The 72,089-nt window shown below is 40.4% G+C and overlaps 1 protein-coding gene across 2 annotated transcripts; it reads right to left on the bottom strand.

The window, feature by feature from the left end:
• Positions 1–20,317: 20,317 nt before the first annotated feature.
• Positions 20,318–59,262, bottom strand: MAPK6 (mitogen-activated protein kinase 6). 2 transcript variants are annotated; one of them, XM_025883934.2, is made up of 6 exons: positions 59,100–59,262; positions 37,351–38,540; positions 35,512–35,656; positions 29,073–29,237; positions 24,548–24,749; positions 20,318–22,683 (listed from the first exon to the last, which is right to left on the bottom strand). In XM_025883934.2, the coding sequence occupies exons 2-6, from the start codon at positions 37,903–37,905 to the stop codon at positions 21,582–21,584; spliced, it is 2,169 nt and encodes a 722-aa protein (XP_025739719.1). In that variant the 5' UTR covers positions 37,906–38,540; positions 59,100–59,262; the 3' UTR covers positions 20,318–21,581. The 2 variants fall into 2 exon arrangements, with proteins under 2 accessions (XP_025739719.1, XP_025739720.1); XM_025883935.2 differs by lacking the exon at positions 59,100–59,262 and adding an exon at positions 58,447–58,744.
• Positions 59,263–72,089: the final 12,827 nt, after the last annotated feature.

The following is a 72,089-nucleotide window of genomic DNA, read 5'->3' as shown; positions in this document are numbered from 1 at the left end:
TAACTCAGGAACAGCCAGATGGAAGAGATACATTAAACAAGGTATGGGAAAGGAGCGGGTAGCTTCCATGGCCTCTCAGAATACACCATTTCCCCCACCTCTCCACATGGTCACCAACCCAGAAGCTCTCAGATCCCCATCCTTTTGGGTTTTTATGGAGGCTTCCTTACATTGGCATAACTGATTAAATCATTGGTCACCGGCAATTGACTCAACCACCCAGCCCCTCTCCCGTCTCCTGAGGTTGGGGGTGGGGTGGGGGGGATTGACAGGTCCAACCCCCTAGTCACATGATTGACTCCCCTGACCTCCATGCTTAGGTGGGGTCCAAAAGTCACCATTAACATAACAAAAGACACTTTAACCCTCCCATCACTTAGGAAATCTCAAGGGCTCTAGGAGATCTGTGCCAGAAATGGGGATGAAGACTAAGTATATATTTCTTATTATAAATCACAATATCAGAGAGAGATGACAAAGGTAATTTGTAAATATAGAGATTGATAAATATGGATAAATAAAACACATTATGGGTTCATATTGATACTTGCAATTCCAATACAAGATTATAAGGTTGTTATTTATATTGATCTTCCTTTCTACCTCCTTTCTCTCACGCTAAATACCCCACTTCTCAACACACACTCATTTACTCTTTCACACAATATATATCCAACAGTCTTAAGAGTACCAATGCTATCACTAACCATATGATTACGGAAAACAGTTTAGGATATTCTTGCGGTTCTTTTTGTCCTTAGGGATGTACTCAAATAATTGTTTTAAAGTCACTAAAAGAGATCTTCTTTATACAGTTATAAAGAACTATAACTGATACAAAGTTCATGTTGCTTTTAATTGTTTAAGGATTTATTTTTTTAATGTTCTATACTTATACAAATATTTTCACAGTTCCAAAGCCAAATCTACAAAGTCTATTTAGAGAATTCTAGCTTCTATCCCTGGCCCTTTGCCCCTATCCCTTTCTTTTCCCATAGGTAACAATTTATTTTTATTTTGCAGTTTATCCTTCCTTTGTGATGTTTTTTACTATAGTTTTTGTCCCCCTCTTAGGAAAAAGAGTGGTATATTATATAATTCTCTACTTTGTTTTTTTTTCAAATTTTATTTTTAATATAAAAGCTTTATTTAGATGTAATTCACAATTTACCCATTCAAAGTATACAACTCAATTTTTTTTAGTATATTCAGAGAGTTATGCAACCACAATCAATTTTAGAACATTTTCATTCCTCTAAAAATAAACCACATATTCATTAGCAGTCACCCTCCATTTTCCCCAACTTCCCAACCTCAGCCCTAGACAGCCGCTAATCCACTTTCTCTCTCCTTGGAACTTCCTGTTGCGGGTATTTCATATATATGAAATCATACAGTATGTGACCTTTTGTGTCTAGCCTCTTAGAGCTAGCACACACTCTGGGATTGTCCCCTCAGAGGCCTACAAGGCCAGGCAAGAAAATAACTAAGTGAGCCAGGGAACATAGAAATCATCTGAAAGGGGCTGATTCCCCAGATTTTTTCCAGGTGGGACCACCTCCATCCTCTGTTGTTGTACTATTTGAGAGAAGTTGGAAATCTACATTTTTATGAGAAATTTTCTGATTTGTTCCCAAGTTTTGCCAATATGTTTGGGAGTTGTATTCAAACCTCTCTGTGAAAACAGAGAGAAAATGAAGGGAACTGGCCTAGTTGAGGATTTGACTCAGGAAATCCATGAGGCTGTGTCCAAGCTCATGGCCCCCCACTGCAGCCAGAGGTGCACCCGGGGCTTAGGAAGGCGGACTCTCCCACCTGCCCACCCACCGTTCACTCTCCAGTACCTCACGAGGACTCTTTGGAGCTACAGCCTGACACTACTTCACCTCTGCTTCCTCATCTTTAAAAAGGAGAGAATAAAGTCACTGACAGCCGCCCTGAGCTGCAATCTGCACAGTGCAGTGCAGATGGGAAGTGTCATCAAGCCTGAGCATGTTCAGAAATAGGTGTTAAAGTAATTAAATTGCATCATCTCCTTGGTTCAGTAAAATTTTGGGAAATGGAGAGTAGATAAAAATGTTCTTGAAAGATAAGGAAAGGGGCGCCTGGGTGGCTCAGTCGGTTAAGCGTCTGCCTTCGGCTCAGGTCCTGGGATCCAGCCCTGCATCGGGCTCCCTGCTTAGTGGGGAATCTGCTTCTCCCTCTCCCTCTGCTCTGCTCTTCTCCCCACTCGTGCTCATGCTCTCTCTCTCTCAAATAAGTAAATAAATAAATAAAATCTTTAAAAAAAAGGGAGAAATTTGAAAAAAATGAAGATTAAAAGTAAATGCTACAATAATCAACACAGTATAGTACTAATGCCATAACAGACTAGCAAATAAATCCAAGTACACTTAAGTACTTTGTAAATAATGAAATAATTCAAAAATCCACGAGAAAGGCATTAATTCTTTAATAAGTATTATTGGAATCTTAATCATTGGGGGAAGGAATCGGCTGAGGTAGCCATCTTACACCGTATACCGCAATCAATATAAGAATTAAGAAACTGCAGCCACAAAAGAACTTTCTCTGCATTTAGAACAAACTTTCAAAGCACAAAAGCAGCGTGGTACATACCAAAGAAAAAGGCTGATAGATCTGAGTGCAAAAAAAGTTAAAAAACTTTTTAACTCCTAGATTTTTTTAAAGTCATCATTAAGTTAAAACTAAAACAATAATCTGGGCAAAATGTGAGTGACAAATACAACAAGGGTACTACCTAAAGACATAGACATTATTATCGATATTAAATACAAAGCTCTTACATGATTCAATAAGAAAACAAATCCCCCCATAACTGGGTAAATACATAAATTGACATATCACAGGGAGAAAAAAAAACAAATGGACAATATCTGTGACAATCTTTATAACTTCTCTAAAAATCAGAGATAGGCAAATTAAAATGAGATGAAATTTTTTCTTTGCTTGGAAGTTAGCCAAGATTAAGAAGAGGATATATCCAACACTAGCAGGATTTGGGTGAGGCTGGATGTATATTATATAGTACAAGCATCGTGGAAATCAACGTGTATTGCCATCAGGAAAACTTTAAATGTTACCACCTTATAACCCAGAAATTAACCTTCTAAGAATGTATTCTAAGAAAATGATAAGAAATATGAAAAGAGATTTGAGTACAAAGAGGTCTATCAAAATATTATTTATCATAAAAAATATTATTTATTATGATGGAAAATTGTATCAGCCTAAATGACTTACAGCAGGGGAATGATTAAATAAATCATGATATAGCTATAAAATGGAATATTACACATTTTTGCTATTAGACACATTAACAACTAATTTTCAGTAATAAAAAATAGAAGATATAATCCTGAACCATCCTCCACAAAGATTTGTGAAGCACATACTATGTGTGTGGTACTGCTCTAGGCATTTGGGATACATCATTGAACAAAACTGACACGGTCCTGCCTTCCAGGAGCTTACACTGAGGTTGTGAGGGAGAGACAATAAACAATAAACATAAGAAATAAGAAAATTGTAAAGCAGATTAAAGGTGATGTGTTGAAGGAAACAAAAAGGAAAGCACAGTAGGAGGGACACAAGACTTGAAGTACAGGGTTTAGCCACACTGATACCAAGAGGAGTGCATTTATGTACAAAAGAGACCTATGTCCTCACCTGTTAAATATTTAACACCCATAGTATATATCTATCCTTTTTTAAAAAGATTTATTTATTTGAGAGAGAGACTGCATGAGTGGGGGTAAGGGGCAGAGAGAAAGAGAACGGAAGCGGACGCCCTGCTGAGCATGGAGCCCATGCAAGGCTCGATCCCAGGACCTTGGGATCATGACCTGAACAGAAACCAAGAGCCAGAGGCTTAACCTACTGAGCCACCTAGGCGCCCCTATACCTATCCTTATGTCGACTCTTTACATAGCTCATATATTAAACAACAACAACAGCGGCGCCTGGGTGGCTCAGTTAAGCGTCAGCCTTCGGCTCAGGTCATGATCCCAGTCTCCTGGGATCGAGCCCCGCTCTCGGGCTCCCAGCTCAGCGGGGAACCTGCTTCTCCTCCTCCTCCCCACTTGTGCTCTCTGTCGCTACCTCTGTCGCTACCTCTCAAACAAATAAATAAAATCTTTAAAAAAACAAAAACAAAAATCACCAAAATATCAACAGTGGCTATCTGTGGCCCGTGGGATTGTGGTGATCTTTTACTTTATTTTTGTATAGTTTGCTGTATTTGCTAATATGAGTAGGACCAGTTTCATTATCAGGAATAAAACAATATATGATATTACATGTTTTAAAAAGCACAGCTCTAACTACACATTCGCCCCCGGAACGGTTTTCCAGAAGGGGGTAAGGTGTGGTTTTAAAGGTGGTGAGGGGTCTGACCCTTCTGAGGAGACAGCGTTCTTCCACAAGGGGGCGCCTGGCCTTCAATAAGGACGGGGCGGGGTCCCGAGTTTGGAGTCGGATTTTAAGGGAGCCGTGTAGAAAGCGTAAATCTTGCCTGTTTCCACCTACACGCCTAGGAACCATGCACAGAGTGGCTCAAAAGCTTCTGGCACTCTAAGGCCTGCCTCCGTGGTCAGTAATCATGAAAAGTCCATTTTCCCTGAAATCAGTACGTAGGGCTTAGCAGGACTTGGGCTCAGCAACTACAGGTCGGAAGAGCACGCTCCTTGCCCTTGGGGAGCTAGTAACCAAATGTAGGAGTGCTGACATCACTGACTCCATCTTGTTCATGCCCGCACAGTGACCTCCCTCGGCGGCTGACTGTTCCTGGCCTGGGGAGGTTAACGCAAGCCCTGATCCGAGGAGGGGAGGCTCGTTCTGCCCGTTCCTGAAGTGGCGCACAGAAGGCACCACTTGAGATAACTAGTAGAGGTGACTGGCGCACAGATGGTGCCGCTTTAGTTAACTACACTGTAACCACACCACCGTGCCCCTCAATAAAAGCTGGGGATTAAGGTCGGTTGGGGGGTAAGTGGGGGAAAGAAGAGCTGCATAGTGTCCTGGATCATGCACCTGCCCCCGACAGTCAATTACCCTGAATAAAACTGGGTGTAAACGGTATGGAGTGGCTTGTATTGTTTTTCAGTCTCAAAGTGTCTTCTCAGTCGAGGAAACTTACTTTATTGCCCCTCCTCCACCTTCTAACACCAAACCAGGGAGAGCGAATTCAGTTCCTTTTCACAGTGTGAGCGCTGGGGGAGAAAAAAGAGGACTGCAGAGCAAGATCTGTCGATCAATCAATGCAGAAGCAAATGTGAATCAACGGAATGCTCTCCCGTGCTGGAAAGACTGGTGCGTAGAGCGGGGAAGGGCAGGTGGAGAGGGTGAGCAAGGCAGAGGCACAGGTAGCGTGGTGAAAAGCCACTGACCTGGATGGTGCTGGAGATTTTGCAACCTAATGAGCCCCGGTTATCAGAAATTGTACCCCTGGCCCAGTCTCTTAGCAAACCTGACCTACATGAAACCGAAGAGCAAAGAGAGCGTCCATAGCTCAAGGCGCTGACACAGTCATTCTGTCGCTGCCTGCCAATTTGGCTTGCAGGTGTTTACTTAGCTGGTCTTAGCTGGATGCGCCACTTCCATCACCAAGGCTTGCTTCGCTGCATGCTCGGGAACACAGTGCTGCAGGCCTCAGCCAGGAGACAGGAACAAAGGTGGACAAGAATGCCCAAGAAATGTACCTTACTCATCCCAGCACATGATGGGACGGGGAAAAGAGAAGAGGCCCACCTAGCCCAACCTGGGGGTCAGGGAAGGCTTTCTGGATGAAATGGTACTTGAGCTTGTCAGGAAAGACATATGGGAGTTTGAGAAGAGGAAAGGGTGACTGGCCAAGAGAAGTACACAGGGGTGAGAGAGGATGGCCTTGTGTCCGTGCAAGCAGCTCGGCAGGGCTGGAGCCTGGTGTGAAGGCGTGAAAGTGGTCAGAAGCAGTGCCCGAATGGAGGCTGCTTTCTTTGGAGGGCACTGGGAAGCCTTGAGGGTTTGAAACAGCGGAGCTACCTGAACGTTGACAGTTTGCAAAAGTCACTGATGACCATTGTTTTGCCAAATCCACTGGGTGCTTTTCAATCTGCCTCCTAGGTGAACGCTCTCAGCAGTATTTGGTACTGTTGCTTTCTCCCTCCACCCTGGAGCAATCTCATGTCTTCTCAGTCACCAAGTTCTGATTTTTCTGTCTGACTCTCTGGTCACTTTTTCCAGCTCCCACGCTGACTGCTCCTCCCCGCTCTGGCCTCTGAGAGATGTTCCATGAGGCCCTGTCTTGCTTCCTTCTCACAATCCGCTCCGGGTCTCAACCACCCCATTTTATTCCCATGGCGTCACGTACACCTATTTAATAGTATCAGGAGAGAGAGGATGGTCCAGAGTCAAAGGTCATAGCTCCTGGTGTCATGGCTCAGTGAGCATGTTCATGCTGAGTTGTGAGCAATTGTGGGCTGAGTAAGGGGGAGAGGTCAGAATGGATTCAGGGATAAGCAGAGGCATGTATTGGAGAAGGAAAGGGTTGCTGATTAGAATAGTGTTCTGCATCTGAAAGAAAGCAGAGTACAGGGTTCACTATTCCCAAGCGTGGAGGGAGTGGTGGACACTAATGTGTGTTAAAAGACCAGGTAGGGGGTCTGAGAAGAATGTGAAGGGGGGAGGTACGGGAAGGATGGGTAAGCCTAACAGGGCAAGCTGACTCCAAAGTCTAGGAAGTCACTGGAGACAGGGATCCAGACCACAAGAGCAACGCCAGTAGACTAAGTGGTAGCTTCTGGCCTGGCTTGGATCACGGCTGCATTGTGGGCAGGCAGGCATCCAAGGGCGTGCACTCAGCCTTGGGGATAAAGGCTTAAGGGTGTTGGTGGGCCCTGTGTGCATTCCAAACCACAGTGACACATCCATGGTGCGGCGGGGAAGTCATGAGCTATTCCTGGTCCCTTCTGTTTTCCAACTTCCCATGCTGACAGGACAGAGAATTTCTCAAGGCTCTGACATTACAGCCACTGACAAATTTGTTTTGTGCCTCATCAAGAGTAAAGTGGCAGTTAAGATCCCAAATGTTCTAAAGAAGTTTCTGTGGCATAATAATTAGTAGAAATGGGCAGAATACTCTGGAAATGGTGTTAGAGCAGTTGGCTTTTTATTTAGAAAAAATTAAGTTAGAGTCCCACCTTAACATCACACACAAAAGTAAATATGATAATTAGTAATTGATTTGAAAACTTCCCACAAAGAAAAGCTCAGGCCCAAATGACTTAACTGATGAATTCTACCAAACATTCAAAGAACTAATACCAATCCTTCCCAAACTCTTCCAAAAAATAGAAGAGGAAGGAATATTTCCCAAGTAATTCTATGAAAAGACAATGCACAGAATGGGAGAAAATATTTGCAAATCATATATCTTAAGGAGGGTGTATCTAGAATACATAAAGAACTCTTACAACTCAATGAGAATTTTTAAAAAACACAACTTAAAAACAGGCAAAGGGTCTAGGTAGACATTTGTCCAGTGAAGATGTACAAATAGCGATTGTAGACATGAAATTTTCTCAACATCATTAGTCAGGGAAATGGAAATCAAAATCACAAGGAGATACCACTTCACACTTAACTAGGAAAGCTACAATAATTATTTTTTAAAAAGGCAATACCAAGTATTGGCAAGGATGTGAAGAAATTGGGATGGCTGGGTGGCTCAGTGGGTTAAGCGTTTGCCTTCAGCTCAGGTCATGATCCCAGGGTCCTGGGATCAAGTCCCACAACGGGCTCCCTGCTCCACAGGAAGATACTTCTCCCTCTGCCTGCCGCTCCCCCTGCTTGTGCTCTCTCTCTCTCTCTGACAAATAAATAAATAAAATCTTAAAAAATAAAAAGGATGTGAAGAAATTGAAACCATCATACATTGTTGGTGGTAATGTAAAATGGTGCAGCCACTGTGGAAAAGAATTTAGCAATTCCTCAAAAAGTGAAACAAGTTACCATGTCATCCAGCAGTTCTACTCCTCTATATGTATCCAAGAGACTTGAAAACATACTTCCACACAAAAACAGTGGGCAGCATCATTCAAAAGTGAAAACAAACCAAATGTCTACCAAGTGATCAATGGGTAAACAAATTGTGGTATATCTTATTATTCGGCAAAAGAAGGAAATGAGGTACTCAACATGTTACACCATGTTAAAACATGTTGCTAAATGAAATATAACAAACATTATGCTAAATGAAGAAGTCATTCGCAAAAGACCACCTATCTTATGAATCCATTATATGAAATTGTCCAGAATAGGCAAAATCTAGAGAAACAGGCATAGATTAGTGTTTGCAGGGGAATGGAGAAGGGGTGGAGATTGGGGAGTGACTGCTAACAGGGACTGGCATTCTTTAGGGTAAATGAGAATGTTCTGGAATTAGAGTGTGGTGATGGTTGCACAAGCCTGTGAATATAGTAAAAAGCACTTCATTAGGGGCACCTGGGCGGCTCAGTTGGTTAAGCGACTGCCTTCGGCTTAGGTCGTGATCCTAGAGTCCCAGGATCGAGTCCCTCATCGGGCTCCCTGTTTGGCGGGGAGCCTGCTTCTCCCTCTGACCCTCCCCCCTCTCATGTGCTCTCTCTCTCAAATAAAATCTTAAAAAAAAGCACTTCATTATACTTTTTAAAAAGGGTAAATTGTATGCTATATAAATTATATCAATTAAACTGCAGAACAAATAAATCTGAGGTGGATTAAATATATAAATGTAAAATAAGCCTTAAAAATAAAACAGAGACCGGTTCAATAATCTTGGTTTGAGGAAGGCCATTCTAAGTATGATACAGAACTCAGAATATATAAAGGACAATATTAATAGATTGAGTACATTGAAATAAACAATCTTCAATGAAAAAGACACTATACATTTTAAATATAAATCATGAAGGACTTTTGCAACATGTATATTTAAAGAATGGTCTTTACCTAAATGTGAGACAGGAGCCCATCAAAATCCTAGAGGAGAACACAGGCAGCAACCTCTTCGACCTCAGCCGCAGCAACTTCTTCCTAGACACATTGCCAAAGGCAAGGGAAGCAAGGGCAAAAATGAACTATCGGGACTTAATCAAGATAAAAACTTTTGCACAGCAAAGGAAACAGTCAACAAAACCAAAAGACAACCGACAGAATGGGAGAAGATATTTGCAAATGACATATCAGATATAAGGCTAGTATCCAAAATCTATAAAGAACTTATCAAACTCAACACCCAAAGAACAAATAATCCAATCAAGAAATGGGCAAAAGACATGAACAGACATTTTTCCAAAGAAGACATCCAAATGGCCAACAGACACATGAAAAAGCGCTCAACATCACCCCCATCAGGGAAATCCAAATCAAAACCTCAATGAGATACCACCCCACACCAGTCAGAATGGCTAAAATTAACAAGTCAGGGAACGACAGATGTTGGCGGGGATGTGGAGAAAGGGGAACCCTCCTACACTGTTGGTGGGAATGAAAGCTGGTGCAGCCACTCTGGAAAACAGTATGGAGGTTCCTCAAACAGTTAAAAATAGAGCTACCCTACGACCCAAAAATTGCACTACTGGGTATTTACCCCAAAGATACAAATGTAGGGATCCGAAGGGGTACATGCACCCGTGTTTATAGCAGCAATGTTCACAATAGCCAAACTATGGAAAGAGCCAAGATGTCCATCAACAGGTGAATGGATAAAGAAGATGTGATACACACACACACACACACACACACACACACACACACACACACACACACACAATGGAATATTATGCAGCCATCAAAAAAAGAAATCTTGCCATTTGCAACAACATGGATGGAACTAGAGGGTATTATGCTAAGCGAAATAAGTCAATCAGAAAGACCTGTATCATATGATCTCACTGATATGAGGAATTCTTAATCTCAGGAAACAAACTGAGGGTTGCTGGAGTGGTGGGGGGTGGGAGGGATGGGGTGGCTGGGTGGTAGACATTGGGGAGGGTATGTGCTATGGTGAGCGCTGTGAATTGTGTAAGACTGTTGAATCACAGACCTGTACCCCTGAAACAAATAATACATTATATGTTAAAAGAAGAAGAAGAAGAAAATAATAGGAAGGCAAAAATGAAGGGGGGAAGTCGGAGGGGGAGACGAACCATGAGAGACAATGGACTCTGAGAAACAAACTGAGGGTTCTAGAGGGGAGGGGGTGGGGGGATGGGTTAGCCCAGTGATGGGTATTAAAGAGAGCACGTACTGAATGGAGCACTGGGTGTTATGCACAAACAATGAATCATGGAACACTACATCAAAACCTAACGATGTAATGTATGGTGATTAACATAACATAATAAAATTAAATTTAAAAAAAAGTTCCTCCATATTGTACCATGTATCAGGACTTCATTCTATTTTATTAGTGAATAAAATGCCATTGTATAGAAAAAAAAAAAAGAATGGTCTTTAAAAAAAAAAAAGAATGGGGGCACCTGGGTGGTTCAGTCATTAGGCGTCTGCCTTCGGCTCAGGTCATGATCCCAGGGTCCTGGGATCGAGCCCTGCGTTGGGCTCCCTGCTCTGCGGGAAGCCTGCTTCTCCCTCTGTCACTCTCCCTGCTTATGTTCCCCCTCTCGCTGTCTCTTTCTCTCTGTCAAATAAATAAAATCTTTAAAAAGTAAATAAGTAAATAAGTAAATAAATAAATAAATAAAATCATTATGAAAGGGGCGCCTGGCTGCCTTCGTCAGCAGAGCATGCAACTCTTGATCTCAGGGTTGTGAGTTCAAGCCCCACCCATGTTGGGTGTAGAGATTACTAAAATAAATCTTTAAAAAAATAAAAAAAAAAGTAAAATCATTACAAAAATGATGAACTCCCCCAGTCATATGCAGCACGGGCCAGAATGAGAGGAAAGGGGCATTCATATGGAGAAATTTCACGGTGAGTGAAAATTGGTGCAGCCCCTTGGAAGGCAATTTGGTAAACATTCTGGTCCCTATGCTACCACTGCCCAAATAGGGGCAAATTACTTAATATCTCTCTTTATGTTTCCTTCACTTGCAGATGGGGATAATAACATCTGCTCTACTTGGCCTCATACAGTTGTTAGGAAATTCCCACAAACTATAGAAGTATGCTCTAAAAATCAGGAACCTGCTCAGCAGGAGGTCTGCTTCTCCCTCTGACCCTCTTCCCTCTCATGTTCTCTGTCTCTCATTCTCTCTTTATTAAAAAAAATTTAAAAAATAAAAATCAGGAACCACTATAGACAAGTCAAAGAATTGTGACTGATAAAACTATAGACTGTCTTGACAAACTCACAAGAGATAAGCTGGAGGACCCCAGTGGGTCCGGTTGGAGAAACAGCATCCTTCAGAGTGGTCCAGAGGTGGCTTCAAAATAAGAAGAGTTTACTACTATGTGTTGCAGGGACATTTGGGGACAGCCGGCTAAATATGACTCTCCTCCCTGCCTCCCATTCTCCATCAATAAGAGTTGAGGCTAGCGGTAGTGTTTCCTCAACACCACCCTACCACCTGCCCATCGTTGACTGGACTAGGGGTGGGCCAACGCAGTTTTCTTCCAGAGAAACTCTGAACTGGGGGAGAGAACAGAGGGATGGACCGCCAGGCAGAATTCCGTGTAGCCAGAACAGTTACATTCAAATTGCGAGTTATGGACCGCCATCTTTGGACGAGGGGACGAGGAAGCCCAGTTGGTCAAGAATGAGGAAGAGCTGAGAGACAGCCCCACCCTCTTTGCGCTGCTGGTGCCCTGTGGCCTGATGCTGGTTCTTCCTGAGGCCCAGTTCTTGGGCTCCCAGAGTCACCCCTGAATCCTGATAAATTTCCCCTTTTTTTCAAAGGCTAGCATGAGGTTTCTGTTGCCACAGATCCTTAACTGACATATAATCTAGGCCTGGCTCATTTAGCAGGGTTACAATCAATAGGAACAGTACGGAGGCAGTTAAGAAACAAATTACCTTGCACTCTTAACTAGGTCATGAACATATTGTGCAACCCGGGCAGGTATAGTCATTCCAACAAAGAGAACAGGAAAACAGGACATCAGCTGAGTCAGGAGCAATACAGCCATTATCCTAAACTGCACCCACATTTGACAGCACAATTCAGGATAATAAACCTGCCAAACCAGACTACATTTTGTGAGAATTTCTGACTGCTCTTGGGACTGCAACTTAGAGCTTGCTGGTTTGGGAGAGTCCATACCTAAGGAATCCAAAATTTATAGACTGCCCCCTGCAAATTAGAGAAAGTTGGAGAACCATGAATACTAAAACTCAGAACGAATAGGCAAAACCCAGAACTATCAATAGAGCCACACTGTTCCTGAGCCCCATCAATCCAAAAGGAATGTAAAAAACAGTAGTTATCATTAGTTTCTTTCATGCCTTCATTCGACAAATACTGGGTGCCTACTGTGTGCTGAGCACTACGCTGGGGGCTGAGGGTACAGCAGTGAACAAAGGGGATGAAGTCCCGACCTCAAGGAGCTTATATTCCAGGTGGATGGAGAGGGACGATATAAAATAAGGACATAATATGTCCATGTATGTGATGGAAAGAAAAGTGAAGCATGGTAGGTGTGTAGGGGTGATGGATGGATGTGACTTTATATACACATATCCTAGTCAGGCACAGCGTCTGTGATAAGGTGACGTTTGAACACAGACTTCTCAGAAGGGAGGGAGAAAGTGATGCAGCTCTTTGGGCCAAGAACTTTCCAGGCAGAGGGAAGAGCTAGTAAATACCCTGAGACGGGAGCCACACTGCTGGCTGGAGCCATGTGAGCTCAGTGAAGAGGAGGGATGTCCTATAGGCCTCAATAAAAACTTTAACGTTTACTCTGAGGAAGTCATTCCGATTTTAACTAAAGGAGTCCAGCACACACACGATGGTGGGTTAGACCACGTGGCAGTGTGGAGATGGCGAGAAGTGGTCAGATTCTGCATATTGCCACAGGATCCACTGAGAAGATTGGGTATGGGTTTTCAGAGCAAGGAGTACAAGGTGAGTCCCAGGCTTTTGGCTCCCAAATGAAGATGCTTGTTTGGGGTTGGGGTGGCGGGTGGGGAAGCAATGAAGTCTTTACAGATCTGAGAGCTGTCTATGCTGAAATACTTTAGGTAAGCATATGGGCTGGAGGAAGGACCAAAAATTAGAGCCAGGAGCCGGGCAGAGCTGGTGAGCACGATGGCTAGAACAGAAAGCCATCGTAGGTCAAGGCCAGAAGTTAAGACACTTAGACACAGAGATGCAATACTGAAAGCAAAGTCATGGTCAGAGTTTCAGTCCAATTTGGGAGACTGTGGCAATACTTCAAAGAGGATAAGAGTAGTGATAATTTATAAAATACCAGGAATCAGGCTAATAGGCTTTGTGTACAGTGTCTCATTTGATCGTTACAACAGCCCCATGAATTAGGTGTCATTAGCCCTATTTTACAAATGAGGAAAGTTAAGAGAATGAATAATCTGTACAAGGCTGGTAAGCAGAACACAGTTTTAAGCTAGTTTGGATCTGATTCTGAAGCATGTGTGCTTAAAGACTATGCAATACCACAAGGTTCAATGTCTCACTTGGCAGTGGAAGCCATCTCAGAGATTCAAGTTAGGTTGGTGTGCGAGTGGTAAGCTCAGGTGGAGGCAGAGTCCAAGTATACAGACAAATATGGATCCAAGTTTGTGGTTTACTCTGGGCGTGATGAAACAGCTTTGGGCAGGAGTTTGAACCAGGAGCCCAGGATCTGGCACACCACACCCCTCACCCTACTGCAGCAGCACCAAGAGTGAGGCAAGGCATCGCAGATGCTGATGGTTGCAACAGAAGGGGAGTATTCTGTGTAGCTAGATTTGTTAACACCACCATTGCATTATCCCAAGGCATCAAAGATAAACATGCAAATCCAATGGAATTTGATTGTTAGACCTCTACGTTGGAATTGAGATAGTGCTCCAACATGGGTAATAAAACATCCCTCTCTTCTGTAAGATACTTGTTATATACCAATAATTGGAAGAGCTCACAAAGGTCCCTCTCTTCACCTGGCTTATTTATTTATTCATTTTAGATTTTATTTATTTGAGATAGAGAGCATGAGCAGGGGGAGAGGGGGGAGGAGACACCCCGCTCAGCATGGAGCCTGACGCGGGGCTCAATCCAGGACCCTGAGATCATGACCTGAGCCGAAGGCAGACACTTAACCGACTGAGCCACCCAGGCTCCCCTTCACCTGGCTTATATAAAGAGACCCCTTCAGGCAGTATGAGGAAAGAGCTGGGTGAATTCACACTGCTCTTTCAAAGGTAAACAATCTTGGTGTTCCAATACTTTTGATTCTTTCCCGCCACCAAATGGTAAGGGTGCAGCAAACACAAAATTTCATTCTCAACCTACTTTAAAAAAGATTAACATGCCCAGTCCAATGTAGCTATTATGGAAATAAGACTTATAAGCAGTATATACCAGTACCAAGTAATCATTGTGGCTATTACACTGGGTTAAAATTTGAGAAGGCAGTGTCCTGTTCAGAAGTTGTCCCAGGTGGATGATATTGTTAGGCTCAGCAATTTGCTTTAGTTAATAAGAAGCTTAGGCCCATAGAGATAAGTGACACCCAAGTGACAAAGAGTGAGTCAGTGGTGAAATGGATTCAGGACTCAGACCTCCCAGCTCCCAGTCTGTCCTTTTTCTTCTCTATCCTGGAGATTTTAATGTAAGATACTAGACCTGAATGATAAGCAGTTTTAATAGGAACAGGCAGAGGGTAAAACCACAACTAATATTAGATAGATGATAAACTCATTTAGGGTAGAGCCTCTATTACTTTGGAATTCAACAGTAAACAGGAACTGAAAAGGCTGATGTTAGGAGGTGAGCAATTCAGTCAAATTAAACATGCTATCAAGTACACAGCATCTGACAGAAAACAGTATGTTTAAGTAAAACAAGAATTCTTTAAGGAGCAATACTGGGCAAAACCCGCACTATTTTAACCTAGAAGCAAAAGTGATACCATGCTGAATTTTATTTTGAAAATACCACTTGATGCTCTACTTTGACTCCTTGGATATAGGTCTCAGTGTCAATCATATAATTGGCCTTTAAGGTTTAAATCGCCTGTTCCCAACTACAACGACTGCAGTGGGAAATAAGAAACAAGACTTACACATCATAATCAAAGTGGCTGTGTAAAGATCCCTAAGGTGTAGTAACCATGGCTGTCATGCAGTTGTTTGGAATTAGAAAGTTCAATTCCTATTGCAGCTAAAGTAAACTAGACACAGCAGGCCTGCTAGGATTAATTGAATGGCAAAGACTTGGTTTCCTGTGTGGGAGGGTGTGGATGAATAAGAAGCCTCGTATACAGCTAAAAGCAGTGCAAATCAGTACAATCGTTTTGGACAGCAATATGGCATCTCACAGATTTGAAGATAGGCATTCTCTGGGACCCAGCAACTAGATCTATACCCTGAAGACACTCTTAGACATGGTTCACAAAAATCCTCACTGTAGGGGCGCCTGGGTGGTTTAGTCTTAAGTGTCTGCCTTTGGCTCAGGTCATGATCTCAGGGTCCTGGGATCGAGTCTCGCACCGGGCTCCCTGCTCAGCAGGGAGCTTGCTTCTCCCTCTCCCTCTGCTGCTCCCCCTGCTTGTACTCTCTGTCAAAAATAAATAAGATCTTTAAAAAAATCCTACTGCAAATATGTTTACAGGAGCAAAATTTGGAAAACAAATGTCATTTTGAATAAAATGTGAATAAAAATGATTAAGTGGATAAAAACATTGCAACACAGCAGTGAAAATCAAATTAGAACTACATTGTATCAACATAGTTAAATTTCATAGGCATGTTGAGTGGAAAATGTAAGTCAAAGATATGAACAATATGCCACATGGAATTTTAAAACATGCAAAATATTGTTTGTAAAATCAGGCATAGTCAAAGTGTAAAACTGCATGAGAATAAAATTGAGCAAAGTGAAGGGCGTCTGGATGGCTCAGTGGGTTAAGTGTCTGCTTTCAGCTCAGGTCATGATCCCAGGGTCATGGGATCAAGCCCTGCATGGGGCTCCCTGCTCAGCGGGGTGTCTGTTTCTCCCTCTGCCTCTCCCTCATGCTTGCTAATAAATTTTTTAAAAAATCTTAAAAAAAGTTCCCCGAAGTGTCTACCTCTGAGATGTAGGAAAATGTGGGAGGGTTAAACAGAGGGATTCAATTATATCTATAGGTGTTTATCTGATGCAAATCAACAAGATGAGCTAACAAAGCAAGTGATGTATGTATGTTCTTTTTAAATTCCATACTTTTTCTATATACTTGAAATTGCATTTAAAGAAACATCAAAAAAGTGTGGGAGTGGGAAGGTGGGGAGGTCTACTGGCTCCAAATTAAGCCTAATATCGAAGCTTAATAAATAGGTCTACAAGTTGAAATGTCCCACCATCAGACAAACCTAATGATACAGATCATCCCCCAAAGTCAAAAAGCTGCACAACAGCTAGAACATTCCTCTAATTCAAAATAAGCCATTTAAAAAGTAAATTATTTTTGAACATAAGATGGCAGAATAGTAAGCCCCAGAACTCAACATCCCACAGAAACACTGACTTAACAATACGTGGTCCAAAAAGACCTCATATGGTCTCCTTTATGAAAACTCCAGTTAGGAAGTCACAATTTCCGAGACAATCTCAAAGCCAAGAACAGGAGCACTGAAATGGGTAAGAAAAGATCTTTCATTTCCACAATGTCAGTCCCTCCCCTATGCCAGCACAGCTCATGATTGGGAAGAAAAGCCTACCTCACAGCTTCTCCCTTGGAAGGGAATGAGAAGAACAGAACAATCATCCAGTGTTCCAGGTTTGCGGGGGGGGGGGTCTCCCCAAGAGACTGGCTTCAGTCTAGCCTGACTCACAGCAGGATGCTTTGGATACCTGGGGGCCACCGAGAGCATGAGAAAGCTTGTGGGTTGTTGCAGCGCCAGAGAACCTACAATACCTCAGACCCCCAACAGAGCAAGAGACTACAACCTCCTGAAAAAGAACTGTCAAACCTGGGGTGAGGAGGGGGCTGGATTACACACAAAAAGTACAGAGATGACACATTCCCATGGAAAGTTTGAGATGCCCCCAGAAACTCTAGCTGGGATGACTGGTGAAGAAGATCTACCCCAGTACAAAACCAGTCTATAAAGATAGGCAGAGGTGGCTATTTTCTCAAATGCAAAAATCACATTAAAAAATAACAAGGTACATAAACAGGGAAACATGGCCCAATCAAAGAAACCAAAATAAATCTCCATAAAGTGACCAAAAAGAAATGGAAATCCATGAATTACCTGATAAAGAATTCAAAATCATCATCTTAAGCTTAATGTGCTACAAGAGAACACAGATAACTTCACAAAATCAAAAAAACAATGTGTGAACAAAATAACAAAGATATCAAAACTGTATATTAAAAAAATAGCAATTCTGGAGCTGAAGAATACAAAAACTGAACTTAAAAATTCACTAGAGGATATCAACATCAGACTCAATCAAGCAGAAGAATCTGTGAACTCAAAGGCTGTTCATTTAGTTACCAAGTCAGAAGTACGTAAAAAAGAACGAAAAGTGAAAAAAGTCCAAGGGACTTATGAAACACAATCAAGCAAACTGATGCACAGGACTAAGTGAAAGAAGCCAGTTGGAAAAGGCTGCATACTCTATGATCCCAAACATATGACATTCTGGAAAAGGCATGAGTATGGAGAATAAATGACCAATGGCTGCCTGGGGTTAAGGGAAGAGGGTGGGACGGGTAGGCAGAGTCCAGAGGGTTTTTAGGGAGGTGAAACTACTCTGTAGGATACTAAAAGGGTAGATTCATGTCATTATCCTTGTCTAAATGTACACTGTGTACAACACCAAGACTAGACCCTAATGTGAACTATGGACTTTGGGTGATAAAGATGTGTCAATCTAGATTCATCAATTTTAACATGTTACCACTCTGATAAGAGAACTAGGTAATGCAGGGGGCTGTGCATGCGGGGGGAGCAGGCATATCAAAAATCTTTGTACATTGTGCTTAATTTTGCTGTGAACCTAAAACTGCTCTAAAAAAAAAATAAGTCTACTTAAAAAAAAGATCTCAAATCACCTCAAGGAACTAGAAAAAGGACCAATTAAACCCAAGTTGTCAGAAGGAGATAATAAAAATTAGAGAAATGAAACAGAGAATAGATCAAATCAACAAACCATCAGCTACACTAAGAAATAGGAGAAAAGACTGAACATAAATCAGATGTGAAAAGAGGACACATTACAACTGATACAGAAATAAAAAGGAATCATAAGAGGCTATAACGAACAATTATATGCCAACAAACTAAATAACCTAGAAGAAATGGATAAATTTCTGGAAACATGCAACCTACCAAGAGTGAATTGTAAAGAAGTTAAAAATCTGAACAGACCTGTCAACTAGTAAGGAGACTGAATCAATAATAAAAAATCTCCCAACAAAGAAAAGCCCCAGACCAGATGGCCTCACTAGAGAAGTCTACCAGTTAAACAATTAACAATTCTTCTCAAACTCTTCCAAAAAACTGAGGGAGTACTTCCAAAGTCATCCTATGAAGCCAGCACTATCCTGATACCAAAATTAGACAAAGGTGTTACAAGAAAACTACAGATCAAAATCCCTGATGAGTACTGATACAAAAACCCTTAAAAAAAAAAAACAAAAAAAACCCGAACACTAAGCAAACCATATCCAACAGCACATTAAAGGATTACACGATCAGAACCAAGCGGGATTCCTGGAATACAAGAATGGTTCAACATATATCAATCGATGTAATTCACCACATTAAGGACAAAAACCACACGATCACCTCAATAGATGCCATAAAAGCATGTCACAAAATTCAACACCTTTTCATGAATAAAAAACACTCAAAAGTAGGAACAGAAGGCCATCACTTCAAAATAATAAAGGCCATATATGAAAATCCTTAGCTTAACATCATATCCAATGGTGAAAACCTGAAAGTGTTCATTCTAAGTAAGAGCTTGCTCTTTTAAGATAACTGGAATATATATTTAAATTCACGTGTGACTGATACTCATCCGGAAAATATTTGTATTTTTTAAAGGTCTGTGAAACCAAATAAAATCAGTGAATAGGTCACTGGGAAGGCAGAATTCTGGATATTAATAGAACTGGCTTTGTATAAAACAACGATGGAAGACAAACAGAAGTGAGGGTAAAGGAAAAAGGGTTTTATGTTTGGATAGGTAAACAGATGAGTTCTTGACCAAAGGAAGTATCATGTACTGTAGAGCAAATACATTTAAAGGAGGTTCCTCTGCCTGCGTCCTACAAAGCCTGCACATACATCTGATAGTTTTGAAATATATAAAGCTTTATTCCATATTAATGTGTGAAGGTAAGTCAACAAGAGGTTTCTGTGTGAAGACCAAGAACCTTTTTCTTTTAAGCTGTTTAGCCTAACATAGTTTAAAGTACAGCCACAATTTAGGGGCTCCTGGGTGGCTTAGTCAGTTAAGCATCTGACTCTTGATTTCGACTCAGGTCATGATCCTGGGGTTGTGAGATCGAGCCCCGCATTGAGCTCCGCACTCAGCACGGAGTCTGCTTGAGATTCTCTCTCCACCTCCCTTGGCACCTCCCTCTGTGCTTGCACACTCTGTCAAATAAGTAAATAAAATCTTTATTTGACAGCAAGAGCAGGAACACAAGCAGGGGGAGTGGGAGAGAGAGAAGCAGGCTTCCCGCGGAGCAGGGAGCCCGATGTGGGGCTCGATCGCAGGACCCTGGGATCATGACCTGAGCCAAAGGCAGACGCTTAACAACTGAGCCACCCAGGCACCCCTAAATAAAATCTCTAAAAAGTAAAGTACGAGGCGCCTGGGTGACTCAGTTTGGTTAAGCGACTGCCTTCGGCTCAGGTCATGATCCTGGAGTCCAAGGATCGAGTCCCACATCGGGCTCCCTGCTCAGCAGGGAGTCTGCTTCTCCCTCTGACCCTCTTCCCTCTCGTGCTATCTCTCATTCTCTCTCTCAAATAAATAAAATCTTAAAAAAAAAGTTAACATTTATAAATAAATAAATAAATAAATAGATAGATAGATAGATAGTATGGCCACAATTTAAAGGTGCCAAAGAGAGTAGAACTAGATAAAGGTTTTGCTTGTGATTTTTATTCTTTCTAGCAGGTAATCTGCATTACCTAAAGAGTTCAACGGGAGCCATATTCGTTGGCCATGTTTTATTTGTCCTTTTCTTTGAACAGGATAACCAAAGATACAGACAGTATTCAATAAAATAAAATAGATGAAACAAATTCTAAGAGACTGCAATGCCACATGCTACATTTAACCTAATTTTATTCATGCTTGCCTTGGGATGGGGAACAGATCATTCAGTAAAAACATACAGTAAAAACAAAATGTCTTATCGTGTACAACTTTTAAACTACAATAATGATGTACCTTAATTACTTCCATGCACACAAGTCTAACATTACAGGTTTTTTTTTTTTTAAAAATAAACACAGTTAAGACTTCTAGGAGCATTTTATAATAAAGTAATTCCTAATGTTTCTTTGTAGATAGATCAAGCACCTCCAAAATACAAATTCCTATACACAGTGAGCGCTTTACTTAAAATGAATACTTAAGTAAATTAAGTACGTGGACAGCCTTAGGATGAGCTGACATTATATATTCAGCTAAGTAGGCAACAAACCATAGTGCCAAATGGAAAAAGTGTATTTGCAAATAAATTTCAAAAACTAAGTTAACTTTTTATAATTAAATACAGAAAATATACTGATTTGCTAAAATAAATAAGATGTGATGTAGTAACACTTCACTATAAAGAATGCATACCAGAACATTTATAAACGGTGCATGAATCTTATTAAGAATAGTTTACTACAATAAACGCTGGCTAAATAGAAGTGCGTATGTGAAGCACTATGGGTGGTCTATGTTTTGCCACATACTTTTGTTACCTTGAGGTAGATAACACATGTGTACCAAAATCGGCATTCATTTTCAGTTGCTGCTGGTATCATGTGTTTTAAGAAATGTGTACAGTATGAAAAACTTGAAAATACTCATGAATGAAAAATGTTTTGGGAAAAAAATAGATATTCTCATGCAATTATGTACAGTCTCACTGTGTAAATTTCAAGGCAAGATTTTTGTTTCCTGTAAAACAGATCATTGTTCTATGAGAGAATGTTTTTTACTTGTCTTAGTGCATTTCTTTTGTCGCCTCCTGCATTGCATTATTTTGCTCTATTCTTTATTTTTGTGTGCAAACGACATGCCAGTTAAAATGAAAACCATCTCACATGTAGAAAAAAAGTCTGGATTTTAAAAACCAAGAACTAATAAAATCCTTTCTAAATGACACCATATGATTCAAGTAAAAAAATGACTGAAACACTATAATAAAAAAGACAAAACACATTTCATGAAGAATACAAAGAGAAATGTCTGCTGAGTGTTTTAGTTCAGATGTTTCAGAATGCTGCTGTATGTCTTATGAGGAATCTGAGGGGAAGATTTCATAGCAGAAGGTGTTAAGGTGGCCTGTATTGACTTAAGTGGGGACCCCACTGGGCTGTGAAACTGCGGGATGCCTATGGCTTCAAGCTGCTTGTTAAAGAGGAACTCCCCACTGTTGTTGAGAAATCCTTCCTCATTTCCTCTCTCCCCAAGCTTCCCATCCTCTACTGGCTCAGTTTCTAGCATTTCAGTATCTTCTTTCCTGCTAAAGAACTTGTCCAAGTAACTGGTGTAAGTGTTTTCCTTCTCAATTTGTTCATCCTTCCTTACCTCACAACAGAACTGATTTATGAGAAAACAGTCCTCCCCACTACCCATAAACTGGCTATCCCAAGAAGATTGGTACAAAGCTTCTAATTGAGCCAAATTTGCCATTCCTTTCTCCTGTTTTTCTCGGCTTACTGACTTAGATATCAAACTTTTCAATTCTAGTTGGGACACTGAGCTATTCAAGTCATTTAATTTATCAACAACATCAGTAGGCTCATGTTGTGAACTAAGCTGAATAGTTCCTGCGATAAAGGAATCAAAGTCAAATCCCTGATTCTTTTCCCTTTCTTTTTCTGCCAGTTGCTGTGATGCTTCCTCTAGAGCTATCTGGGCTTTAACCAATCCATTTCTTTCACATTTTGACTTGCCTTTCTTATCAGACTTTTCTTTGCTTTGTTCTTTCCAATTGGAAAGATCTATAATAAGCTTGGGTTCATAATAATGGTTAACTTCACTCTCTCTCCAAACTAAGTTATCTAAATATGATGATGACCTTGTTTTGTAGTTACAAGTATGGCTACACTCCAGATCACAGTATTTGTTTTCATGATGATCTGGGTACTGCCAACAAGGATCAGTAGAGTAATTGGTATCAAAAGCAGGATCCTCCAAGTACTTTTCACGATCTCCATCCAAATATTTTCGAGGATCAACTTGTACTTCTTCTTCATCAGTGACATCGGACAGAGCTCTTGGGTCAAGCTGAACTTCATCAATATCAAAGTTGTTATGTATAGGCCAATCATGCTCTGAAAATTGACAATCATGGTACCTGAAAAAATTAATGCATTAATGTGAGTCCAGGTATAGAATTTCATTTTCAAATTCACTGAGTGCCTTTTAGGTGAAAGCACTCTGCTAGGTCTATGCGGGGACAATAGGAATATAACTCATAATTTTAATGGATAGGTAAGATCTGTTACTACATAATGTAATATGAGGCATTTTAGTAATTACCAATGAAACTATAATTACAGTAAAAATCCGAGTCCTCCATTCTTAAATTTAAGACCAAATACCATTTCACACTTATTCTGTCTTTTCTCTGTTCTATTTTTCATTCACCTTCAAAGGCAACTACAGATAAACATCAGAGTGGCTGGCATGTCTACAGTTCAATTCCAACAGTTTCATACAGAGAAAAAATACTTTGTGGCCATAAAATAGCTATCTCTAATCTCAATCAGGTCTCTTACAGATTTTCACTCTCTTGGTAACAAGTCAGACTAGAACAGAGGAAGGCTTGCTGGAATTCATCATGAATATAAAAAAAACCTCTCCATGTACATGCACTACTGAATGTGGTATCCTCTTATCAACACATCACAGCAAGGTGGCTGTTCCACGCCCAAGTAGAGGCAGACTCTCTCTCTCTCTCTCACACACACACACACACACACGGTTGGGGGATGGGGAGGAGGGACTAGAAAAGAGACTGGAAGACATTTGAGTATGTATGAAAGAACTATACGTAGACAGTAGAAATGTTCATGTGGACCAAAAGGTCATTGCCAGATGTGTAAACATACAAAGACCTACCTCAACATTGTAGGAGGGAAAAAATGCAATGACTAAACAAACAAATTTTAATATTAACTACTTCTTTAATTATTAAATATTGTTCTTTTAAACACAGAAATATATGAAACTCTAAAGTTTTAAGATTGCCATTAGTGACTCTGACACCTGGCTAAATATCAAAATCACCCAAAGATTTTAAATAATATTGATTCATGGGGTGCCTGGCTGGCACAGTGTGTTGACCTTCAGACTTTTTGTTTCAGCTCAGGTCATGATCTCAGGGTTTTGAGATCAAGCCCCCCTTGGGGCTGTGCACTCAGCACAGAGTCTGCTTGAAAGATTCTTTCTCACTCTCCCTCCCTCTCTGCAGCTCCCCACGCTCATGCTCGCTCTAAAATAAATAAAATCTTTAAAAATAATGTTGATTCATTATTATATGCTATGATCCTACTCTGAAGCAAAATTATATCTAAATTTCCCCTGGAATTTAGAAATCCTAAAAGAAAGCTGAGGAAAAAAAATCTTTAACTAAAATGTATAATGTTATTCATTTTGACATTTTATACTATTCAAAATAGAAGAGTCTCTTGTACTGAACCTATGTTCAAGCAGCCCAAGATTAATTTTGTGTCATTAGGAAAACAGATTTGAATAGCATATACCATGAATCAAAATAATTTCTATCCTAAGATACAAGAGATTTTATGTAAAAATTTGAGACATTATGGAGATACCTATTTGGATAAGGTTCAGTCTTGTCATCCAACATCTTAAAAAAAATTTGTGACATTTTTAAAAGCAATAGTTTAAAATGGTTCAGATTTCCAACCTTCAACCATCATGTTTAAAGGACCTTATAATTGTTAACAACTAAACACGCCTTAATGGCTTTGAAAATGTTTCAGAGTAGAATTCTCATTTTCCAATTATGTATATCCTAACTAGTAACTTAAATATTTAAATTATATAAAGTCTCTTCAAAGATATAAGTTTAGCAGAAACCCAAAGAGACCATTACTAAATTTTTAAGACACGTACACTGTCTTGTCCTACACTGCATTATGGTTTATTGAAAATACAATAAATGGTATTTTTCTAACTTAGAATCAATTTACCTTTCCCAGTTATAAATATGACTATGAGTTTCATCCATAAGCAAAATATCATCAACTTCATCTTCAATATGAAAAGGATGACTTGAAATCGGCTCATCCATTGGAAAAGAATATATGCTCATGTAAGGATGGGAAAGCGCTTCTTCTGCTGTCAACCGATCCATTGGGCTAAATGTCAAAATTTGTTCCAGGAAATCCAGTGCTACAAAAGAAAGGGATAAAAAACCTTAACTGTACTGGAGGTCTAACAACCAATTAAGAGAAAAAAGAGGTTATATAATTAAAAGGTAAATTAATTTATCAAATAAAACTAATTTACCTGATTTACAGATTAAAATGAAAAGACACTTACTCAATAAACACAGTAAATATTTGAAATGTACCCCAATCTCATACTATGGTCAGTTACAAAGAAAAAGAATATATTAAGTTGAATCATATGAAACTTCTATTTTTGTCAGTAAAAAATGGTCAAATAACAGCAATTTCATATGGTTCAACATAATACTATATAGGTCATAATCTCAGCTCTGAAACTCACTAGCTTAAATGAATTACTAGCAGTAAAGGGCCAGACAGGTTACTTAAACTTGCTGAACTTCAGTTCTTCATGTATAAAATGGAAATAAAGATTGTCTAGTGCTTAATAAAAAATCCTTTCCCCTTTCCTTCCCTTATCTCACCGGCTAGCTGTTGTACTGATTTGTTGATCTGTTTCACATCAATCACACTCCAACATAACATGCAAATGCACTTGATCACTTTAGGGCTTTGGAGGGGTTACCTACCACACACCCAAGTCTTCCCACTAACTTAGCTCATAAGCTCCTAACCCATCCTGAACCACACCTGTCACCAGCCTGAAGGTTGCCCTTATACAACCCCATGCTTGTATACCCACCCTCAGCTGTGAATCATTTCCCCCATCTACTTTCCCTGTTCCTAGTCATACAGTACTGATGATAGCTCAATGCAAAAACCACACACACACACACACACACACACACACACACACACACACACAGAGCTCACTACAAATTCATATTGTAGAACTGCAATTTGGCCTTTGCTGTTGCTCAGCAATGTTCCACACCATCTCTTTATGCTCTAATCTCTATCATATCTAAACCCACTTCACATTTATCTTCATCCCTACTTCTTCACTATGGCCTGTTCATACATCCTCTTATCCCTACCTCTGTCTCCAAGGAAAAGACAGTCATCCTCTCCAAAACGAAGCTGGTACTCTAGAAAGGACGCTATTCTCAATTCCCCAATTTCTCATTAATGTAAACAACAGCTGAGTTTTTTTATAGCCTTTTATATTTCACAAAGTGCTTTCATATACATTATCTTATTCAATCCTCAAGTCGTTCCAATAACGACTAAAGAAACCTAAGACTCATTGCTACCCACGCCCTTCGGTGGCCCTGGGCTGGGGCCTCTTCCTCTCCTCTCCTTACCCCCTTCCACTATATGACCCTCATCTAGGAAGTCCTTTCACAATACAGCAAGCTCTTCTTGGTTCTCTTGCAAAAGAGTCCATCTTAATTTTAATTAGCCCAGAGCCCTTGTGTCTCAAGGCAAGAGAGACTCTAAGGCACAGAGTTATAAAGGGAGGACCCAGTAAAATCACCATTGTCAGAGGGAAGGGAGATATATACCCAACTACAAAAGAGGAATGTACTCTAAAATCCCTACCATTTGGGAACTGTAGGCAGCAGGAAGAGGAAAGAAAGAAACTAGCCCCAAGCTGAGCTCCCAAGTGCAGCACCATATGCATATGTAGACTATTTCCATAATTGCAGAAAGTTCTATCGGACAGCACTGCTCTAAAGGAAACCTATTTACTATGGTGGTGTTGAAGTATGCTAAGATACAGAAGTACATGGTAAACTACAACAAAAGGGAGGATGAGAGGTAAGTATGGAGGAAAATGAAAAAGGCTATTTCATCTAAAGACGAAAGACCACTAGGGTTCCTAACCATCTTAATGTGTTAATTCATATATACTTAATCTTGTTTGGTTTTTTTCCCTCTGAAGATCATGAACATGTGAGAAAAGAACATGTATTATTCTTACTAAGCCCCACTGCCTCAGAATATGCTCTGCCCAAAAGTAAAACTCCAATATTAATCAACAAGAAACTGGTGTGGAACATATCTACATAGTAAATCTTTAGTCTCGGGAACTTTAAAAACTCTGCATTGCACTCATATGTGAGCATAGCTCTGCCACTTACTAATACCAAGGATCTTTTGCCTGATGGTTAATTAACCCATTATTAAAAATATACGTTCAATCCGGGCGCCTGGGTGGCTCAGATGGTTAAGCGTCTGCCTTCGGCTCAGGTCATGATCCCAGGGTCCTGGGATCGAGTCCCACATTGGGCTCCCTGCTCCTTGGGAGCCTGCTTCTCCCTCTGCCTCTCTCTCTCTGTCTCTCATGAATAAATAAATAAAATATTTAAAAAAAAATACGTTCAATCCATTATGAATAATTCCAGCCATCAGCCAAATATTCAAGTTGGTTCACAGCTAAGACATGATCCCAACCCTAAAGTTAGGGTAGGGAAAAGAAGATTCAAATTTGGCTAGACTGCAAATGCTTCAACAGCAATGTCGTACATTGCTAGTTAACCTCTTTTGATAAAACATAGCAACAGTGACAATGACTCCAAAGGCAATCAAGGTTATTCCTCTCCCTGAACCTGGCTGAGCAGGGCCACACCTGTAGAGGGTTTTAAAAATACACAGGTGGGGTGCCTGGGTGGCTTAGTCGGTTTGAGCATATGACTCTTGATTTTGGCTCAGGTCATGATCTTGGGGTTATGGGATCAAGCCCCATGTGTCAGGCTCCACGCTCAGCAAGGAGGAGTCTGCTTCTCCCTTTCCCTCTGCCCCCCCCCCCCGCTCACGTGTGCACACGCTCGCACTCTCCCTCTCTCTCAAATAAATAAATCTAAAAAAATAAGACACATGCTCTGCTCCCCACACCACTTCTGAATTCTGACCTAATAGCCTGCATTTTTAAAGAGCTCCCAAAGAGGATTCTGAGGCAGAGTCAAATGCTATGTGACTACTGTTCAGTTATGAACAAGGATGTCATGACAGTGGCTCTAAGGTCAGGAGAAAGATAACCAGCACTGGAATCTGATTGTGAAGACAGACTTGAAGGCCAGTTAGGAATGTAGAGCTACTGAAAAGGAAGCCTGCAAAACCTGCTGAAATTAAATACAGCTGTTTCTTTTTTACTCAGGCATTTACTATAGGAGTTTTAAACACATTTGAGGAAAACAAAAAATGTCATTATGATTTTGCCATCCAGTGCCTATTTCTCAGAACACTCGCTACTTTAGTTTTTTTTTAAGTAGGCTCCATACCCATGGAGCCTAACGTGGGGGCTTGACCAACCTGAGATCAAGACCTGAAGTGAGATCAAGAGTCAGACACTTAACCGACTAAGCCACCCAGTCACCCACAAACACTTGCAATTTTAAGACACTTTGATACACAATAACCTGAACCACAGATGATCAGAGTGGGTGTTATGAATAATGGATATGTAATTCAGACAAACCTTAAGATGCTTAGAAAACTATATATATCCCTAACATGTTGATTCATAAAGAACTATACAATCCTGACATTGGTGCATCTTAATATAATTCCTAAAGGTGTAACACACAATCAACTTTTAAGAAAGATGTTTCTCATCTCTAACTCTCTTCCTTAAAAAAATGTTATCCTGGGGTGCCTGGCTGGATCAGTTGGTAGAGCATGCAACTCCTGATCTCAGGGTTTCACATACGTTCAAGTCCCATACTGGGTACAGAGATTACTTAAAAATAAAATCTTAAAAAAATTATCTTATTACAGGTAACTACTACAAGAGTTAAAGACTTTTGTATATTATTCATAGCAACAAACCCTAATGACATATCACTCTGAGACATGAAATTGTTTTAGTGATCAAAAGTTTTGAGTCTAAGTTTCTATTCCTTTCAAGCTTGCACAAACTCTCACATTTAGCACCTAATATTCCTAACACGAATCTGCAAACTCTTATGTGCTTGCTCAGAGTTTTGCTCTTTCTTCCACCTCCTTCTTGCCCTGAAGTCTTTGCTTTCCCCAACTCAATTTACTCTTTCATATCTCAATCACATTCACATTCATATCCAGACTTACTTATCATATACCCCTCACAAAACTCCATTTTAGCTCAGTGAGGGACAGTTACTCTAGATGCTCGCCTATGGTAGATAATATCAGTGGTGTAAGCTGAAAAAGTAGATGGAGTTAGAACCAGGAGAGTTTATGGAACTTTATGGAACCTGAAAAATCATTCAGAGTAACAAAGATACAGATCCCAGCCTAAGAGCCAGACCAAAAAAGGGAGAGAGTTGAAGTTTTAGATAACGTATAGTGTCTAAAGACTATTTGGGATACACAGATCCTGCCTGTGTGCGTGCACACACATACCCACCCACCGCATTACAGGATGGTTACTCTTGAGTAACAATACCTTCTCGACTAATTCCTGGAAGCAGCTGAGTTAAAGGTTTGTGTGGCTCAGTCATGTCATTTCTAATGTAAACTGGAATTACGCTGAGAAGCTCCTGACGATCTTCCTCATGTACAACAGGAATAGATTCTAAAATCAGCTGCATCTGTTCAAGTTCATGTGCACCTGAGATTAAATAAACATCAAATACAATATAAATAAACACATTCCTCAACATTTACTTATTTGGCAACAGACATTCTAAAGCTACAGGAAACTAACTTAAATACTGTAATGATCACTGGGAGGAAAATGATTAACTGAATTCTTAACCAGCAGGTTTTTTTGCTTTGAATATCATCAATCTACGGGAAAAGTGTATCTGTGTCTGCTCATGGACATATTTACTTTGGCTGCTTTGTTTCCATAAGAAACTGACCCTTTCATCAAGAACTAATGATGTAATGTATGGTGATTAACATAACAATAAAAACAAAAAAAATAAACGAAAGAGACAATGTCAAAAAAAAAGAAACTGACCCTTTAAGTTTAGCCTTATATTAAGGTATCACAAAGTAGTGAAAAAAACAATGAATTGGGATTCAAGGGACATGGATTCTAGCCTTGCCTATACTACTGATTAACTGGCTACACCTTTGGGAATACTTAGCATGGTAATGATTTCATTTCATCATCAGTAAAATGGAGGGTTGGACTAGATTCACACTACAAAAAGTTTTTTGTAAAAAAAAAAAAAAAGGGTGAGGCTCAAGTAGCATTTCAGGACAACTATTAAAGAAATAATAGGGGGAACTTTAAGCTAAACGCTGACTAAAAATTCAGTTTGCTTTTCTACGGATTTCTAGAATTCATTCAACCTCTACATTTTTCTTGAGTACCTACTACAAGCAAGGCACTTTAAAATACAACTGTGAAGCAAAAGAGAGCAAGTCCCTGCCTTCATGGAGCTTACAATCTAGTGGAAGAAGACAGACAATAATTCTGTCAACATTTACGCCAAATGGTGATAAATGCTATGAAGAAAAACAGAGTAAGCAGGGAGAATAAAGAGCACTTTATGGGTAGGATTGCTAATCAATACTGGATGACCAAGGAAGGCTTCAGTGAGAAGCTGAAAACTGAGGAAGTTGGGGAACACATCATGCATTCATATGGAGGAAGGGAGTTCCAGGAAGATGGGAAAAGGCGCAAAGGCTCAGAGAAGAGTGGGCTTGGTATGTCTAAGAAAGAGCAATTAGGTTAAGTGTAGCTGAAATAGAGTGGCTGGGTGGGTGGTGGCGGGGGGGAGCGAGTATTAGATGATGAAATGGTACCAGAACACAAAGGGTTTACTTTAACCTGAATTTGATAGGGAGACATTACAGAGTTTCAAGCAGAAAAATGGCATGTTCTGATTTATGTTTTCAGAGAACTCCTATGGCTGCTATGTGGTAACTAGGCTACAGACAGCAAATATTAAAGCAGAAAAGGCAGTTAAATCCTGCATTAGACCAGGAAAAACATAATGGTTGACTGAACTGTGGGGAGGCGGGTAGTGACAGAGATAATAACAAGCAGTTAGATTCTGAATATATTTCAAAGGAAGAGCCCATAGAATCTGTACCGACAGAAGTGTAGGATGAAGCCAAGATTTTTGCCTCAGCAACTAAAAAGTGGATCTGGTTTACCAAGATGAGGAAGACAGCAGAAAAAGAAATATGAGGGAGAAATATCATTCAGTTTTGGACAGGTTAAATTTGAGATGCTGTTAGACATCTTAGTCCATACCTTTTATTGCTCTGTTCTTTTGGAACCTCTACCTAATACAGAGGCTCTTCCTCATGCTGTTTTGTTTTTTTTCCCAAAGATTTTATTTATTTATTTATTTATCTGACAGAGAGAGACACAGCAAGAGAGGGAACACAAGCAGAGGGAGTGGGAGAGGGAGAAACAGGCTTCCCGCGGAGCAGGGAGCCTGATGCGGGGCTCGATCCCAGGACCCTGGGATCATGACCTGAGCCGAAGGCAGACGCTTAACGACTGAGCCACCCAGGCACCCCCCTCATGCTGCTTTTGGTTCACAAATCTACCAGTAAAGCAGAAGGGAACTAAAACTGGATCTTTCAAATCATTTCACAAACAATTCCCATTAACTGTTTAAAGTTTACATGGGTCTAAGATCAAAATCATGTTATTTAAATGTGTTTCTCAATCCAATTATTTTTATTGCTGTACTTGAACAATTCTGAATATGCTGAATGAACATTTAAAAATACACTAAGTACCTTTGTATAATTAATACAGCAGTCAAGTTTTGACCCCATTTCAAATGACCCCATAATAAATGACCCCATGATCTAACAATTTTAAACAATTTAGTTTTCCTGATAAAATATTCATTATGGTGGTAGTATTAAAATATGTCCACAGGGATGCCTGGGTGGTTCAGCTGGTTAAGTGTCTGCCTTTGGCTCAGATCATGATCCCACGGTCCTGGGACTGAGTCCCACTTCGGGCTCCTTGCTCTGCGGGGAGCCTGCTTCTCCCTCTGCCTCTGCCTCTCCCCTCTGCTTGTGTTCTCTCTTTCAAATAAATAAATAAGATCTTAAAAAAAAAAAAGTCCACAAATTTGGGTGCCTGGCTGGCTCAGCCAGTAGAGCGTGTGAATCTTGATCTTGGGATCATGAGTGCGAGCCCCATGTCAGGCGCTGGGCATGGAACCTCCTTAAATAAATAAAAATAAAATAAATGTGGGGTGCCCGGCTGGCTCAGTTGGTACAGCATGTGACTCCTGATCTCAGGGTCATGAGTTCCAGTCCCAAGTTGGGTGTGGACCCTACTTAAAAAAAAAAAAAAGTCCACAAATTCTCTGGCCCTCTTCCCTTCAAAAGTGGAATCCAATTCCCCTCCCCTTGAATGTGAGGTGTATTTAGATGACTCACTTCTAATGTATAAAAACTGAAATGACTGTGTCACTTTTGAGTCTAGGTCACAAAAAGGTACCTTTGCATTTGCAAAGTTGAAAACAATCCAATGGATAAAGAATAATCTTCTCAACAAATGGTGCTGGGATAACTGGATATCCACATGCAGAAGAATAAAGTTGGAGCCCTACCTCACACACAAAAATAGCTCAAAATGGATCACAGACCTAATTTAAAAGCTAAAACTATAAAGTTCTTAGGGGTCAGGCAATAATTTTATAGGTATGACATCAAAAGCATAAGTGACAAAAAAACAGATAAATTGGACTTCATCAGAATTAAAACCTTCTGTGATTCAAAAGACACCAACAAGAAAGTGAAAAGCTAACCCACTGAATGGAAGAAAATACATTCAAATCATGTATCTGATAAGTGATTTGTATCCCTATGTAAAGAACTCCTATTACCTCAATTATAAAATACAAACAACCCAATATTAAAATAGGCAATGGAAAAAAAATAAAAATAAAAATAGGCAATGGATCTGGATAAATATTTCTCCAAAAAAGATAGACAAATTGCCAATGCTCTACATTATTAGTCATTAGGGAAATGCAAATCAAAACCACAATGAGATACTACTTCATATTTAAAAAGACAACTATAAGACAGACTACACTTTAAATAATTGTTGGTGAGAATGTAGAGAAATTGGAACCCTCATACAGTGCTGGTGGGAATATAAAGTGTTACAACTACTTTGGAAAATGGTCTGGCATTTCTTCAAAAAGTTAAACAGTTCTATGACACAGTAATTCCACTCTTAAGTGTATATACACCCAACAGAATGGAAAATACACATCCACGCAAAAACTATACACAAATGTAGATAGTAGCATCATTAATTAATAACCAAAAAGAACAAAAAACCCAAATTTCCATAAACTGATGAATGGATAAACAAAGTATAACATAGGCACAGAGTGGAATTATTTGGCCATAAAAAGATGACGAGTTGACACATGTTATAACATGGATAAATCTCCAAAATATGCTAAGTGAAAGATGCCAGTCATAAGGCTACAAGTTATACGATTTATTTATATGAAATGTCCAGAACAGGCAAATCTATAGAGACACAAAGGAGATTAGTGGTTGCCAGCAGCTAGAAGGGAGAAATGGGAAGTGACTGCTAATGGTTACAGGGCATCTTCTCGGGGGGGGGGGACAAAAATGTTCTAAAATTAGATGGTTATATAATCCTGTGAATATACGAAAAAATACTCAACTGTACACTTTAAATGGGTGAATTGTCTGGCATGTGAATTATATATTGATAGGACTTTTTTTTTAAAAGATACAAAAGCTTTCTCCTTGCTCTCTTTTGGAGAGCATTATGGGGGAAGCCAGCTACAATATCGTGAAGACACTCATGCAATCCTATAGAGAAGCCTGCATGGTGATAAACTGAGGCCTCCTGCTAAGAGTCATGTGAGTTAAGCTACCTAGAAATGAAAAAAAAGGGGGTGAGGGGAAGGTGCCTGGGTGGCTCAGTCAGTTAAGCATCTGCTTTTGGCTCAGGTCATGATCTCAAGAGTTCTGGGATTGAGCCCCGCATCAGGCCCCCTGCTCGAAGGGGAGCCTACTTCTCCCTCTGCCCCTGCTTGTGCTTGCTCGCTCCCTCTGTCAAATAAATAAAATCTTAAAAAAAAAAAATCTATCTAGAAGTGGGTCTTCCTGCCCCAGTAAAGCCTTCAGATGAGTGTAGGCCCAATCAACATCTTGACTAAGCAAATCTGAGCTAGAACCACTTAGCTAAGTCACCTCCCAATTCCTGACCCATACAAACTTCAAGATAATAAATTGTTTAAGCCATGGTGTTTTGATGTAGTTGGTCATGAAGCAACAAGTAATACAATAATTATTTTACATATGTTGGAAGGTACCTGAATATCAGGAATATAACCTCCAATTATAGTACTGTTCCTAGGAAAGATATTCAATCCACTTAACTAGTTTCCAGGAATCACTGGTATTTTCTCAGAGTCTGCTAAAGTGAAATTCAATCACTAATCACACATCACAGAAGAAATTTCAGATAAATTTAAGGGGAAAATTACAAAAGATTGGTTAATGTTATGTAAGCTGAGTGGTGTAAGAAGTATCAGCAAAGGGCAGGACGCCTGGGTGGCTCAGTCGTTAGGCATTAGGCATCTGCCTTCGACTCAGGTCATGATCCCAGGGTCCTGGGATCGAGCCCCTGCGTGAGGCTCCCTGCTTCTCCCTCTCCCACTCCCCCTGCTTATGTTCCCTCTCTCGCTGTCAAATAAATAAAATCTTAAAAAAAAAAATTTAAGGGCATTTATGCATACCATCCTTTCTTTCTTCAATAATGCTCTCCTATGCACCCCTATCTTTCTTTTTTTAATCCTTCTTTTGTAAGCAGACCCTGCTCTATTCCCTTTCTTTTGCTTTTAGCACAATCTGGAAGTGGTGGAAGGGCCACTCTAAGATTGGTTAGAGAGAAAAACAGTAATGTCAAAATAGAGAAAAAGACCTAAATTACCATCATGTCACTTCTCTAACTAAAAAATCCTCAGTACCCTACTATTTCCTACTTTTCCAAATGGAAATTCCTCTGCCTACCTTCTAAGTATTCTGGCCCTATTTTAACTAGTCATAAATGTGTTCATTATTTGACACCTTGCTTTCATCCAAATTCTCTCACTAATTTATGCACATACATGATTTCTTTCATCCAACTTTTCTCACTGATTCAGGCTCATACCCTCATTTATATAATACCATTTTTTTCTCTCTCTTCCTCCCACCAAAATTCTTCACTATTCCTATGTAGTGAAAAATCTTTTGACTTCTTTATGCCTTTTGTTCCAGACATCACTGATGAAGACTCTAAGTTTGTAGCACTTATAATCTGTACTAAATAATTTTATACAAACTCATACTTTGCTTTACAACACCTGATGTTTTTCATGGGTTATTCATCCTTTCCCATCTTGATTAAATTCTCTCTCTCACACTTCCGTGGACTCCCTCATAGCACCAAACTCAGCAAAAAAAATTACTTGTTATTGTTTCTGAAAGATCACAGCAGTCAAGCAACAGAATACAGCAGTTCAGGCAACATGAATGATAGGGGACAAAGAATTACTGCATTTTCAATGACAGCTAAAAATTTTCACTAGGAGTGACAAACACTGACCGCATTATGCAACTCAGGTATCATTTAACACAGATTACCAACAAGCAGTGTGAATCTACAAAATACAAAATTATATTTAAGAAATAAGATAAATACAAAAGAACACTAGAATTCTGACTAAATTTGTTGAGTGAACAATTCAGTGAATATATTAATACGTTTTTAAAAATTTTTAAATATTAAGAACACTTTATCTTTCATTTTAATATCACAGACAACATTGTGTTAAATCTTATATACATCTTGCTTCACAGATACATGCAAAATTATTTCTTTGAAGTAATTTTTTTCCATATATTTTAAAATTTCTAACCTGCAAAGAGGGTTTTACCAGTCAGCATTTCAGCAAAGATGCAGCCTGCAGCCCACATATCAATGGCTTTAGTATAATTATTTGGAGAAAGTAAAAGACGTGGAGACCTGTACCATTTAGTAACCAATCCTTCAGAAAGATGACCCTGAAAAAGAAAGAAAAACATACTTTTAATTTTTTACTTTAGCTGAAGAACAGTACGTAAAACTTGATTCATTAAAGAATCGCTGATCTTTAAAAAAGAAAAAAAAAGTAACGTGAAATCCTAAAACAATACTGTTGATTTCTGTATCTATATTCAAGGCTCTTATACTTTTCAGGCTTAATGGAGGTTAAACTCCCCCGGGATATATCATCTATAAGATGATGTTCACATGAAGTCTGCTGACCAAAATATACCATAAGAATTTAGTGTTGATTCTATGTCACACATTCAAACCATGTTTCAGAAAAGGAGCTATTTTTCACTTCAAGTCTTACTTAAGGAGCAGGGATGCTTTAAATCAATGAGGGACAGGTAAAGAAGAGCACCTGGGGTGCTACTTATAAACCAATGCCAACCTCCTGACAAACCCAGGGGACCTGGCTCTACTATGTATTCCATTCCTAATCAATTTTACTACTTTACATTTATAAAGCATTTAACAAAAACATATACCTATATGACCTTACTTCATCCTTAAAACAACCCTGAAAAATTATGAAAGTAGATATTAACTCCATTTTAGAGGGGCAGTAACACTCATAGATTAAGGAATCTGCTTAAGGTCATATAGCTTAAGTGGATGTAGAAATGGAACTCAATTTTAGATAGTTTAACTCATAGTTCAGTGTTCTATCCACAATACTTCACTGTTACCCATAAAAAAGATGTGGTTGTCATCCATTTCAATACTAAATTTCTACATTCAAGTTTTTAAAAAATTAAGTCATACTTAATGTGAGATGATATATGTGAATGAAAAGATTTGCTTGTTTGTTTAGACATGTGCTATGGGAAGCCAAGCAAGCAGGGAGTTCCTAGAGGTTCTTTATAACAAAAGGAGCTCCACTTTAATATTCAAACATCAGGGTCCCACAGTTTCGTTTGAAAACTAAAAGACCAAAAGTTCAGCTAAGAAAATATTAACTTCTTCTATGAAGGCAAATTATTACCTAAGCTACAGTTACTATGAATCCTTTTAGCTATTTTTACTGCCATTTTATCTTTAGGCAAATTTAGATACTGAACAAAATTAAATTTGCCTAAACAAGGCCTAACAGAGTAACAGAGACTCAAAAGGGACAAAAGACCTAAAAGTTGAAATAGAAGCCCCTCTTACCTTCATAGGACCACAATTCTGCCCTAAACACATAAGAATATACCCCACTTTTAAATAAGGGAGAGTTTTAGTTATAATAAATAACCATACACTTTTAGGAATTTGTATGTAATTAGGATCACAATCCAACTTCCTTTAATAAACATATGGAGATTCTAGGGGCACCTGGGTGGCTCAGTTGTTAAGTGTCTGCCTTCGGCTCAGGTCACGATCCCAGGGTACTGGGATCAAGCCCCGCATTGGGCTCCCTGCTCAGCGGGGAGTCTTCTTCTCTCTCTCTCCCACTCCCCCTGCTTGTGTTCTCTCTCTGTGTCTCTCTTTGTCAAATAAATACATAAAATCTTAAAAAAAAAAATGGATATTCTGAATGAAAGTAGATCTGTATCAGAAAAAAATATACTATGCAAAGTTTACCACAATGGAAAAAATCTGTCACAATATACTAAGAAGATACAAGTACTTATTCCTGATCATGTCCATGAGTTTAAAGATCTGTCTCAGCTAGCTTTCCACATACCTTATGGGAATAATGGGGATCCATGATCCGTGCAAGACCAAAGTCACCTATCTTCAGCACCAAGTCTTCAGTATTAATGAAAAGATTAGCTGGTTTGAGATCTCTGTGCAGTACGTTTGCAGAGTGAATATATTTGAGCCCACGTAGCAGCTGATACATGAAAAGCCTGGCATGCTCTTCCAGTAAAGGGCCCTGCTCCAGCACATTAGCCAAGTCTGTCTCCATGTACTCCTGAACAATGTAGACACTGTTCAGTTCAGTAAGAGAGCCCACATCGTCTGTTAACTGGCTTCCACTAGGACCAAGAATTTCAAACACTTTCACAATGTTATCATGGTCAAGTCTTCTAATAATTTTGATTTCACGTAGAGCATGTTTGACACTCTGGGGATCAGTAAGAACAATTTTCTTGATGGCTACTCTTTTGTCACAGTCATTGTCTACAGCAGAAAAAACCAAGCCATTGCCTCCACAACCCAATGGTTTTAAGTCCATATACCTAGAGCCCAGATCAAAACCATGAATGTTCATGAGACTTTCAAATTTCTCTGCCATTTTGAAACCTTTACTATTGCCTTTTCCTTTCGAATTGTTGAACTTGTGTAAACAAGGAAGAAAACTGACATCAAAAGGAAAGATCTTTCAAAAAAGGAAAAGAAAAATAATTTTGCTTCCACAGCAAGATGATTTCTTGATGTTCATTGCATATGCCAACCAGGCCCGTTGAGTTCCCCTTAGATTTAAAGCTCAAAAAGCTCTACTCATATTAAGAATTAAAAAGATTGCAGTACTCATAGTTCAAGAAAGGGGCAGCAACTCTGCAGACATTTAAAGAAAACACTCAAGAAACTCAAACGGAATGAAATGACATACTATGCACTCAGATTTACTGTGCTAAACGATTTAACATTTAACAAAAATGTGAATAAATATGCACACGACAGGCTTCTATGAACATTCTCCTCACAGTGCAGATACATTCAGTGTTGGACTGGTCCTGAGCAGCATCATTCTAAGGTGCTGGTAAGCACTATTTCCGTTTTGCCTCTTTTCTTCCTTTGTTGCTGTATATTTCAACAGGAAGCCCTGGTGGCTGTTGGTTAACAGAAGATGTCTTTTGTTAGTGATCAGGTGGCTCCAGCTCACCACAATCACAATCAAAGCTACCGTCCATCTTACTCTGATAAAACCTGGAGGATGAAAAAAAAGGAAAAGAGTCACCACCGCAGAAAATACTAAATACTCTTCTTTTCAACTTTGTAAAATGACATGAATTGGGCATTTAGCTATAAACGGCTACTGGTACATTGAACTTATTTATTTACACTATATTACACTATACTAAGTGGAAAGATGACCCTCAATCAAAAGTAGCTATCTATGCTGTAAGCAATTCACATGTACTGGGCTCAGACTCTAGATCCCACCACATTAGATTCTTTATAAGATTTATGGCCATTGGGTTGTATCATTTCTTAAATGCCAATGAGCAAAGGAAGGAAGGTTCACAGTATTTTTACAGAACTCTTTAGAAATTTTTGAGGAGTACGACATTAGTACCATTTCTCTTAAAAAATATATATAAGCCTGCAATGTGTTAGTTCATTAAAGAACATGTTTACTTATTAACTATGCCAATAAACATTCAATGGCCAAAAATCAGTACGAATAAGAAATCTGCAGAGAACGCTCTTCAATTTATAAAAGCGTGAACTCGAACAGTGAATAAACCAATGAAAAGGTATCTAGCTTCACTGATAATCAGAAAAATCAAACTACCTCAAGAAGATAACATTTCAGATTAGAAAAACATTTCTAAGAGTCTGTTACTATCAAGCCCGAGGAGAAATGTGGAAAAAGAAGAGCTTTCATACAATACTGGTGAGTTTAAATTAGTAAAAGAATGTCAAAGAGCAATTTAGAATAAATACATAAATAAGTAGCATACCTATGACTTGGCTATTTTTCTTCAAAAAACACTCCCTAGAGAAATACTTGCAAATGAACATACAAATGCCCACTTTTTGTAACGGCAAAATATTAAAAACAGCCTAAACTTTCAACAATTTGAGAATGAGTTATATTCACATAGTGGACTATTATATAATAGTAAAATAAACAGAGATAGTTCAAATCACCATACACTAAATTTAAAAAGCAAATTGCAGATAGAAATGTACATGCTGAAACCACTCACTTCAGGTTTATAAGCATGTACAATGCTACTTTGAGTGTGTGTGTGTGTGTGTGTGTGTGTGTGTGTGTGTGGCAAAAGTATTAAAAACATATATGGCTGTTAAGTACCAAATTCATGATAATCATTACTCTGGAACAAGGGAAGTGATTACCATGAGGGTGGGATTACACAGTATGCTCCAACTACATCTTTAATGTGTTATTTCTTTAAAAAAAAAATGTGTGAGGGGCGCCTGGGTGGCTCAGTTGGTTAAGTGACTGCCTTCAGCTCAGGTCATGATCCCAGGGTCCTGGGATAGAGCCCCACGCTGGGCTCCTGGCTCAGCGGGGAGCCTGCTTCTCCCTCTCGCTCTGCCTGCTGCTCTGCCTACTTGTGATCTGTCAAATTAATAAATAAAATCTTTAAAAAAAATTTTTTTTAAATGTGTGGAAGTATGACAAATTATTAGAATCTTATAGAGCTGGGAGAGCCTGGGTGGCTCAGTTGTTAAGCATCTGCCTTCGGCTCAGGTCATGATCCCAGGGTTCTGGGATCGAGCCCCGCATCGGGCTCCCTGCTCCGCAGGAAGCCTGCTTCTCCCTCTCCCACCCATCCCTGCTTGTGTTTCCTCTCTTGTTGTCTCTCTCTCTGTCAAATAAATAAATAAAATCTTTAAAAAAAAAAAAAAAGAATCTTATAGAGCTCAGAGGTATGTATATGAAGAGCTCAGATCATAGTGGGGGAAGATAGGCTGACAAATAAGCAAAACACAGTTATCAGATGGCAGTAAGTGATGTAAAAAAATAAAAGAGAAAGAGGCCAGGGAGAGTGGTTAGGGAATGCCTCTATTAAGGTGGTACTGGGAGCAAAGCTCTAAAGTGGGTGGGCCTTAGGGGTGCTATGTGGGAGTAACTGCTGCAGACAGGGTCTAGCACATGAAAGCCAGAGGGTATGTGTCCCATGTCTAAGAAACAACTAGGTGGCCAATGCAGTAGCTCATTTAAGTGTACATGCCAATAAGCAAGTAATACAGCCTAAACCTTAAATGGAAAGGCTTCTTGTTGCTGCTCTTTTATCTAAAAGCTGGCATAGGTGTATATACAGTGTTATTTTCTGATTGGGTTTGAAGAAATTATAAGTGGGACAGGTGCAGTATTCATTTATTCAAAGGGCTAATCATTTAAAGGCAATGAGAAACTGCATCAATACATGAAATAAAGCAGCCCATTCTGAAACTGAATTATGTGACGACTTATGTGGCTTAAGATAACTGCTAGGACTCTCAAACAAATCAGCTGTTTGACAAGGGTGAAGCTTTTATACAACAGGGAATCTGCCTTTATTTCCTTCCTTCCACATATTCCCATATAACTCACATGTGGAAATAAAAGAATCTGAAAAATACAAGGTAACAGCTACTTGCCACAATCTGAGTAAATCTTCAACTTCAAGAAATCCATAAACATTACAACTATGTGAAAGAGAAACTGATGATACTGATAACTCAGAGACTAAGTAGATAAATGATCCTTAAGGCAACGGCTTTTTAAAAAGATTTATGAGAGAGAAAGTGCACATGCAGGGACGCACAAGAGATAGCGGGGAGAGGCAGAAGGAAAGGACCCCAAGCCGACTCCCCTGCCAAGCATGGAGACTGAAGCACGACGTGGGGCTAAATCTCACGACCCTGAGATCATGACTGGAGCTGAAATCAAGAGTCAGACACTTAACCAATTGAGCCACCCAGGTGCCCCAGCAACAGCTTTATTTAATAAAAATTGATATTTACTATCGCTGAGTTCTTTTAATAAATATGAGCACTACCTGTATCTGCTTAATGTTGTAAAGGACATTAATAGCATAACAGCTTTCTTTGTTTTACTCTAACAGAGATAGTTTCTTCTGTTTGCAAGTTTTTGTCTGCTTCTCAGAAAGCAAGAAAAAAAAACAAGCAGACTCCTAAAAATTCTGTACCTTGTCAGTCTGTATAAAACATTTAAAAGTTAAAGTCTGTAAATAAACTTTTGAATTAAAAAATATTTCAGACTTTTAAAGGGCTTTAATTAATACTGTCTCCCCTTCCCAATTTTTTCTATTTGTATACATCTTGATACTTCTAGTTCCCTACCAAATATCCTTTTAAAAACAGTATTTTTTAAAGGCTCCAGTATTTCTGAAATTTTACATTTCTAGTCTCCACCTGAAATAGAATGTTTGTTCACACTAACACACACGTGCATGCATACCTTCTCTTTTTTATTCTTGCCCTTCTGAAGACAATCCCTTAAAGCTCAACTTTTAAGTTTTTGATAAATGTACATCTTAAAGTCAGTTCTACAGACTTGACATAAGAACAGTAAAATCTTTAAGTACTCTCTTAAGCTTCTAGTTCACTAGTAGAGCAATCATAATCATACACAAATAATTTAGCTTTGCTAAAAACGACACCACCATTATTTGACAGAATAGCACTGTAACAGGAACTGCAGCCGGATTATTGGAGAGGTATGAGAATGAGAGATCTCCACTCATAGACCTCCACCCACATCTGGTCTCATGAAACCAAGAAGCATCACAGACCCAAAACTACAAGGATGACAATGCCTTTTCAGAAATCTCAGTGACTGGTCAGCACTTAACAGGGGTAGAGAGTAGGTAAAAATTCATCTTGGGGAAGGCAGGAACTTGTGCCTAGGCTGAGACCTGCAGAGTCCTCATAGATTCAGATGACTATACTGAAAGACTTGAACAAACTTTACAGAAATATGAGACCGTTCTAAAGAAAGAAAGGGGTATTAATCACCAAAACTATAATTCTAGGTGAGAATTACACCAATAAAAAAGTTGGAGGGGGGGTGGGAGAGACAAAGAGCAGTGCTCGCCCAGTGATGTGCCTCACTGCTCTGCACTGTTCTTCAAAATCCTTCAATCACTATTAGACCAAAAGCTATTGGAGCATGTTTTCATCCAGGAGCTTGGAAAGTAAGCCCACCTTAAGCAGTAAGTTGAAGGTAATGTTACACTTCTGCATGATAAAGTGGATCCAGTAAATGTTTCCAATTCAGTCATGCCCCATTCAGCAAGTATTTGCTAATAATATGTTATATACCTGTCAATATACTAGGTACTGGGGATAAAATGGTAAGTAAAAACAGACTTGTGCCCTGCCCTCATGGGGTTTACAGTATGGTTGGAGATAAACAAAAATAAACTAACAACAGGAAAAAGGGGGAGGCAAAAGGGACAAGTGGTACTAAGGAATGGTACAGGATGCTATGGGAGCCTGCACACTAGGGGATTTGACCTAATTAGGGAGAAGAGAATGTATGCCTCCGGAAGCCATAAAAAGGCTTAGTGGCCATGAAGACAGCTTCCTCCTTATCACCCTGATACCAAATCGTGAAGTCTCCAACTACCTTCATTTTCCATACCAATCATGGAGTTCTTTGGCCTGACTAAAGTATGCAGTTACAACTCAACTGGACCCGCAGATAGATTACTGGGAAGAGCACCCCTCCATTCATATCAACAACCTCTAGAAATGTCCCATTTACATCACTTTCTCTATCATCTTTCACGTTTAACTTCAAAATGCCAAGTTCAAGGAAAGATCTGGGTTCCATATTCCTTTTGCATTTCCACACACTTCAAGGGAGGAAAACGAAAACTAAGATGAGACAGCAGCTTAAAATAACCCTTCCCAGCATCCAATTTCTCTGCCTCCAAATGTTACCCACTCCTACCAACCTCAGCGCTGATACTGTGTTGCTTGGAGAGGGATCCTTAATTAAATTTTAATTAGCTGGGCCAATGTTTTGCTTTTAACAACAACTGGGTGGAAAAAAAAATGAATTATAGGGAATGATTTGTAAGAATAAAGTTGGCTTGGAGTGCCTGGGTGGCTCAGTTGATTAAGTGTCAGACTCTTGATTTCGGCCCAGGTCATGATCTCAGGGTCCTGGGATCCAGCCCTGAGACAGGCTTCCTGCTCAGCAGGGAGTCTGCTTGGGATTCCCTTTCCCTCTCCCTCTGCCCTCCCCCCCACGACTCACTCACTCTCTCGTGCATGTTCTCTCAATAAATAAATCTTAAAAAAATAAAGCCGGCTTTATGCTTTCCCTCTGGCTTTCTTTCCACCATAAAATGGAAGTAAAAGTTTTCTATGTAGCCCAGTCTGGGTACCAACTTCCTACATTTATAAAGCAGTTCCCTGAAACTGCATTAGCCACACTGGTTTCCTCAAGCACTCCTTTCTTCCCCTAATCACCACCTGCTTTCTGTCACTTAGCCTACCCCCAAGCCAAGAGAGATATAGGTACTCTGAGTCAAGCCTAAGTATATTCAGTAAAGTTATAAAATGCAAAATAAAGAAGACAGTAGAATAACTTCACTCTGCCCCATCTCCCCATTCTATAGAAACTGGATTTTCCTTCCCTTATCTAAAAACAACTTGGCCACATATCAGAAAAGGAGTCTGGATGTGCAAAGCAAGTTTGAGGTGAGAGCCTTAAACATAAAGGTTACTTATCTGGTTTTCTCTTCCATCTACCACTCTGCTGCTTATCAGGTTAAATGTTGACATGGGTCATCTCCTGATCAGATGCACTGACAGCTCTCCACCACCCCCCTCCTCAATGGCTCTTGCCTATTCTGCTCTTCACCAGGGTCAAGTGAGTAACTTGAGTTAACTGGAATCCAGCCAGCCTCTCATCTCCTCAGCCAAAATCCAGTTGCTTTTGGAGAGAAGGGCAAGGTTGAGCTCTACTTAAATTCACATAGGACTATCTCTTAACCTTGGCACAGAGAGGTATTGTTATAACAAATTCATCCTTCCCTAAGATATCTCAAGCTCTCATCAAAGCTACTAAGTTTCTAGGGCAGAGAAGGCCAAAGGCTACAGCTTAATGCTTGTTCACACGCATTCTTGACAATGCCCTTGCTCATGTAAGGTAGCCCTTGGAGTTGTTAGAGATCGCTCTCAGGATTTGGACCTCAAGGAGGCTCACGGTGTAAACTAATGTCAATGAATGATTTGTCATTTGGAGGGTGAGGGGGGACCTTAAAACTAAAACACCAAAGCCTAACAGGCCTTGCCTGCTATCAGTAACCAGTGTGTGCTATAGAGCAAACTTAGGAAGTCAAAGACAAAGTATTACTTGGCTTCTAACAAAGTACCCAATTTTTAAAAAATTCTTCTACTTCCAACTTCTGTTCTTAAATTGTCTGAACCTCTGTCTAAATACACTTTAATAATAGGGACTTGCATTTGCCTTTGACTATTTAAAAAGCCATTACAAAAAAAATGTCATTATGTTTATTTTGATGCTCATTCTTTAAGGACCCTTCCAATTCTCAGTCTATCATCTACGAAAGCCCAGTACAAGTCTTCTGCTTCACTCATAGTTTGTTCCCAAGCACTTATTAGGGTGGTATGCCCAGACTGGGGAACATGTGATTCAAACTGCTATATACTAAACACAATCCTCTCTATATATTTATGGCTGGAAATTTAAAAATAATTATAATAACCCTTCATCCCCTCTCCTATCTTTCTCCTAATGAGCCCTCGTTTCTAAGACTCCTTTCCTAACTCATGTTAAGGAAACACTGGAACAAATATGTAACAGGAGACACGTGGGCAGCCTCCTCCTTCAAGTATCTTTAGCCATATGAGGATTCCAACCAGATAAAAATTAATATAAATTTCTGTAGCAGTCAGGATAGGTTAGAAAATTGTATAGTTAACAAATAAACCCAAACATCTCACTGACTTACAACAGAAGTCTTAAGTCTTGCTAATGCAACAAGTCCAACATGGCTGTCATCCAAGTTGTGAAAGTAACTACCAGCTCTGCCCATTGCCACTCAATGTGCTGAAAGGAATAAAGAAGTAGGAATATCTCAATGGTTTAAAGCTTCCAACCAAAAATGACACATTTCACTTCTGCTCACATTTTACTGACCAAGTCACATCACATGGTCACACCTGCTTCAAGGGAGTAGGAAAATGCAATCCCGACATGGTCTCAGAAGTAGAGAACCAAGATGTTTTGAACCACTTTAACTAAAACAGCTTCAATTCTGCCATCCATCCATCTTTAGTCTACAAAACCTTAGTGAGTCTTTACCATATGCCAGATGTTGTTTTGGGCATAAAGGTATAGCAGGGGTCAAAATAGGTTAAAAAAAAAAAAAAAAAGAAATCACCCTGACCTCATGGAGCACAAACTCCTAGATCATTGCAGATTTCTCCCTATCCCACTAACATTTCTTCCTCCGCTCTTTTCTAATACCATTCTCCTTACCTTGTCTTAGGCCATCCTTCCCCAAAATAGTCTAATCTCTATTCTTCAGATACGTCTACTCTTCTAGGGTACCATTTCCCAGGGCACCACCTTACCATTTTCCCTTCCCTCCCCTTTGTTGTATGTGGCTCTATTTTAAAATAAAAGATTTGAGGGGCGTCTGGGTGGCTCAGTCGGTTGAGTGTCTGACTCTTGACTTCAGCTCAGGTCATGATCTCAGTGTCATGGGATAAGCCCCATGTCGGGCTCCACACTCAGCATGGAGTCTCCTTGAGTTTCTCTCCCTCCACCCCTTCCCCTATTCTATCCCTCTAATAAATAAATCAATCTTTAAAAAAATAAAAAGTTTGGGGGCACCTGGGTGGCTCAGTCATTAAGCATCTGCCTTCAGCTCAGGTCAAAAATAAAAGGTTTGAAACTCAGTTGCTTTACTAACATTTTCTGAGCATCGTACCTGGGTACTTAGTAGGCACTGTACAAACTGTACTGAGTGAATTAATGTAAACAGCATATTTTATTTGACAGTAGAAAATTTTGGAGAAGACAAGCTCTACCCTCAGTTTTTTCAGAATATGATCACACTCTGACCCACCATGGGGAACAACAGTGATGACGCCTAGTTATGGTACTTTCCTTTCCAGGAATTCCCCCCAGGAGCTTCAACCTATGGTAAACACATAGGTTTGTCAATACATGAAGAAAGCAATGATTTCAACTCACTCAGACTGAAGAAAAAAAACTTCAACTTTGTTATAGCTCCTGTTTTATTTTGTTGAGGTAGTAAGAAGGGATTGTGCCACTGAAATAGTGTCTTATATTAGCAGACAAGCAGGATTCTATAAAAAGTCCTATTAGCCCATGTGATACCAAGTAGGTATCATGAAGATATGTGAGACCTTGACATTATTCTGATTATTCTTCAGTCCATCCTAGCAGGCTCTATGGCATTTAGCACCACAGCTTTCCAGACTGTACACCAAATATAACTGCTGTCATTTTTCAGCTAACCCTAGTGAGGGTATGAAGAAAGCCACAACATGCAAGGCCATCCATACAAAATATTTCTGGACTCTCATCAAAGGGAGAACCACATGCTTGATTGGAGAGTACCCAATTTTTAAAAAATGAATCAGAATAGCAGATAACTTTCCTGAAATATTCTTCTTCCTTTGCTTCTCATTTTCTCCAAGGCTGAACAAAGCTTACAACATAAAAAAATGTAAGTTTCCGGGGCACCTGGGTGACTCAGTCATTAAGCGTCTGCCTTCGGCTCAGGTCATGATCCCAGGGTCCTGGGATCGAGCCCCGCATCGGGCTCCCTGCTCGGCTGGAAGCCTGCTTCTCCCTCTCCCACTCCCCCTGCTTGTGTCCCCTCTCTTGCTCTCTCTCTCTCTCTAATAAATAAATATTAAAAAAAAGTGTAAGTTTCCTATCAGATTCACACTGAAGTTTGGCACTATTGAAAAATATTTTTTTTATTTTACTAAAAACAAATTAAAAAAAAAAAAAAAAAAAAAAAGAATGGGCGCCTGGGTGGCTCAGTTGGTTAAGCGACTGCCTTGGCTCAGGTCATGATCCTGGAGTCCCGGGATCGAGTCCTGCATCGGGCTCCCTGCTCTGCAGGGAGTCTGTTTCTCCCTCTGACCCTCCCCCCACTCATGCTCTCTCTCAAATAAATATCTCAATTCTCTCTCTCAAATAAATAAATAAAATCTTTTAAAAAAAAGTGAGTTAAAGAGATCTCACATCTAGTACAGGATCCATGGCTAAATTCGCTTATAATCAAAGCAGTTCACAGTTCTAGGCCTCAGTTCCTCATCAGGAAAATGATGTAGCTAAACTACATGACTTCTATGGTCTCTTCCAGCTCTAAAGTTTTATAATTTTAACAAAAGGTTCAGGATTTCCACTTCTGATTTCTCTCTCTCTAAAATAAATAAATCTTTAAAAAACAAAACAAGGATGGCTGGGTGGCTCAGTCGGTTAAGCATCTACCTTTGGCTAAGGTCATGGTCCCAGGGCCCTGGGATCAAGTCCCACAACGGGCTCCTTGCTCAGTGGAGAACCTGCTTCTCCCTCTGCCTGTTGCTCCCCGCTTGTGTGCGTGCACACTCTCTCTGACAAATAAAATCTTTTTAAAAAATAAATAACAAAACAAAATTTCCATAACTGACAAAAAACCCCAACTCACAGACCCAAGTACTCAATGAACTGCAAGCAGGAATTATACAAAGAAACACATACCTAGGTATATCACAGCCAAACTGTTGAAAATGGGGCGGGGGGAGAGCAACTCTTAAAAGCAACCAGGTAAAAGAGAGTTAACTATGTACTAGGGAGGTACAATAGGAGTAATGACTGATTTATCACTAAAAATGATGAAAGCCAGAGACAACAGAACATCACTCTTCAAGTGCCAAAAAAAGGGAAATAACCCAGAATTTTGTACCTAGAGAAATGAAGATGAAATGAAGATCTTCATTCAAAAATGAAGATGAAATAAAGATATTTTCAAAGAGACAAAAGTGAAAAGAACTGGTCTCCCTCATGTGGGAAACAAAGGCAGAAGAAAAATTATTAAATTTCCTTACTACCTACAGACCATTGACGAGTCCTTGAAACAGGCAAAGTGACATTCCTCTAGGGACTCAACTGCCTCGATGTTGACATTTTGCTAAGGGCAAAAGGCAATCCTAGCTCGACCCCCTGCCCCAGGATCCAGTAAGCCTACTATAACATATAAAAATTCTTTTGGAAATGTCCTTTATCTCTAAAACCCCCCAAGATAGACGTTAGCAATCACCCCCCCGGAAGCATATGGCCCACCGATATATATCTGAAGGGTCTCATGACTAAGGTTTTATTAGACAGTAATGAATGACCTTTTCCTAACAATAGGTAGCCCCTTCAAGGTCTTAGAAACCTTGCTTCCAAATTCCTTAGAGACTTCCCCTATCCCTAACCCCCAACTTGAAAGTATATAATACACCACTCCTCTTCATGACCCCAGTGTAGCTCTTTCTGCCCATGGGTCCTGTCCCCATGCTTTAATAAAACCACCTTTTTGTACCAAAGATGTCTCAATAATTCTTTCTTGGCCATCAGCTTCAAACCCTAACATCTTTCCTACATCACCTCAGACTTTTGCTAAAGAAATGCTAAAAGTTCTTAGGCTGAAGGAAAATGACAACAAATGGAACCTGCATAAAGGAACAAAATCTCCAGAAAGGATAAATAATTGAAAATATAAAAGGTCTTTTGAGTATTATGCTGAGCGAAATAAGTTAATCAGAGAAAGACATGTATCATATGACCTCACTGTTTATGAGGAATTCTTAATCTCAGGAAACAAACTGAGGGTTGCTGGAGTGGTGGGGGGTGGGGGGGAGGGGGTGGCTGGTGATAGACATTGGGGAGGGTATGTGCTATGGTGAGCACTGCGAATTGTGCAAGACTGTTGAATCACAGACCTGTACCCCTGAAACAAATAATACATTATATGTTAAAAAAAAAAAAGATAGCAGGAGAGGAAGAATGAAGAGGGGGAAATCGGAGGGGGAGACGAACCATGAGAGACGATGGACGCTGAGAAACAAACAGGGTTCTAGAGGGGAGGGGGTGGGGGGATGGGTTAGCCTGGTGATGGGTATTAAAGAGGGCACGTTCTGCATGGAGCACTGGGTGTTATGCGCAAACAATGAATCATGGAACACTACATCAAAAACTAATGACGTAATGTATGGTGATTAACATAATACATAAAAAAAGAAAAAATATAAAAGCTCTTTAAAAACAAAAAGTTATCTACATTTTTGTTTTTTTTAAAGATTTTATTTATTTGAGAGAGAGCGCATGCACACGAGCAGGGGGAGGGGCAGAGGGAGAGGGAGAAGCAGACTCCTCGCTGAGCAGAGAGCCCAACCCAGCACTCAATTCCAGGACCCTGGGATCATGACCTGAGCCAGAGGCAGACGCTTAACTGACAGCCACCCAGGCACTCCCTGTCTACATGTTTAAATGTCTTTAAGAGATCAGTGATTATTTAGGGGTGCATCATCGGGTTCCCCGCTCGGCGGGAAGCCTGCTTCTCCCTCTCGACTCCTCGTGCTTGTGTTCCCTCTTTCACTGTCTCTCTGTCAAATAAATAAATAAAATCTTAAAAAAAAATGTTTTAAAGAGACTAGCGATTATTTAAAGCAAAATAATAAATGTATTGTGAGGTTTACAGCCCATGTAGAAATAAAATACAAGAGCACAAAGTGCTGGAAGGGGGTGAACTGAATCATGCGATCGTAAGGTTTACAGCATTGGTGAAGTAGGTTAGATTATTTTTTTTAAAGATTTTATTTATTTATTTGAAAGAGAGAGAGTGAGTGAGAGAGAGAGCATGAGCAGGGGGAGGGGGAGAAGCAGGCTCCCTTGCCGAGCAGGGAGCCTGACGTGGGGCTCGATTCCAGAACCCTGGGATCATGACCTGAGCTGAAGGCAGTTGCTTAACCGACTGGGCCACTCAGGTGCCCCAGTTTAGATTATTTTAAAAAGACTATGATAACTAGTGAAAGTCTCATGGGTCATCTTTAAACACCTTCTTCCTTTTTGGTCATTACGTTTACTTAATAACATGGCCATCAATGGAGAGTAAAAGGAAGGATAAAAAGAAAACTAAATAAATCACCAACTGCAAGTAGTTTTTGTGTACTTTTACATCAATCATAATATAAACCAATATGTTAATATTAAAGTACCATCACAGATTCATATAGTTCCAAAGGAAATGGAAATCAACATGTTAATCAAGATAAACATACATATTTTAACTGAAATAACTCTGAGGGGCTGTACTTTACACTTTAAAAGTATACACTTTTAAAACAGTAAAAAATTATACTATGGAACATGGCCCCAAAGTTCAAATTGGAGGATATAAATATGTTTGGTACATATTCATCCCACATTATCAACTATTATAAAAGCAATTAATGAAAAAACAGGATTTGTTTATATAATAAAGGCACTGAACACGAGAACAGAATTTTTAATATCTGAAATTTCAAAGAATGTAAAAACAAAAACAACAAGCTTGATTAAGAATGTATTATGTGGGAAGCATTGTATGGGACATATACTCTTCTACTATATCCTAACTACACTGTAAAATGGTTTCTATGATCTTTACTTCAGAGAATTAAAATAATGCATTCAACATCACACATCAATGAGAGAGCCAAGATTCCAATCTCAGGTTGTAAACCAAAGCCCAAGACCTTCTCTCAAATAATAATGAAATTATTTTATTGACCAGTACACACTCCCCCACCTCTTTTGGTTTCCTACAAGACGTCTGTTCCTACAGACGGGACATTCTTCTGCATAACCAAAATGTAATCATCAAAATCAGGAAATTAACACTGGTATAATGCTACCATCTAGGGACGCCTGGGTGGCTCAGTTGTTAAGCATCTGCCTTCAGCTCAGGTCATGATCCCAGGGTCCGGGGATCGAGTCCCGCATCGGGCTCCCTGCTCGGCGGGAAGCCTGCTTCTCCCTCTCCCGCTCCCCCTGCTTGTGTTCCCTCTCTAGCTGTCTCTCTCTCTGTCAAATAAAATCTTTAAAAAAAAAAAAATGCTACCGTCTAATACTCAGATCCCATAATGTACTTAAGAGCTAGAGGACCCAGTCCAGAATTACATGTCACACTGACTACAACACAATGTTTAACATACTTTTTTCCCTTTAGAAGTTTAAAGGAATCAAACATTTTCTACAGTGCACAAAAATTTACTGAGCACTTGGCATGTGCTAGGCACTATTTGATGGTACAGTGGATAACAGGACAGCTAAGTTTCTTCTGCTTCCAAAGAGTTTACACTCCATTTACAATGTAGTGAGGAAAGATTAATAACCTAATAACATAACTTTAGATTTGTCTAAATGCTATGATTGAGTGGCTGGGAAATGGCCATCTAAGGAGCTGAAATCTAAATGACAAGGTACGAGCACTGCTGAGAGAGAGAAGAGCATCCCCAACAGAGGAAACAGCAAATAAACCTAAAGCAGGACAGAACATGGTATTTTGGAGGAAAAGATGCCAGTGTAGCCACAGCATCCTGAGCAAAGGGAGACGGGAATGATAAGGCGTTAAGATGGGACAGGTAGAAAGAAACACCTGAGGCAAGATTCTGCATTTTATAACTAAGCGCAAAGGAAAGCTACTGAAGGATTTAAGCAGACAATTGCATGATTTCATTCACATTTTTAAAAAGGATGAATTCTGGCTACTGGGAGGACAACAGACTGAAGATAACAGAGTGAAAGTAGAACCAGTTAGCTATTTCAGTAGGCCAGGTGAGATGATGGTGGCTAGGACTAGGCTACTACAAATAAAAATGTAAAACAGGAGACAGATTCAAATAATATTCTGGAGACCAAGAGAAGTTGGTGATGGATCAGATATGGGGGATAAGGGAAAGACGATTTAAGGATAACTCCTACATGCCAATTACTGAGATGGGGAAAACTGGGAGAATAATATGGGAAAGAGTTCTATTTTGGATACGTTACGCCTATTCATAGAGTGTCTATTTAGATAACTGGTAACATCAAGCACACAACTAGATAATGTGTCTGGAGCTCAGGCGAGAAGTCTAAAGCGTAAATCTGAGAATTACCCACGTGCAGATAGCACTTAATAAATTGAAACCACTTGGGCAAAGAATTTAGAAAGGGGGAGAGAGCAGGAACTGAACTCTGGGATATGCCTGCCAATACATGGAGGCAGGTAGACGACAGAAGCCTGTAAAAACTTATGACAAGGTGTGAGGCAGGAGAAAAACAAGAAGAATATGTCTCATAAGCTAAGAAAAGCAGGTGAATATGCAGAAAACAATAGTCAACTATACTGAAAACTGTTACAAGATCTTGTAAGATGGATTTGGTAAATCAAAGTCACTGGTGTCTTGATTAGAGCAATTTCAAGTGGTAAGATGGTTTAACAGAAGTCAGTCTGGAATAGGTTGAGGAGCAAAGTGAAGAGAACGCACAAAGACAACTCTTGAAAATTTGCCTGAAAGATGATCAGAGAAATGAGAAACTATACAATAGCTTGAGGAGAAAATGGAATCCGAGGGGTTTGTAACAGATTTCTATATCCATACTGTTCAATATGGTAGACAATCACAGAACAAATGAAATGTGGTGAGCAGGGCTGAGAAACTAATTTTTTTCTAAATAAATTTTTATTTAAATAGCCACATGTGGGGCGCCTGGGTGGCTCAGTTGGTTAAGCGTCTGTCTGCCTTAGGCTCAGGTCATGATCCCGGAGTCCCAGGATCTGAGCCCTGTGTGGGGCTCCCTGCTCAGCAGGGGAATCTGCTTCTCCCTCTGACCCTCCCGCCTCTCGTGATCTCGCTCACTCACTCTCAAATAAATAAAATCTTTTTAAAAAATAAATAAATGGCCACACGTGGCCAGACTGGACAGTAGAGAGCATATCTGTATACTAATAAAGACGACCGAACAGAAAGGGAAAAATTAAGAGATGAGTCGTTAAGAAGTGAAGAGAAGGAATCCAAAACACAAGCAGAAGAATCTACAGGGATAAACATGAGTGAAGCAAAGCATGAAGTTACAGCAACCGGTGGGAACCAATAAAATTTAAAATCAGAGTATGTCTTAAGCCTGGTTGAAATCTCAAGCATAAGACTAAATTACAGAAGGCTATAAAAGCTAAGCAGGAGGGCTTCAGAAGGTAATTTATATCTACTGAGTCTGCATTCAGTGCCAGGCATTTTCTAAGTGAAAAACTATTTCTGCTACTCAGAACTAGTACCTGTAAGTCTTATTTTACAAACAAGAGTACTGATGCTCTGAGAAGTAAAGCAACTTCACTGAAATCACATACATAGTAAATGTCAAGATTTGGACACAGGCCAGTCTGATTTACTTTAGGATTAGATTCTTACCACTACCTAAGGTTGGAGGCTAAGAACCAATGTTTCTAAGCCTGGAAATAATATAAAAAATAGCAGATCGGGCGCCTGGGTGGCTCAGTCGGTTAAGCAACTGCTTTCAGCTCAGGTCATGATCCTGGAGTCCCAGGATTGAGTCCCACACCAGGTTCCCCGCTCAACGGAGTCAGCTTCTCCCTCTGACCTTCCCCTCTCATGCTCTCTCTCTCTATTATTCTCTCTCTCTCAAATAAATAAAAACCTTAAAAAAAAAAAGTAAAAATATTTTTAAAAAAATAGCAGATCAATCTGGCAGCTAACAAGTACCAATGAGCCCAGAAGTAGTAGGCCAGAGGTAAAAACTGTCCCCTCCATGCTATCAAGATAATTAAGGAACATTTATTTAACAACTATTTTTAATTTTTTTTAAATTCAAGTGAAAATACCTTTATTAAGACAAACAGGAAAACACAAATTCTTGCAACTTAGATTATCTACTTTACTGAATACAAGAGTATCAATCAGAAAACTGGCAGTGCTTTATAATAACTACTAAAATCATATCTGGGCCAAAAAAAAAAAAATCCTATCTGGGCATACTGAAAAAGTAGGCAGTTAGAAACCGACCATCTCTCCAATTTGTAATTGAAGGAGGAAATTATTAAACTGAGCCTAATCAGTTATTAAATTACAGCTTATTTTAAATTTCGTTTTGATATAAATCAACTAGATCTGAGCTGTCCAATATGGTAGCCACTAGCTACTTGCAGCTATTTAAAAATAATTAAAATTAAGTTAAAAATTCAGTTCCTCAGGTGCACTAGCCACGGTTAAGTGCTCAGTAGTCACATGTGGCTAGTTGGCTACTTCAATGAACAAAGAATAGAGTACTTCCATCATCACAGAAAGTTCTATTGAACAATGATTAATTAGACCTTCAATTTTCCTTTTGACTTTTTTTCAGGAGAGCCACTAAAAGGAGTAACTTAGAAGACCTGAGTTTTCCAAATCAGTCACTAACCAGCTGAGCAACAATGTAGGCACCATTTAACAGTGTTTCTAGAAATGAATGTGCATTTGAATCACCTGAGAATCCTGTGAAAATGCAGATTCTAATTCAGTAGGTCTTGGGAGGGGGTCAAGAATTCTGCACTAACAAAATCTTAGGTGATGTTAGTACTGCTAGTCCAGCAATCACACTTTGAGTACTAAGATCTTAGTTCTCTCTGGGCCTCAGTTTCCTCAAGCAACTGGGGCAAGATAATGGTCATGACCCTTCTGTAAACACTAACATTTTATAGTTTGTACAGAATTAAATGCAGAGATTTCACTTTCTGAAGAAGTTTCTTCCCTGAAGTAAATGCTAGGATTCTAACAAACAATAATTGTGCTACCATTTTTTTCCATGAAAAGACATACTAAATTTAAATGAAAATCAATGGAAAAATGTGATTTGCCATATAAATACGCAATCTCTGTACAAGTTTTCAGAAATGGATTTAAAAGACATGTATGAAAGACAAGCCATTAAGAACCACCAGAGGGGCGCCCTATATTTTCTAAATACACAGCTCACAGAAGAAAAAAACAATGTTGGACTCAGCCTGTACTACACCACTGTTACCTTAAAAGCATCAGCTCCACATGAAAAGCGACTCCCCAGAAAAAGCCATTAACTACAATAACATTATTGTTGTTTTGTTTTTGTAAAGTTTCAGTCAGGGCTCTGAGCAATAAAACTGACCAAAATCCCCATACCACTAACAGGCTACAGAGTACCAGTCCACAAAACAGGCTGAAGGAGCTGACATGGGGCAGCCAATGATGCCACAAAGAACTTACCTTTGGGCAATCTTTCTATTTTAATAGGGGCCCTAGATCATACACGGTTCAAACGGGCAATGCAAACAATGAAGTGGACAGCAGTGGTGTGGCTCACCATTTCATAAGGCAGTACCTCATAGAAAGGAGACAGGCTAAAATATCCAGTTTGTTCATAAATTCTGAATTATGCACGACAGGTAATTACTTACACTCTTAAACAAACAAACAAAAAACTGGAGGGCGCCTGAGTGGCTCAGATGCTTAAGCATCTGCCTTTGCCTCAGGTCATGATCCCAGGGTCCTCAGATCGAGCCTGCTTCTCCCTCTCCCTCTCCCTCTGTGCTCCCTCCCCAACCCCCCCATCTTTGCGCTCTCAAATAAATAAAATCTTAAAAAAAAAACCAAAAACCTAGAAATACATGTTCAACTTCTAGGTGTTTGGATGTTTTGAAAATTTACAACACTTTTTTATATTTGTATTTTTATATTTATTTTAGTAGGAAATATATTTTAAAGTTTAAATTAAACTTCATTAAAGTCCTGTATAAATGTCAGGCTCTTCCAAAATCTTTCCAAAGATTTAATTCACATTAACAATACACTTTACTACCTACAAAACTCTTCAAATAAATCACTTTGAGAAGATAAATAGTATACAAAGAAAACCTAAGGGATGGGGAGTTTTTTTCTTCTCACTTTAAAAACAAACTGCTATTCTCAATATCTTATTACCAAATTTCAGTGTGGGTCCTAAATTTGGAACCATACATTCTGCCTATCTTTAAAAAAGACTGATGAGGAGCGCTTGGCTGGCTCAGTCGGTGGAACACGTGACTCGATCTCAGGGTTGTGGGTTCGAGCCCCACGATGGGTGTAGAGATTACTTACAAATAAAAATTTTTTTAAATCTTAAAAAAAAAAGACTGATGGAAAAGTGCCTATAACAATACCTACTTCAAGTTGTCTTTTGTAAAACAGAAAATTCATATATATCGTAAATTCATATATAAATTCATACAGATCAGGTAAATGCACTATTATATAATTCTGTCAGAGTGAAATGCTCATGTTCAGAGTCATATCTGATTAATACTTCTACACGTATACAACACTTAAATTTCTAGATATTATAAAGATAACTTTTACATTACCAATGAGAACATAAGGCTAATTTCTCACACCATAAAATTCTTTTATAAATAATCTGTAACAAATCTTTCTTAATAAGGCAAGAACTGCTAGTATGAAACATTTAATTGTAGCAACTGACCAGCAATTATTTTACCTCCTCTCAACAAATGTTATAAAATTCCACCTGTAGGATATCTGATCTCCTTTTAAAATGCAATTTAAGAAGCCATTACTCTTTGAGAAACTGTGGCTCCTCTTGAGAGAGAATTATAATGTGGACAAAAACATTTTAGCCCTATCATTTAAAAAAATACAGTGCATAAAAAAAAAAGGGCCACGTAGCAGTCCGTGGGCAGTATGAGTCATCACCCAACTCAAAACTTGCAGCACTTCTAAGCTTCCTCCTACCAGACCCCATCCCCTTCAGTAATGTACCCTGAGTCAGCAAACCTCACTATTTTGTCAGTTATGAATTCTCATGATGTTTAAATGAACTTATGCAAAAACACTGCAACACATTTAGTACTAACACTTGTCATCAGAACATGTGCTGTATCTATTAGAAAATTAACCCATCTTCAAATCAATCTTTAGATTAGATTCCTTCTTAATCACAAAAAGTAGCCAAACACTACATTTAATCCTCCTTTGCAAGTAACCAAACTCCAAAATACGGTCATATATAAAGGTTTTTATAAACAATTCTCTGTTTCCCAGTTTATTTTTTTTCCTGAACAGTAATACCTAAATAATAAAACATGTCCTGCTAAAATCTGGCATATTTCCTAGATGACTGCAATTACTGAATTTAGAACACCAATAAGCAATTTGACAAGTTTCACCACGCAATTCTTATTAAGTGATGTAACATATATATGTGAAAGGACTTTACACTCTCTGGCACATAGCAAGCAAGCCCTTCATAAACGTGTTTGAACAACTACTCGTTAGAGATGTTAGAGATTCTTCCACCCAATTCAATATTATTTTCAAACATTAAAATCTGACATCTCTAAGAAGAAACTCCAGACGTAGTTCTGTTTCAGGGCCAGGCCCTGTTTGGACAGGACCCTACATTCTTCTAGTCAAATTACTGTTTCCACCTCAGTTTCCCAAGGTTGAAGAGAGTGAATATGTCCATCAGAACCTTAAAAAAATAACAAGGCTAGAAGAATCAAGCAATCAGAAAATTACTCTGGACCTGTTTGAGCTCCATTTTGTCCCCGTTAATTTTTTTTTCCCTTGACAAATCATCTTGTATCGTTAAAAAAAAAAAGTTAATACTGACTTCTAAGAACATTTTTAGCATTGAAGAAAACAACAGGAATTTTGCTGCAAATGCAGTAAGGCTTCTAATTCCACCACTTCACTGGACCTTTGCCAATGAGCAAGCAAAAGAAAAAATGAAACAGGAAAGGAATCAAAAAGATCCTGCTTCACAGAGCTCCCACATAACACCTGCAAATACTAAGCCAAGGAACAAAAGGCGGCCAAAAGACCTTTACTTTTCAACGCACCTCACCAAGTCAGATAAAAACGCACAGCGAAGCGAAGAGGCCCTTTTTAGTGAACTGACAAAACAAGTTTCCATTTGTGTACTTTCACAAACCAACGCTTAACGTCCCGAATGCAGCAAAGAAAAGGCTGCAGCAGGGTGGGGGGAACCGGGGGAGGAAAGAAATTAGGAATTCCGGCCCAGACAAGTTTTCTTTACCTCATTTACGGCTAGAACTGAAAACTTGGGCAGAGGACTCCGGGGCTCTGAGACCAGCCGGGTGAGTGGTGCGCTACGCAATTCGCCGAGTCCACTGGAGACTTTGCCCGGCCGGAGTCAGCTGAGACCGAGTCACCGGAGTGGGATGGGGGAGGAGACGCGGGAGCATTTCGAAGGCAGCGTGCCAGGAAGGCGAGACTCCGCGCCACCTCACGCTCCCCGGGCCGCCCCTCCCGGCCGCCGCCCCTAGCCCGCCGGCTGGGGCGGGCTTCGAACCCGCGGAGCCCGGCGCTGGTGGCCGTGCCGCAGCCGAGCGGCTGGGCCCCGGGGCTGGCGGGTGCGGCCCGGCCCGGCGGCCGGCAAGGGGCGTGCCGGGTGGGAGGGGCGCGCCGGCCGCTCTGCCGGCCCCACGCGGGGACCCCGGCCCGCCGCCCGCCGGCCCGCGCGGGGACGCGCCGGCCAGGCCCGAGCTGGCGGGCCGGCGGACGGGCGGGCCGGAGACGGAACAAAAGCGCCTTTGTTGAGCGGCGGCCGCCGGAGGGTCACACACAATGGAGGAGGGAGCCGGCTCCGCCGCCGCCGCCGGGCCCGCCGCGGCGCCCTCCCGAGCCGCCCCGCGGGCGCGCCCCACACACGTACACACACACACTCACGGGACTTCTCCGGCTCATCGAGGGAGTGCGGGGCCCGCAGACAGCCCCCAGTGTCGGCTCAGGTCTCCGGCTGTGCTGGCGGCAGCGGCGTCTCCAAGGCTCTCGCTTTGCCGCAGTCGCCGCCATGTAACCCCGACCCGCGAGAGAGGGCGAGGGAGAGGGGGCGGGGTCTCTTGCGCCACGCCCCCTCGCGTCACAGGCTCACTCCACGGGTTCCCCCGCCCCCGCCCGGCCCCGAGCGCCTGCACGCGCCGGAATTTCCAACGCTGGTGACTGGGCTCCGCGCGCTGCGGGGGCGGCTGGAGAGGCACGCGGTCTCGTCAGCCGTCTCGGGTGGGCTGAGCTGGGGGGCTGGCGGGGAGGTGGGCAGATGGGCCCTTACCCCAGCACCACAGCTCAAAGTGACCAAACTCCGGGGGGGGGGGGGGGGGGGGGGGCGGGTTACTGCGCACCCAACACTGGCAAGCCACCGGCGATCCAAGAGGAATGAGCCTTCGTCCATGTGCCCAGAGATGGGCCGGGAACACGAAAGGCTGGGCCTGAAGATGGATTGGCTAGAAGGCAACAGCCGAAGTACCAGGCAAACGCTGTTAGAGGCCAAATGCTAAGAAGGTCATTAATTCTGCCTGAGGAGACGGAGGAAGGCTTCTAAGTGAGGTCGCCACGGGTGACCTTTCAGCTGGATCAGGAGCCCAATATAACCGGAGGGGGCGAGGGAGAGGGGGAGAGCGGAGGGAACTGTGAGAGCGAAGACAGGAAGGAGGAGAGCACCTGGTTTGTTGCTGAGCGGGGACTAGGCCTGAATCGTAGAATTTGGGAAGGGGTGTTTTGTGAGATGTAGTGGGAAATGTAGATTGGTGCCTTCTTGGGACCATTTGGATGAGAGCAAACTTGTTTTATTTACCACGGCTTATTGGGTCCAAGGAGCCTTTCCAGTGTTTATGGGAAATTTATGTAGGTATTTATGAAATTAGAGACGCGGGTCAGCATATTTTTTCAATGATGAGAACCAAACGTTTGGCAGTCCCTTATCCATTATTAGACACATTTTCAAGCTTCAAGCTTGAGGCAAATAACCACTTTAAAGATCACATAGTAGCTTGAAGTTAAGTGGTTGGGATGGAACTTGAATGTTTTCTATTTTTTATGTTTAAAGCAATACCAACTGAGTACCAGGTGTGATAAAGTGAGTAGATAAAACCAAAAGAAAGGGAAGGCCTGGTCCAACTTGTAGGATTTCTAATTTGTGGGTGCAGCCTCTGCAGCAAGAGCTCCTTACCTGTGACCACTATACATCTCTACTGTCCCTGCAATAGGATACTCTCAGATTCTTGAGACACCTTTCCTTCCTTGTCCATCAGTGTTTCATTGGCCAGGAGGAGGTAGGAGGAAAATAAATAAATACTGCGTTTTCCCTTGAGAGCTTATAATGTAGTGTCAGCTCCTGACTTCCAGCAAAGACCACCAAAAGAACCCGTTGATCAAAAAAGCTAAGTTTATTGCTTACAACAGCAAGTGATACCACTATGTTGACAGTCTTAGTAGCATCTCAAAGAGGGAGGTCAAGTGTAGAATAGTTAGAAGATTCAGGGCATCTGGTTTAAGACAAGTGTTTCAATGAAAGCATGATTGAGATTGAACTAAATTTGTGATATAATCATTTAGGATGATTACAGGGAGGGGAGAGTTTTGAAGCAAGCCTAGAAGAGTAAACAGTTGTTTGATAAACCCAAGAGTAATTGTGTTGAGGAGCAGGCTCTTTATCCTGATGAAGGCTATGTCAGTCAGTAGTCTATTCAGATAAATAAGACTTTGAGGAAGTTCCTGAAACTGCAATTAAGTTATTTGCAACTTCATCTTCTTGGGCAAGAATTTCTTGGAATTCAAGTCATGTTTTTGCAAACAGTGGAGTTGTAAAGTCATGTTACTGTAGTCCATCTGAGTTCTTAATCCTATTGTATGTCAGTAAATAGTCTCAATTCTCAGGTTTTCAAACTGCAGTTTCTGATCCAGTAGTAAGTAGTGAAATGACTTTGGTGGATTATGACCAGCATTTTTTTTCTTAAGGAAATAGAACAAAAAACTAGAGTATTGCCCACAATAAAGGGTAAATATGGTTTTTGTGAAACTTCTGTTTCCATTATGTACTATATTTCAACAAATCTGAAATGTCATAAATTATGACACACCATTACTTTATGTACTGTTGTTTGAAAGGGAAAACAACAACAAAAAAGGAAACAGTATCTCTTATCAAAGTATGATACTCTATTGCTATATCCTAATTTCAGAAATATTAACATAGAAGTATTTCTTAAACTTGATGAAATAAGGTATATATAAGTGTGCCAATTGGATAACAATGTAAAATGTATTTCTACTTATCACCCATTATTGCTACAAACTATGCTATTGTTAAAAGAGTCTGAAAGCCACTATTGTAGTGGAGTAATGCAGGAGAGGATCAAGTAAGTACACCATAAAGCAGCATGAGATGAGTGCTTCCAGAGCAGAAATGCAAATTACCTGCTCTTATTGGAAGGAACAATTAATGAGAACATCAGGAAGGGTTCAACTGGAAGAGAAAATATCTGAGCTGGGCTTGATTCCATCAGGAAGGATCAGGAACAAGATTTCTGAATGAGAGAGCAGAACGTACAAAGGCAGGCACTTGGGTAGCTCAGTCAGTTAAGCATCCAACTCTTTGATCTCAGGGTCATGCGTTCAAGCCCCACATTTGGCTCCACCCTAGGCGTGGAGCCTATTTAAAAAAAAAAAAAATGTACAAAGGCATGAATGTGCGGGGCACACTTCAGAAATGGAAGAAATCTGACAGGCCTAGGGGAATGAAGACAAGTTAGCGCCAGACTGAGAAGGCCTTGATTTTATGTCAAACTTTTGGATTTATGCTAAAGGAGGTAGGAGACGATGCAACTAGTAGATAATACAACTAGTATTTTATTTTATTTTTTTAAGATTTTATTTATTCATTTGAGAGAGACAGCACAAGCAGGGGGAGAGGAAGAGGGAGAAGCAGATTCCCCACTGAGCTGGGACCCCCGACATGGAGCTCAATCCTGGAACCTGGAGATCAGGACCTGAGCCACCCAGGTGCCCCACAACTAATATTTTAGACTGATGATTCTGGCATATATGGGAAGGGTAGGTTAGATGAACAAGAAATTGGAGACAGGGAGAGGGTTGGAGAATCCATCGTTTTTTCTGCCCTGCATCCTTAATCTGATAACAATACTCTGATGTCCTCTAAGAGCCACCCTTTCCTGAGTAAGTCAGAATTCTGTCACAGTGATGGAAAACCCAATCCAAACTCTGGTTTAAGCATGAGAGGAAAAAAAAGGGAGGGAATGTGTCTCTCCTGGGCACAGAAAGGAGATGACAATACAACTGATATTCTTGGGGCAGAATCAGGTGGTCTTGGTGAATGCTTAGATGAGTGAGGGGTGAGTCTGGAGTCACCCAGGAGCTCCCACTTCACCTATTTGAGTTCAAATTCCCACATTAGGCTACTTGTTTTATCTTTTCCCAATTTGATTATTATCTTCCTATTAAGATAAACTGCCAATATCATGATTTGCAAGATGGAGGGAAAAACAGATTTTAAAAATACAGACCACAAAGCTTGATGCCAATCCCTGGAAATTTTACAATATAAATCACTGAACACAGTGTGTTAGGGAAAATATAACCATTAGTAGGAGTCATGGATCGTTTTCAAGTAAATCATTACAAAGAAATACCACTTTCTGGGGTGTGTGGGTGGCTCAGTCGATTATGTGTCTGACTTTGGCTCATGGTCATGATCTCAGGGTCCTGGGATGGAGCCCTGAGTCAGGCTCCCTGTTGGGCAGGGGGTCTGCTTCTCCCTCTCCCTATCCCTTTGCCCCTCCCTCTGCTTGTGTTCTCTCTGCCCCTCTTTCAAATAAATAAACATTGAAAAAAGAAAAAGAAATACCACTTCCTTTCTTGGTAGGATTATCACATTAATGAACAAGTGTTGGGCATTTCAAAAAGCCAAAACATCTTTTGGATGAGATGAAGAGATATGGGTTTATATTATTGCAGACAAAGGTTGACTCAAACAGTGCTGACTAATGGAGTGACACAAATCTTGAGGTCTTGAGTTCTCAAAAAAAAGCAATATAGACTTTCTTTTTCCCTTTTGGCCAGTCCTGAGTAATATTTTTGTCAATATTTTGAATTAAAGTACCAAATTTAAGAACTCAAAGAGATCAAAAATGATAGATGACAGAATAACTATTCAAAATCATGTGGGTTTTTTTTTTTTAAAAAAAGATGACACTAAGGTTAAATGTAAGTACAGTAAATATAAAGTGTAGTATCTTTGTTCAGAAAAATCATTTGAGGGCGCCTAGGTGGTTCAGTGGATTGAGCATCTACCTTCAGCTCAGGTCATGATCTCAGGGTCCTGGGATCGAGCCCCACATTGGGCTCCCTGCTCAGCGGGGAGTCTGCTCCTCCCTCTCCCTCTACCTCCTCCCCCCCCCATCATCCTCTCTCTCTCACTCTCTCTCTCTCTCTCTCTCTCTCGAATAAGTAAATAAAATCTTTTAAAAAAAGTCTTTGAAAAGGGCCAGGATTTGGGAGATTCAGCTTGAGCTGATACTGTGACAATAAGTTACAGATCCTAATGCAGTGTGGGCAACCACCAAAAAACTATGTTAAAGCGAAACAGCATTCAAGTTACAGGGGTACCAGACCTGTGCTGCTGAGCTCGGGATTTCTGAACTTATGTGTTCAAATGTAAATATCACATAAAAAGAGCTACCATACGTAACAAATTAGGATTCATTTGGAAGAGACATCCAGGAAAAGTGGAAATCTTGTCCTCTGAAGAAAAGTTGAGGGAATTGGGTCTACTTAACCTGCAGAAAAGAGATCTGACAAACGGTTCTTACGCAAAGGAGAGAGTAGATTTGTTCCCTGTTGCTCTGCAGTTCAAATCTAATCAGGAGGGCAATTTCCAAGAGGAAGATCTTGGCTTAGCATAAGAAAGGACAGTTTTGAATATTGGAACTGAGCCACAGTGGACAGGACTTCCCGGTGAAGTGAGCTCCGAATCACTGGAAGCATTCAATCAGAAAACAATGGCCACCTGTCAGGGATGCTATAAAAGGAATTGATGGGGGAAGGACGGGCTTGCAGAGAGGTGATAACATCCAAGGTCTTCTTTAACGTAAAGCTTCTACGTGTCTATGTGTACACCCTTAATTGAAAATAATTGCTCTCTTAGACATGGTTTCTAAAAGAACATATTGTAATTTGATTTGTAAATAAAATAACTTTCCACTGAAGAAATTCATTCAGGTACAATTGATTCTTTGTCCATGGTAGCTTTGTTCTATAAAGTCACCAAGAACACTGAATTAGTGACTGCTGAGCCATTGCTTCTAGGGTAAATACAGGATTAGGTTCCTGCAAGCCTCTGGTCACAGCACACACAACAGTTGTGTCAACCCAGTCAGTATAATTTTGTTTTATGTGTGTTTCTCTTTAGAGCCACCTAATTTAATATCTATTGTTGATTTGTTAATATTTAACTCATGACCAAAAGCCTATAACTCATGCTAAGGGAAGATTATCTAACATATTTTCTCTGGAAGGCATATCATACCTCTCTCACTCTCTCTCTCAAATAAGTAAATAAAATCTTTAAAATTTAGGGACGCTACCCGCGTATTATGCTTAGAGGCCATTTTAAACAGCTAAATCACCAACAAAGGAGGAAAAAAGGCAGAAAAACATGGCACTAAATAGACCATGGAAAAGACACTGGTTTATAGCATGAGAGTTGAAACAAGAAGGCAGAGTACTGCCTCATTCAACCTCAGTGGGAACATACACATAGGGCAACAAATATTTTACCACTCTGTGCATGTCGGCAAATGACTGTGAAAACGCTGACAACTGATTTTGCCTTTCTTGTGTTCTTGATAGATTGACATCTGGTTGATAGTTCATACTCTTTGGGACAAATAAATTGAAACAAGTAGTTAAATGTGCACACAGAATCTGTGAATAATGAGCATTGACTGTAGTTAAAAATTATAAAGGGCGGGACATCTGGGTGGCTCGGTTAAGCGGCCAACTCTTAGTTTCAGCTCAGGTTATGGTCTCATGGGTCATGGGATCAGGCCCTGCATCGGGCTCGGCACTCAGCGGGAAGTCTGCTTGAGATTCTCTCCTTCTGCCCCTTCCCCTGTGCACACACCCTCTCTCTCTCTCTCTCTCTTAAATAAATAAATAAACAAATATTTTTAAAAACTATGAAGGGGGGCACCTGGGTGGCTCAGCGGGTTAAGCATCCAACTCTTGGTTTCAGCTCAGGTCATGATCAGCAGGGAGTCTGCTTGAAGATTCTGTCCCTTCGCCCCTTGGCCCACCTGCGAGTGCGCGCGTGCTCTCTCTCTCAAATAAATTTAAATTAAAAAAAAATAAGAAGAGGATAGTTTCAGTCAAAATCAATTGAAGCTGTATGTAAAGTTCATTAAGAGGCAGATCAGTTGAATGCTTTTTTGCAGTGGGAGACACCTATAAATGAAAATCAGAGATCCCACATTTAACTTAATGAGACAACAAAGAGCTTTCTCTTAGGGAGAATGGTAATAGTATCATTTATCAAGTTCTGACCAAAGTAGCCTGTTTCAGGTAAACACTTTATAAACATTATACCATTCTCTTAGGCTATGATAAATGGGATTTTGTAGAAAAGCTGCAGTAAGCTACTTTAATTTTTTAGACAAAGCCAGGCTTTCTGTGTAATAAAATTGCTTTCTGACACAAAAATCTGTACACTTCTTGAATAATGGTTATGTAACTAAACACTTAAATGTACTGGGAAATACCTATCGGAGTAATTTTGAGAACAACCCAGGCTTCTGCCACATGACTACTGTAAATAAAGGGAAAGAATAGACATGACGTCCTTCAGCTCATCCACAGAGAGTGATAAATATTTTGAACTGTGGGGACAAAGCAGCTTTCACTATACAAGGTCATCCCCTTCCCTTTTGTACTCCAAAATAGACAAGCTATCTGTCACTTGGGGAAGAAGGGAATCGCTATCTGTAACTCTAAGTAAACTTGTGCGGAAGATTTGTTTACATTGATCAGTCTAAGTACTCAAGTAATCAACTAGTTTATAATATGGTTTAGTAGGTCTGCCTTCCACAATCCTATCTTTCACCTTCTATTTGACTAATATTTTGCCACCCGCTCATTGCCACTACTGGCATACCCTTTCCTGAAAATGTCATCATCCCTAGAGGTCAGTGCCCACCTCTGGGGTCTTGACTGAAGCCATCACAGTGTCAAATAATACCCTAGGTGTGGCGTCCTGAAAGGAAATTGCCCAGGCCCTCAGGAGGCCTAAGATCCATCTGCGCACCCTGGGTAGCTCTATTTTTGTGAATGCCCACTCTAGGCTGCCACAGGCCTCCCCTCCTCCCCCACCCTTCCCATTCCCAGGGCATAATGCAGAACTCCACATTCAGAAAGATCCTATGCTTGGTTTAATATTCCATTGCTGCCACCTTGAAATGCCTAACGATTTTATCTTTGAACTCATGTTTCGTAGTGCTGTTGATGAGACAATGGAGCATGCATGTGAGCAAGAGAGGACACAAGATGCTTGTCCACTCTACCTTGCTGCCCCATTCACATATAGCATTCTTGGTGCCCCATGAGCACAGAATTCTGGTAGACCCTCAACGGGCTGGGGTTCAGTGAAACAAAGCAAATTAATACAAGGTGTGTTATGCCTACAGCTAAGTAAGTGGGGGTGCTAATAGCTCTGAAAGGCCATGTTTCCACTGAAACCAGAACTTGCTTTGAACACAGAAAGAAGGAATGGCATTCTAAGAAACACAAAAGACCAAGGAACCCTATCCTACCTTTTCTTTCTTGTGTTTCTTCCCTGTATTAGACAAGCACCTATGCTGAAAACATTTTCATTTCCTTTCAGTCCTTTCTTACTCCTCAGACAGTATTGGTGGAATTTGTGTGTATCAAGAAGTGAAATAATAATGGTTAAGTTAGTTTTCTGCAGTGTTTCCACTGCCCTAGCAAGAAGAAAATATATATCCATGTCTGAACTACAAAACAGAAATTGTGTCATTTTGGTGATTTCACATAGGAGTTAAATGCGCTTGTATTTCGAACTGGCATTGTTCAATATAAAATTCATGCCAATAACCAAAATATTTCCTTACTTGGAATGATATTAAATAGTTATAATAAACTGTCTATCTAAATTAAAAATGCCAGGACAAGTCGAGAGAGAGAGAGAGAGAGAGAGACCAGAAGAAAGGAAAGAAGCTTTCTGTTTTAGTACCTTTAGCTGCATTTTTTTTTCTTTTTGAACAAGGGGCCCCAGAAATTATGGCTTTGAACCCCTCCAAAGAATCCCAACAGCCCTATTCTGAAAAAGGTGAGTTGGGGAAAGACTCCCCACCTTCTCCCACTCTCCTCACTGACAGACTTAGGGCAGGAGAGGTGAGAGACTATCTCTGCCCAGTGGATAAGGCATTCGAGGCTGCCACAGCGCCCAGCCACCCACACTAGGAGCCGCATTTCCTGTAGTAAACACACTGGCTTCATTACTCATGGAGGTAGGAAGTGGGGGAGGAAGGAAGACCTTCCGCTGCTGGTGCACATTTTCCCCCTAGAAACAATGTCGTGGTCGCAGTTCTCATTCTCTCATAGAGTTGATTATGTGGGCTCCTAAGTTGATTATTAATGGGCTCCTAAGAGTGGGCCTGAGAACCTAACCCCAGTTTGTCACATTGTTTTTCTGGGGAAAATGCATTTTCAGTTTTAAACAACCAAGTTAGAAGTCAACTTTTGGGAACATATCTTGATTTTACAGGAGCGGTCTGTACCTTCCTAGCTCAGAAATGCCAACCCCAGAGAAGGACGGTGTCTGTAAGACCCACATAAACAACTAAACATTAATAAGAAGGTTATTAAAAATAATAACTTCATAGGGCGCCTGGGTGGCTCAGTCAGTTAAGCGTCTGACTCTTGATTTTGGCTCAGGTCATGATCTCAGGGTCATGAGATAGGGCTCCACGCCTGGCGTGGAGCCTGCTTAAGATTCTCTCTCTCCCTCTCCCTTTGCCCCTCCCCCTGTTCATGCACAGCATGCTGTCAATAAATAAATAAATAAATAAATAAATAAATAAATAAATAAATAAAATTAATGCAATCACTTCAGTTTATCCTCTCAGTGGTATGAAGAGTCCGATCCTGCAGATTTGTGGCTGGAACAACTTGACTGCAGGTTCACCAGGGGTGATCGGCCTCTGGCAACCAGCACATGTCTACCAAACCCTAGAGACTGTGTATGCAAACCGGATGCCAATCCACTAAGAACACAAGAAAAGCTGTGCTCATTTGGACTAAAGATCCAACCAGTCTGGTATTCTCTGACAATGGTTGTGAACTTCTGTGTTTTATTCATTGTAAAGTTGAGCATAGGGCCTGAATATAATGTTCTCTCAAGAAATGTTTGTTGAAAATGAGGTGTTTTTAAATATTGTAATTGCTCTCTATGACATAAACTTCAGAAAGGTAAGGATTTCCTCCAAATATCCACTTAATACTTTTTTTTTTAAAGCAACTGTCTTCTTGGAAATGTATTTGATTATCTTAGTGGCCCTTTACTATGACCTCATGTATTTATGAGGCTCCTTTTCTTTTTAAAGTTTTGGGGCAGAATTCAGTGCATGATTCCAGGTATAGCTTCATTATCATTTTGTGAATGTAAGAGAAAACAATGCTTTCAGTTTTATTTTCCACATTCTTAGCAACAAGACCTGGCATTTTATAAATGACTTTAAGAAACAGTCAACAATAACTTGTGGTTCTCTTTCTCTCTCTCTCTCTCTTTTTTTTTTAAGTAAGCTCCACACCCAATGTAGGCTCAAACTCATGACCCTGAGATCAAGAGTTGCAGGCTCTACCGACTGAGCCAGCCAGGCGCCCCCCATGGTTCTCTTTCTTGAAATAAAACATAGCTCCAAACTCATCTTCTTTTAAGTATGCTTCAGACTAACAATCCTAAATACATTATCCAAAATTAGTGCAGAATGAAACTCATTTGCCATGCTTCTGTCCACTCACATAGCTTTGTGCAATTTATCTTTTCTTCAATTTAGATCCATCTGCTTGGTATTTACTACTCTGGAGAGCCTAAGGACATCTCAGCCCAGTGACTTTCTTTATATGAGCCTGCTTCCAAGCAGTCCCTGAAAGTTTTAAAGATTTTATTTACTTATTTATTTGAGAGCGAGAATGAGATAGAGAGAGAGCATGAGAGGAGGGAGGGTCAGAGGGAGAAGCAGACTCCCCGCTGAGCAGGGAGCCCGATGTGGGACTCGATCCCGGGACTCCAGGATCATGACCTGAGCCGAAGGCAGTCGCTTAACCAACTGAGCCACCCAGGCGCCCCAGTCCCTGAAAGTTTTAAATAAGACAAGTCCCCTAGCAGTAATCCTTGAGGGCTCCACTTTGAAATCAGAAAAATCCATCTGGTATCTTGACACCAACAGTAGATAGCAGACCTGAGTGCTGGCCCTAATTCTGCCACTTCTTAGTTGTTAAGCTTCAGGCAAATCATTGAATCCTGTTGTGGTTTTTTTTTTTTGTTTTGTTTTGTTTTGTTGTTGTTAATGGTACCAATAATACCTCCCTTGCAGGGTTGTTCCACGGATCACCTGAAATAATGTGTGTGAAAGCACTCTGAAAATGCCAAACAACCGCATAAATAAGGGGTGTTATTAACATTTTCATCCAGAAGCTTGCCTGGTTAAAGCTTGGTTCTCTGAAGTTAAGCCAGCTCTCTCTTCTTTCATTCAGTTCATTCCACAGATATTCTTCCAGTGCCTACTTTATCCAAAATAGAACTTTCTCCCCACTTTCTTGGTAATTTAGTTGGCTAAGATTTTTTTCCCATTGTCTATTGTGTAAATTGGTAGAAACTTTTTAAAAAGTGCAACGTTCACTGTTTCCATGCTTATTTCTCTCACAAAGAAATGTGGTCAAATAGTGAAGCATGAGACATGCTCAAGCCTGTTGCTGCAAAGGTGGATGGCCAGAACACAGTCTCTGCCTGCATCTCCCCACTGAAAGCAAGAATCCCTTCCACTACTCTCGAGCTAGGAGAGACAGGAGGGAGAGCCCAGCGGAGGTGCAGCAGAGAGGACAGTGAAGAGGGGATGAGGAGTAACTGTATATAACCTCTCAGATCCCAACAATCAGTATTACAATAAATAAATTTACTTACATGAAAGTGGCTTGAGGCAATCTCCTTTAATTTAGTCTGTGGTCCATTCAGCAAAGACAAATGTCTTCCATTTTTAGAAGCTTCTGATGAAGATTGATAGATACTGTTTCCAAAGGAAAAATAAAAGGCAAATGATTGCTGGGGAAGAGGGAAAAAGACAAGATTTTAAAATGATTTAGCTGTACAGCAGGTTATGAAGGAGGGGAAAGGAAGAGATTAAAATGGTTCTTTCCCTCCTCCCTCTGTGACTCAGAGATTCATCCTAAAAATAATTTTCATCCCAGTTTGGGGAAGCTGAGCAAAGACTCACATCTTCACATTCCAAGTTCCATGATGGCCTTGGACAGGGAGGGAACAAAAGGAAAGTGAAAAAAGGAAACAGTAACTATTAAAGGTAATCTGGAAAAGACTTTACCTATTCAGAAGAGGTAAGGTAAAATTAAAGACCAGGCTAGCTGTGATGAAACAGGCATTTTCTGTTCTTGCCCTAGTCTGAGGTATGTCGTGTCAGCAAGGATGAAGCCTCAACTTGCCTTTCAGCCTTATTTCCCACCAGCTCCTCTGGTGATCCGCGTTTTACTCATTCAAATGAATTTTTGTCTTTCAACATCATTCCCCTTGCTTGTTTTCTTTTCTTTTTAATTTTTATTTTTGTTATTTTTTTAAAATTTAGATACAATTGGTCATTTCCCTTTCTTTGTATCAGCAATAGGGGGCTCTTTTTTAGGTGTTTCTTTAGTCATATTTAATTTATATAAGTATGTTCATTTTTTACAGAAAAATTTTTGGGACGCCTGGGTGCCTCAATCGGTTAAGCGTCTGCCTTCGGCTCAGGTCATAATCCCCAGGTCCTGGGATCGAGTCCCTCATCAGGCTCCCTGCTCAGCAGGGAGCCTGCTTCTCCCTCTGCCCCTCCCCTTGTTTCTGCCCTCTCTCTCTCTCTCTCTTTCTCTCTGACAAATAAATAAAATCTTAAAAAAATTAAAAAAAGATTTTTATTTTGAAAGTATTTTTTTGCTATTTTTTAAATTAAACTTACAGAAAAGTTGTGCATATAGCATAACGTATAGCATAATGAACTCTTTTTTTTTTAATCTGAACAATCTGAGAGTAACCTGACATGATATCTGTGGCAGACATTGAGATGCATGGACTAGAGACCCTTCAAGGAAGGACTTGTTGCCCAGCTGTGGGGACTGTGGTCAGCACACAGCTGTCAGCTGTCATCTCCTTCAGAGTTTGCTTCATCTGCAGAGAGCCACCTTGCCCAAGGAGATGCCCCTTTCCCAGGTGGCCCAAATTCAACGGCTGATCGTGGCAAAGATAGACAGGACTGGCTATTTTGGCCCCGTGTAAGACAACCTTGACGGGCCATTTCCACTCAAAAGCTCCCAGTGAGGTTGGTTGAGCCTATCAACCTGCAGCTCAGATCAACTTCTACCTCTGCCCAATCCCGTTTGCTTCCCCTCCCATCCACAGATGTTGATCCAAGAGCTCTCCCTAATAATTATCCTGAACACTGAAGTCCGCCTCAGAGTCTGCTTCCTAGGAAACCCAAACTGCTGCAGTTGGAGCCAGGAGAGGTCTGAGAAAGCAGACAATAAAATGGAGTTTTGGATGTGGATCACTCGCCACTCAGCGGGTAGGAGGACCTCGTCACTGGTGAT

The sequence above is a fragment of the Callorhinus ursinus genome, unplaced genomic scaffold, assembly GCF_003265705.2.
Source record: "Callorhinus ursinus isolate GAN/ISIS: 27379988/994484 unplaced genomic scaffold, GSC_fseal_2.0 scaffold25, whole genome shotgun sequence".
Classification (NCBI taxonomy): domain Eukaryota; kingdom Metazoa; phylum Chordata; class Mammalia; order Carnivora; family Otariidae; genus Callorhinus; species Callorhinus ursinus.
The sequence above is the reverse complement of the archived record's forward strand: the minus strand, read 5'-3'. Positions and strand labels throughout refer to the sequence as shown.

What these genes read in the sequence shown, in the direction of transcription:
- MAPK6 (XM_025883934.2), bottom strand. Translation starts at nt 37,905, where the DNA reads ATGGCAGAGAAATTTGAAAGTCTCATGAACATTCATGGTTTTGATCTG. An exon ending in ATCCCCATTATTCCCATAAG is followed by an intron (nt 35,657 to 37,350) that starts GTATGTGGAAAG and finishes TTTCTTTTTCAG; the next exon opens with GGTCATCTTTCTGAAGGATT. An exon ending in CATATTTATAACTGGGAAAG is followed by an intron (nt 22,684 to 24,547) that starts GTAAATTGATTC and finishes TAATTTTTTCAG; the next exon opens with GTACCATGATTGTCAATTTT.